The 60,948-nt window shown below is 40.5% G+C and overlaps 1 protein-coding gene across 1 annotated transcript; it reads right to left on the reverse strand.

The window, feature by feature from the left end:
- Positions 1-3,896: 3,896 nt before the first annotated feature.
- On the reverse strand, positions 3,897-60,519 carry LOC137332215 (uncharacterized protein KIAA0232-like). Its single transcript, XM_067995909.1, has 7 exons — positions 60,451-60,519; positions 55,968-55,979; positions 30,744-30,811; positions 18,707-21,515; positions 15,371-15,461; positions 7,758-7,837; positions 3,897-6,895 (listed from the first exon to the last, which is right to left on the reverse strand). Exons 1-7 carry the CDS (start codon positions 60,517-60,519, stop codon positions 6,806-6,808), a joined length of 3,219 nt encoding a protein of 1,072 aa, XP_067852010.1. The 3' UTR covers positions 3,897-6,805.
- Between the last annotated feature and the right edge of the window lie 429 nt (positions 60,520-60,948).

Here is a 60,948-nt window from a genome sequence, read left to right on the forward strand (position 1 = left end):
TGAGTTACTGTTCATCATATCTGACTTGGTTAGAAGAGTTGAGTTCTTATGTTGAAACTTTTAAGTTTAAGTTATGAGAAAAACATATCGAAGTGGACTTGTTTTCAGTGCAGAACAGATTTAGAGGGGGCTTGGTCAAAATCTTTATAATGCTGAAACGCAATGATGTGTTTTTTAAAACTTAAAATTGTTCGTAGAACTAGAAAACAAGTACAAAACTCAAGACTAGAAAGTAAAAGAATCTTTCTCCCTACATTTAGCAAATATGTGGAACAGACCCCCAATAGAAAGTGGTTAAGGCAATAATAAAAACAAGGAATACTGGAAATGCACAGCAGGTCAGTCAGCATTTGGAAGAGGAAGATAGGTTAAGGTTTTTGGTGGGACTCATCATCAGCCAATTCTGATGAAGGGTGACATCTAAAACAATCTATTTTCATTCTTTAGATGTGACTGACCAGCTGTGAGCATCCAGAAATTTGTTTATTTCAATTTTAAGATTTTTGGAGCTAAATTTCCTTATCTGTTCCACCAGGCTTCTGCTGTAACTCCAGAGATACCGGATCCTGGCCTCATGTGGGAAATTCCCTCTGCCTTGTAAGATTGGGGAGGGGGGGTGGTGGGGTAGCCTTAGCTCATCTTTTACAAGACCGGTCACATTCAGAAGGACCAAGGCCACGATCAGAGCAGTAAATCCCTAGCTGGGAGTTTCTGCTTCCCAGCCCATAGGGGACCTGGTATAAAACTGGAGGCCAGTATGTCAAGTCTGATCAGGAAACTGCTTGGACCCCAGAAGATAGGGGAAATTAAAAAAACATTGGGGCAGAAATCGCTCCTGAAATAACGGACAGCTCAACAGCGCTCTCCATTGTTAGTGGCAAAATGCAACTTGGAAATGGAATGCACAGTGAAACGTGGAAATCCAGATCTTGCTCCCAGTGGTTTGCCGGCGATATGACAGCTTCGAATTAAAGGAACATCGCACACTGCAATCAGAGAAATCATTGAAAAAGTGCAAACTTGCTTATCTGCCCAGCTGGAAAGTAACTAATTACACCAGCAAACAGGCACACTTACAGGATTGCAGGACTAAACTAAGTTTTAACAGTCTTAATGACTGCCAAACAACTAAAAATTAACTTTTAGAAACTTGGAGTCTCATTACTTCTTATTTTAAGTTATTGGTCATTAAAAACATTTTTTTTTAATTTAAAGAATTATTTGTTTTTACTTTTCCCTTCTGTCTCTTATTTAATTCCATAATTTCTTACTCTTTTTCCTCATTGCCTGTAACTGTTTTTGCATTGATTTAAAATGTTGTACCTTTCACTTCCTGGTTTAACGGTCCAAGCCTGCAGAGAGGTAACACAGCTGTCAAAAATGCTGCAATCTGATTAGTCAAGGCGAGAGATCGATTGTCTCACTTCTCCCAGGGTCCTAGCTTCACCTGAACTGACGCTGGGCTCTTCTCCGCTTCCTATTAGAGGAAGTGGCCGACGAAAAGACCAGCGTACCTGATTGGTGGCGTAAATAGTTACTTTCTAGCTGTAAGTTAGTGAGTTAGTATCAATCTATGGAGTGGTGAAGTGTTGGTTCACCGCTCCGAACAATTTCTATCCCATTATTTTAGAATCAGTTGAAGAGGGAACAGAATATGGTCTCTGCCGAGGGGTGGTGGAGAAATAGACATTCTATCCTGGATAGGTAGAGGGTGTCAGAATTTCCAATAGCATGGGCAGGTGTGTGCTGAAGATATGCCCTTAGTGGTGTGGATACCTGCAAATGAGATGTTCTTCCACTGATCCTATATAATCTGGGAAGGCACTAGCAGGCGCAACCCCAATGTAACTGCTGAGATCACAGCCTACAGATTTTTGGCCCCTTTATCTTTAGGGGCTGAGAGCTGAATGAACACCTACTTAAGGATGTGAAAGCTATAAAGGTTTATGGGCAGAAACAATCAAACACTATAAACTCTATTGTTTGTCTTGCTGAAACCACAAAAATGTATTTTGTGGTATGCAGCGAGTCAGGGTTACAAAGTATATTAAATTGATATCCTGAATTTTTGTTGTTCAATTACTTTGTGTTTAGACAAAATTTCAGTTTGAATTTTGAAAGTTTTATTTGCAAATCATTCAGGAGATTAAATAGACTGGGAAGAATCCATGGGAGTGCTAATGTGTCAGTCGTTGCTGTGGTAGCACTCCCGCCTGAGCCAGAAGGTTATGGGTTCAAGTCCCATTCCAGAAACTTGACCATGTAATCTGTGTACTGGTAGTTATGTCAGTTGGGGATGTTGCCCTTCATGGCCAGTGGGTGGGTGGATTTTGTGGTGAGCGAGTCTCTCAGAATGGGCCCCGGTCTGCTCGCTATTACCACAATTCCAGGTGAAAGTACTCACAACTGCTGGACGAAAACCTAGAAGCCGCACTAAGGTGTGCTGTGTCTGATAAATTCATGCCAGAATTCAAAACTTTGGTGTAAGAGAAAGACTGCAAAGTTTTGCATTGCATGATGATAGATGTTTGTTAAGTGAATATACACATTAAGTGCATTCATCTGTATTGTGTTCAAGGCATTTTCTACTAAAATTAGTGCAAGTGGCTAAAACAGTGTTGCCGTAGCCATGCCTATGGCTAGTTAACGACTTTTATTGAACAACACTGATCCAGCTGTAAAACTGATTGGCTTTATCCTACTTCCCAGCTCAGGTCATAGGGTGCCTTTCACAGTCTTTATTCGAACTGACCTACTGATGTGGGTCTTTGTTCTCTTGTTCCATTCCCAGACAGTTGGGGGTTAGATTCTTGGTCCCTTCCCTTGTCCAGGGGTTGGTCAGTAGAGCTACTAACCAAGATTGCTACAGACCATCCCCTTTAAAACTAGGTTCATACAAAGCTCAACCAGGAAGGATATTCCAATTCCCTAAGGCATGAATATTTACTGGGAGCATCCAAGATGAAATAACTATTCCCCTTTTGTCCCAGCGACACCTGTATGTGGCTGTAAAGTGGGTTTTAAACTTTTATGAGACTCACTAATTCAAAATGCAACATTTGGATATAAAGCATATCCAAATCTTTTCCATGGAAACACAGATCAAAATGCCAAAACACTGACATGATTAAGCATGACCTTTTCATTTCTCTCGGTCTGAAATAGTGGCATCATGTTGCTTGAAGATTTCTAATCCTTTCACTCTGTGCCCTGTAGTTGGACATTCTAAATAATTAAACATAGGGTTGCAATGGAAGTTAGAAAATCCAAACCGGGTGATTGATTATATACATTGTTATAAAGTAAGTACCAATAAAACTACTTTAAGATAGGCACTGTTGCACCAAACAGTAATTTCAATTATCTTGTGATCCAAGTGCCAATTCCAGTGATGACTTACTTAGCCAGCCCCAACATTCTTTAATGTGTTTTCATTGTGCCAGCAAGGTTACATTTACTGCTTTGGCTTCCTCAGGAATTCAAAGCACATGTGCATAAGCATGTATGTACTGAATGTTGAGAATTGTTTGCATATAAATTTGACAATATGTGTATTAATCAGTGTTGTCATCAGGATTTCAGTGCAAAATTTTCATGCTATGTCCATTTGAACTGTGAATAGCTAGTACAATTATAGATAATGCTCCCCAGACTTTGGAGTGAAATACTGATAACAGCCTGACACTGGTGGTAGTAATGGGAGCAGTGCAAGATGATGGACATAATTAATACGTATTGGCTTAAGTGCGACTTCTGTTTACGCACATTGGTACTGACATGCTATATATGCCTAGTGACCACTATTATGAAATTGCTCACCAATACACAGATTCTATTTTTAAATTATTGGTCTAATTTAATTATTTAAATGTAACAAACAAAAACAAGACCTACTGTACATTATTTAACACTGATTTTATTTGGTTATGCAAAAAGTTTGACAATGAAACAGTATCCAGTAAAAATGCATTTAAAATTAAAATTCCACAGAATACAATCAGCACATCCCTTATAAAGATATAAAATCAAACACAGGTATTGCGTGTGCATAATAACTGTGCTATTTTAATGCATAATGCATGTTTTGACTATACTCTGTGGCACTAAGTTACAAAACTAAATTCAGAAAATAACTTTTTTGGCAAACAAGTTTCTTTAGTCGGAGCATTCAAAAGCAGCTACAAATTAAGGAATTTTCTGTGCGCTCTTTTATAAGTAACTGTTGTTTTACGAAGACTATTACTATATGCTTCCTTATGCTTCTCTCCTCAGCTAAGAAAATGCAGGATCAGCTCTAGGTGGACTAAAACATTCTGCAAATATTGTATTTTGAGCTATATTTACCAGCATCTATATACAACCTCTTTCTCCACAGTCCTATCAACATCGCACGTATGCAGCATTAGTAAATACAGACTTCCTGATTTTCCTTAAAAGATAAAAAGCAAGGTCTGTTAAGATTTCATTCAATATGGGTCTTTAGAGGAAACCTGCATCCAGGTGTCTTTTAGCCAATTTAATCAGAAAATTGGTCAGTGATGAAACCTAATATAAATAGAAATGCAAATCTCTCAACTTTCACCAAGTCATTTCATAAAGTACTCAAGTACCTTGTTTACTACATTTTACTATTGAAAACATCTGAAAATTCTTTGCTACCTCTTAATTTTAGCACAGCCCCAATGTGTAAATAAATAACAGCTGGAAATATTACAGTAAAATACTAGTTCTGGTAAATAGAAATTTACCCAAATCATACAGATCAGGAAGGCCCCACATTCAGTCCTGGGGTTGTGCTGAGTTAGCTGACCTCAGTAAGGTGGCCGTACAGGTGCTACAATTGGACTCAGCACCTCAGGTCTAGGAAGGGAGGGGGACAAAAATCAGATCGCTACCCAGTGACCGATGCTGGAAAGTGCATGTGTGTGCATGTTAGGGCAGCACTGGATTCAGCTGCAATGTTCTCCATGGTCAAATGGCCAGCTGACACTCATTATCAAGACTGGCACATGAAGAACTGCTATGTGTGTGAAGTGCCGGAGGGCTGCCAGTATTCATGGAACTGTACGCAAACGTGAATTACCACCATCAGCCGGGGGGAAGGAAAAAAAACGACTGTCCTCTCCCCACCCCCCCCCAAATATGTTTACCCACACAATAGCAATAAGGAACATGTAGCTTTATTTGCTGACTAAATACAAAGTATTTAAGAAAAATTTAAAAAATAAAAAGGCACTAAGAAATTGTCACTGAATATGGTTCAAGTAAACCAATGAAAAAAGAGAAAAAAGATTTTTTTTTTTACAAACTTGAACCACACAGAATTACTGTTATACGCATGCTTGAAAATGGTCCTCAGGCATGAAGCTATAGCCTACGTTATCTTCCCTGGTGGAAGACAAATAAGCACCATTAGAAGTATGTTAAATAAAACAAGTATGGGCACTTGTAGTTTAGAAACACACACACCATGTCAGGTTAACAAATTACAGTGTCCCAAGTTTTTGACTTAAATAGGAAGATATTAGCATATTTTTGTGGGGTGTGATTACTTACACCAAATAATTTAAGCATTTGTTAAGATTATGCTACAAACTTTATTGGCAACTCACTGTGACTACATTGCCAAATTAGGTGTAATGGGTATGGGTTTTAGGTACCCCAGTCGTACATTTAATGCCAATGTATTAAGATCACAAAGATAGGGTGCTGTGAAACTTCTGAGTCCAATCTACAGTTAGGCTCATGGCTTAATTAAGTTTAAAAATAGCTACAATGAAAACTAAACTGATGCGATACTACATTATCAAGTATTTTTATCTAGTCATACAGAATGTTTGTCAGCTACTGAAACACAAATATAAAAATATATTACTCAAATGTAACCTAGATGAAAATGACAAAATATGTCACAACACACTTAAAAATACTAATACAAAGTAAATATTTTTGGGTTTTACACTTTAAAGCCAGCAAACAACTAAAGGAGGATTAAAATAAGCATTTTATTAATTCACTATCTCTTTATTTAGTACTTTTAGAAATATATAAAAGGATAATATACTTGTGACATTGCAACATGAAAGCTTTTGCAGGAAGTGTGAAAGATCCATAAATCATAATCACAACAAGCCAGAGTAATTACAAATGTCTTTTACACAATTGAGAACACTTGTAATGCACTTAGAATGGTGCGATATTATGTGCGTTTGTTTTTAAATACATTTGAAGCGTCGTGGTGCAACTGTTAAGTAATAATTAACTATCAGATTTATTTTCACTGCAGTTAATGATCAAATTCTTGGACTGTGGAATTATCACGAACACCCATATCATGAAGCTCAACGAATCTACTTCCCATAAATATAGCAAATAGTGCCAGTCAATTTAAACTTTTTAAGTCCTTATACAGGCACTAATAAATAAAATCATATTGTGTCAGAACCTCAGCTCCTAAAGGAGTTTTGTAAGAAGTTGACACAGATTTTATAAATTGTAGCACATATTCTACTTTGAAAGGGGAGAAACCTTTTTGAATAGATAGATTAGTCTGGACCCACCAACTCCAGCATAAATGCCTCAGTATGCGGCAGTGAATTCATTTTTTTCATTCACTGATACATATCACAATGTTCAGAACTGCATCATTTAAAGATTTTCTAAGAAACCAAAGTAACCCTGTACAGTGCAAGGAGTTTTCTTGAACTGAAAAGGCATTCACTTTATTGGAAGTTGTTCTTTCTGGTGGGGAAAAGGGTAAACGAAATTGTAACTTTATACAACCAGGGTTTCTTCTATTGCAGCCCTATGTTTTACAATCCTTCACACTTTTGCACATTTTTTGATTTGTTCTCAGGTCCTCTGGCCCAACATCCGTTTCATTAGGCTTTGTAAGCTGGAAGAAAATAAAAGTTTGTAAATGTTCCATTGAAACAGTGGTAATTCAAACAACAATTAGTTCCTAATGTCTCAACATTTTAATAATGTCAAAATATGGTACTAGAAGTACAAGTTTAGGAAGTCAAGCCCTCAAATCATGGACTCTTACAGCACAGGAGGCCGCCATTCGGTCCATCGTGCCTGGGCCAAATCCTCAAACTGGCCACCGTCATGTCTCTGCCTAAACAGGGTCACGTGACTACACAGTGCTTAACAGCCACGCCCAATCCTGTCCTTACCCAACATCTGCATATACACACTTCCCAGCAGGAGTCACTGGAGAGCGATCAAGTGGGAGACTACTTCTCCATACCCCAGGGACACAGACCCAATAGCAGCGACTCAATTTTCTCCCAGCTGAGACCCGCTAACACCATCAACCAGGAATCGAATGTGAGACTACTGGTTTGTGTGGCTCAGCATTACATCAACTGGTACATTTACCAACAGAGCCATCAGAGTGAGTCAATAGGTTTTTTTTTTAAATTGAGCTTTCTTTTAAATCATTCTAGACAATGATTGATTATTAAGAAGCACAATGGAGAACAGTTTATGAGTGTACATTTCAAGGATTGAGTATACATTTCAGGGATTCATAGGCATAATTATTCAAGTAAGCGTCCATCACTGCACCCAATTCTCCATTTTTTTGTTGCTTGGAGCGTCATTGTTCATTTTAATGCCTTACCCATGCAACTGGTTTTAAAGCTAATGTTGTATTTGTGTTGTTACTTGCATTTATGCATTTTTAGAAGTGTTAAATAAAGAAATCTGACCTACATAATCCAAGCTACATTTTCAAAAGCCTTCAAACTTACCATTTGTTTTTCTTCATGTAGAGAGGGGTTGGCATCTGTTGAGGGTACCGTAATACTGAAATTTCTGCAGCATAAGCAATCTACATTGAAGAAATACAAAATCAGTTTAAAAGTACTGCATTTTCTCCCCCTCCACACCCCCAACTTTCTCCTTCTAAAGATGCTGACTTTTGCTGCAATACAGCCTCATTGGTATGAGAACTGTCCAGTTGAAACCAGTGGTATCTCACTTAAGTAGCTATTTTTCTGGCGTGAACCTAGACAGTAAGTACCAGCAGACTGAATGTGGACAGCATTGCAGTCGAGCCTGAACCACATCTGTACTCACTCATTCACTTTCTAGCAGCTGGTCAGAGGATAGCAATCTTGCTGATTTTTCTCCAATCAGGAGTAGCATCCCAACTTCTTCCCTGCTGAGCTCAGCTAATTCAACACAAACTGGGGATTAAATCAGAGACCTGGTCTGTATAACATAGCACCACACCACTCAGTGCAATTACTCATTATGCCATTGGAGGAAACTATGGACTACAAGTTAATGAACAAAAAATTATGCCACTCTCTGCTTCGAGTTAGAAGATGTGGATTCAAGCCTCACTTTAGTACCTGACCTCATAATCCAGACCGACACTTTGCTGCAGTACTGAGGGAGTGCCACCTTGGCAGAGGTGCCATTTTTTGGGACAGACATTAAACCGAGGCCCTGTCTTGTATACAAAAGATCCCATGCCACTATTCGAAGAGCAGTAGGGAGTTCGCCTGGCCAATATTTCTCTTGCAACCAACATAATCAAAAACAGATTAATCTAGTTATTCATCTCATTTGCTGTTTTTGGACTTTGATGTATACAAATTGGCCACCATAGTGACTACACTTCAAAATTAATTCACTGGGTTCGAAGTGCTTCAAAATGTAACGAGGTGCTACATAAATGCACCTCTTGAATTTCTTTCAACTGAGGCTTTGGGCACCTCTTGCATTAAACACCTCTATATTTTAAGGTTAAGTCTAACAGTGCAATCTTGGGCAGTTCATTACTATGTTCCTCCTCCTTTCAAGAGAATTCTGTTCCAAATGACCTGTAGATAGATACCTGTTGGTGGTGTTAGCTAATCTCTGCCACAATGAATGAGTCTCGTTCAGGGAGTGAACAAGACCATCCGTGATTTGTTGGATTCAATCAGTATTGATGCAATGTTTCATGGTTCCCCTGCATATTGTCTGGAGTAAGAACGCCAAATGTTTGTGTTTGCTCTCCCCAAAAATCATCCGAGATCATCTCAGAGGAAAGATCCCCAATGAAAAGGATGCGCACACAGACTAAACCCGTGCAAATTAATTGTTCAAAGTGGAGCTGCTGGGAATACAAAGCTCATTTGGTTAGAGATACAATCCTGGGTTATGAATTGGGAGACCTACCAGTGTCCCTCAGGAGGATATTTAAGCTTTGTTACGATTATTTGTGAAGGAGCATAATTTGTCCATCAGTGTTACTGCTCTGGACAAAGCTGGAACCTCTGAACTGAGTGATCCTTGTAAGGGTAGTCTTGTGTTACAAGTCGATTGATGTAGTTAAGTCCAAAATTAGAGTCTTAAATTTAAACAAGGCCAATTATGTAGGTATGAGGAGCGAGTTGGCTAAGGCAGATTGGGAAATTCGATTAAAAGATATGACGGTAGATAAGCAATGGCGAACATTTAAAGAAATAATTCATAATTCCCAGCGAATATACATTCCCTTGAGGAATAAAGCCTCAACAGGAAAGATGATCCAACCGTGGCTAACTAGCGAAGTTAAGGATTGTATTAGATTAAAAGAGGCTTACAATGTTGCCAAAAAGAGTAGTAGGCCTGTGGATTGAGAGGGTTTCTGGAAATCAGCAAAGGATAACCAAGGAATGGATAAAAAGGGAGAAAATTGAATATGAGTGTAAAATAGCAAGAAATATAAAAACAGATTAAAAAGAGCTTCTACGAGTATATAAAAAGAGATCAGCAAAATTAAATGTGGGTCCTTTAAATGCAAAGATAGGAGAAATTATAATGGGGAATAAGGAAATGGCAAAGACGTTAAACAAATACTGTGTGTCTGATTTCACAGTAGAAGACCAAAAAAACCGAAATAGTGGGGAACCAAGGGTCTAATGAGAGGGAGGAACTTAAAGTAATTAAGATTAGTAAAGAAAAAGTATTAGAAAAATTAATGGGACTAAAAGCCAACAAATCCCTTGGACCTGATGGCCTACATCCTAAGGTTTTAAAAAGAGGTGGCTGCAGAGATAGTGGATGCATTGGTTTTGATCTTCCAGAATTCCCTAGATTCTAGAAAGGTCCCCATGGATTAGAAGGTAGCAAATGTAACACCGCTATTCAAGAAAGGAGGGAGAGAAAACAGGGAGCTACAGGCCAGTTAGCTTGAAATCAGTAGTAGGGCACTAAGGGCACTTAGAAAATCATAATATGATTCGGCAGAGTCAACACGGTTAAATGAAAAGGAAATTGTATTTGACAAATTAGAATTTTTTTTTGAAATTGTAACTAGCAGGGTACATAAGGGGGAACCAGTGGATGTAGTATATTTGGATTTTCAAAAGACATTCGATAAGGTGCCACATAAGAGGTTGTTACACAAGATTAGGGCTCATGAGATTGGGGGGGGGGTCATATATTGGCATGGATTGAGGAGTGGTTAACAGACATGAAACAGAGAGTAGGAATAAACGGGTCATTTTTGTGTTGGCAGGTTGTAATTAGTGGGGTGCCGCAGGGATCGGTGCTTGGGCCTCAGCTATTTACAATCTATATTAATGACTTAGATGAAGGGATCGAGGGTAACTTATCCACGTTTGCTGACGTTACAAAGCTAGGTGGGAAAGTAAGCTGTGGGGAGCATGCAAAGAGGCTGCAAAGGGGTATAGGCAGGTTAAGTAAGTGGGCAAGAAGGTGGCAGATGGAGTATAATGTGAGGAAATGTTAGGTTATTCACTTTGGTAGGAAGAATAGAAAAACAGAATATTTTTTAAATGGTGAGAAACTATTAAATGTTGGTATTCTGAGGGATCTGGATGTCCTTGTATATGAATAACAAAGTTAACATGCAGGTACAGCAAGCAATTAGGAAGGCAAATAGTATGTTGGCCTTTATTGCAAGGGGGTTGGAGTACAAGAGTAAGAAAGTCTTGCTGCAATTGTGCAGGGCTTTGGTGAGACCACACCTGGAGTACTGTGTACAGTTGTAGTCTCCTTACCCAAGGAAGGATATATTTGCCTTAGAGGCAGTGCAACGAAGGCTCACTAGATTCATTCCTGGGATGAGAGGGTTGTCATATGGGGAAAGATCGAGTAGAATGGGCTTATACTCTCTGGAGTTTAGAAGAATGAGAGGCTGTTTCGCCTGGCTGGAGAGTCTAGAACTGGAGATCATAGTCTCAAAATAAGGGGTCAGACATTTAGGACTGAGATGAGGAGGAATTTCTTCACTCAGAGGGTTGTGAATATTTGTAATTCTCTACCCCACAGGGCTGTGGATGCTCAATCATTGGCTGAGATCGATAGATTTTTGGACTCTAGGGGAATCAAGGGATAAGGGGATCAGGCAGGAAAGTGGAGTTGAGGTTGAAGATCAGCCATAATCTTATTGAATGGCGGAGCAGGTTCGAGGGGCCGTATGGACTACTCCTGCTCCTATTCCTTATGTTCTTAAGTCCAATAGTTGTTTCCTTGGAGAGATTAGGTAAAATCTATACTTTATTTGCATAGAATTTGACATCAGTCAATATAGACTGATGTCTTGGTGCTGACATTCTTTCAGCATTAGCAAAGGCTAAGTACTGAGAAGTGTAAAAAAGCTCCTCGGAAATCTTAAAAAGAAAAGAAAAACCTGGACAGGTTGGTTTAAATAACAGAATATTCTCCTGTAGGAAGGGTAAAGATTTTATCCCAAACTTTGGCAATAAGGGACCCGACTCGAGAAGCGAAGAACCTGGGGCTTCATACAACACAAGTGGACCACAATATCTGCTGTCAATCTGCGACTTCATTACAACAGTTTCATGTGTATGCTGAGTATGCGGTTTCATAAGAACATAAGAAATAGGAGCAGGAGTAGGCCAATCAGCCCCTCGAGCCTGCTCTGCCATTCAATACAATAAGATCATGGCTGATCTGATTCTAACCTCAAATCTAAATTCATGTCCAATTTCCTGCCCGCTCCCCGTTACCCCTAATTCCCTTTACTTCTAGGAAACTGTCTATTTCTGTTTTAAATTTATTCAATGATGTAGCTTCCACAGCTTCCTGGGGCAGCAAATTCCACAGACCTACTACCCTCTGAGTGAAGAAGTTGCTCCTCATCTCAGTTTCCCCAGAACCTATCAAGCTAGTGTGTGAAGGGTTGGAATAAAGCAAAAAAAAAATGTATTTTTCAAGTTTACTTTAAAAGTTATCGTGAAGATTTGGCATGGCATTCTACTGTAAAGATTTGAAAGAAAGCCTAAAATATGGCAGACAGTTTCTTGTATATAGAGTCAATCATGACATATTCGTTCAAAATACAACTCTGAAACGTTTACTTTTGTATCAACCTCTGGTACATAAAACTCTGCTATAAGCATTAACACAATCTGAAGCATAGAGGTCTCCAAATAAATTGCACTTTTGATACTTAACAATAGTCATGTGCTTGAAATGTACAACAACAGCTATTCCACAGAGAAAGGTTATGACCAGATAACAATGTTCAGTAATATGCGCCAGACCTTGCTTCACATCTAAAAACTGGAGTTCTAACTGGATACTTACTTTTAAGTTCAAGGATACTAATATAAATTCTATCCAAATTTGGTTAATTCATGTAGTTTCATGTCATCACAGCTATTTTACTATATTTAACAGTATATGTTAACTAGATAACTTTACCAGCAAAATGCATGTGTAGTAGTGATCATAATTCAGTTAGATTTAGCATAGTTATGAAAAAGGACAAAGATAGAACAGGAGTAAAAGTTCTCAACTGGGAAAGGCGAATTTTACTAAGCTGAGAAGTGATTTAGCAAAAGTGGATTGGAAACAGCTACTTGAAGATAAATTAGTGTCAGAACAGTGGGAGGCATTCAAGAGAGAGATAGTGAGGGTTCAGAACAAACATGTTCACACAAAAAGGATGGGACTGCCAAATCTAGAGCCCCCTGGATGACAAGGAGCATACAGGGTAAGATAAGGCAAAAAAGGAAAGCTTATGTCAGAGACAGAGCTCAATGCTACAGAAAGCCTAGAGGAGTATAGAAAGTGCAGGGGTGAAATTAAAAAGGAAATTAGGAAAGCAAAGAGAGGGCATGAGAAAATACTGGCAAGTAAAATCAAGGAAAACCCAAAGATGTTTTATAAATACATAAAGAGCAAGAGTAGGGCATATTAGAAACCAAAAAGGTAACCTATGTGTGGAGGCGGAAGATGTGGGTATGGCTCTTAATGAATACTTTGCGTCTGTCTTCACAAAAGAGGGGGACGATGCAGAGATAATAGTTAAGGAAGGAGTGTGAAATATTGGATGGGATAAACGTAGTGAGAGGGGAAGTATTAAGGGATTTAGCATCTTTGAAAGTAGATAAATCGCCAGGCCTGGATGAAATGTATCCCAGGCTGTTGAGAAGCAAGGGAGGAAATAGCGGAGGTTCTGACCATCATTTCCAATCCTCCCTGGCTACATGGGTGGTGCCGGAGGATTGGAGGACTCCTAACATTGTACTGCTGTTTAAAAAGGGAGAAAGGGATAGACCGAGTAATTACAGGCCGGTCAGTCTAACCTTGGTGATGGGCAAATTATTGACTCAATTCTGAGGGACAGCATTAATCGTCATTTAGAAAGGCACAGGTTAATCAAGGACAGTCAGTATGGATTTGTTAAGGGAAGGTCCTATCTGACTAACTTGATTGAATTTTTTGAGCAGGTAACAAGGAGGGTCGATGAGGGTCGTGCATTTGATTAGTCTACATGGATGTTAGCAAGGCCTTTGTCAAGGTCCCACATGGCAGACTGGTCAAAAATGTAAAAGCCCATGGGATCCAAGGGAAAATGGCAAGTTGGATCCAAAATTGGCTCAGTGGCAGAAAGCAAAGGGTAATGGTCGACGGGTGCTTTTGAGACTGGAAGGTTGTTTCCCGTGGGCTTCCGCAGGGCTCAGTACTAGATCCCTTGCTTTTTGTGGTATATATTAATGATTTGGACTTGACTGTAGGGGGCATGATCAAGAAGTTTGCACATGATCCAAAAATTGGTCGTGTGGTTGTTAGTGAGGAGGAAAGCTATAGACTGCAGGAAGACATCCATGGACTGGTCAGGTGGGCAGAAAACTGGCAAATGGAATTCAATCCGGAGAAGTGTGAGGTAATGCATTTGGGGAGGGCAAACAAGGCAAGGGAATACACAATAAATGGGAGGTGCAGAGGACCTTGGAGTGCATGTCCACAAATCCCTGAAGGTAACAGGACAGGTAGATAAGGTGGTTAAGAAGGCATGCGGGATACTTTCCTTTATTAGCCAAGGCATAGAATATAAGAGCAGGGAGGTTATGCTGGAACCGTACAAAATACAAGTTAGGCAACAGCTTGAGTATTGCATACAGTTCTGGTCACCATATTACAGGAAAGATGTGTTTGCACTAGAGAGGGTCCAGAGGAGATTTACGAGGATGTTGTCAGGGCTGGAGAATTTTAGCTATGAGAAAAGACTGGATAGGCTGGGGTTGTTTTCTTTGGAACAGAGGAGGCTGAGGGGTAATTTAATTGAGCTGTATAAAATTATTAGGAGTTTAGATAGAGTGGATAGGGAGGACCTATTTCCCTTAGCAGAGGGGTCAGTGATCAGGGGGCATAGATTTAAAGCAATTAAAGGATTAGAGGGGAGCTGAGGAGAAATGTTTTCATCCAGAAGGTGGTGGGGGTCTGGAACTCTGCCCGAGAGGGTGGTAGAGGCAAAAAACCTTAACTCATTTAAAAAGTACTTGGATGTGCACTTGAAGTGCCGTAACCTATAGTGCTACGGACCAAGTGCTGGAAAGTGGGATTAAGCTGAATAACTCTTCTTTGGCAGATACAGACACGATGGGCTGAATGGCCTCCTTCTGTGCTGTAACTTTCTATGATTCTATGCTCAAGTAACATCCCTAAAATGTTATGGCAAGTGGGTGAAGTTTGACAAGTCTGTGTATAGATAAATACCTTGTGACATTAAAAACTTTTCTATTATTCTGCCAGATCATATGTAAATCCTTTTGTAAATGAAAAATCATATGCATATTTGAGTAGGTTAAAATATATAAAATCTTTGATTGACCAGACATATTATGTATACATTTGCACAAAATAAACAATCTTACACTGCAACTATAAACCATCTTACACAGCAACTATAACAGAAATGCTATACATAAGGCTGATATATGATTTGGTCCTACAATTGTTCACGTTCATTATAATTAGTAACATTTCAAATCATTACAGACATGAATCTTTAATGGAGATTATTGATGTACTAGAATTTTCACATCTATACGCCTCAAATCATCCATATTTAAATATGAAAAAAACCCAACATCCTGCAAAATTTACCGACCTGTACTGTGTGAAGAAATACGGCTGTCAAGGAGCAGGCAACACGTCTCTTTGGGACAATCCTTGGGGCTTCCTGCTTTGGGCAGGAGAACCTGAATAGAACATATTCATACTTCTTAGAATCAAAACCCTCTATAATTAATATGTAATGCATTTAGAACCATACAAGTTTATAATACAGGAGGCCATTCAGCCCATTGCATCTGTGCTAACTCTTCCACTGCCCCGGTTTCTCCCATAGTCTTGCATCATCTTATACTGGTTATCTAGCCTCAACTTAAAAGCTGCAATGATCTCTACGTCAACTGTTTTCCCAGTGGCAAATTCCATGCTCTAACAACTCTGCAAAAATAAATTTCTCCCAACCTCTCTCCATAACGCTCAGTGACATTTTAAATGGATGAGTCATCATTGACTTCCCAAACTGAGGAAATAAGACTTTTCCAATTAACCTGATCAAAACTCTTCATAATTTTAAAAACCTTAACTAAATTTCCTTTTAGTCCTCTTTGCTCCAGTGGAGATAGTTACAGTACCTCATTACTATACCTTTTCATCTCTGGTCTCATCTTGGTGAACCTACATGCTCTGTGGCTTTAACTCAGTTTTTAAAAAAAATGGAGCAGCCAAACTACACACATTAACAGTGGTCTAACCACTGACATGCACAAATTTATTATAACCTCTTCACTTTTGTACTCTAGGCCCTTGTTTGTAAAACCCAAAATGTGACTGGCCATTATTATGGCTTTAGCTCCCTGCACTTCCAAGGAATTATGTAGTTGCAGCCCTACATCTGTTCTTCCACACCCTTCAGTATCTTGCCATTTCTTGTTTTCCCTCTCAAAATGCACCACTCACACTTCTCCACATTAAACTACATCTACCACATGCCCTCCTGAAGTCTTTTGCAACAGCCCCAACTTTGTTTGCCAAAGCCCCTACATTCATGTGGTAAACAAATTTCAACATTGTGCTCCCTATGCCCAAGTCTAAATTATCTATATATGTGGAAAACAAAAGTAGACACAGGACTGACCCCAGTGTACCCAAATTCCAACCCTTGTTCAAGCAGAGTTCTGCTACTTTAGTGAACAGTTGCCCTTGTTGATTAAATATTCAGCTACAAACATCTTCACAAATAATATGACCCAATATAATAGGCTGGTTAGAAAGGATATTCTGAGGCTATCAAGGTGTTCAGATGGCAAAATACTATTCTACACAGTTTTTAAAAAATCCTTAACGCCTCTCAACTGAAGAATTCTGATCGCTTTCAATTCTGAAGCCCAGGTTAAATGTTAAATCCTAAATCCAGCCTATACTGATAAGATGAAAGGCTTTGTCCACTGCCAAGGTCTTATGTGAAATGAGTTCCGAGTACGCATAGGCATACAACATAAAAGTGTCTCTAATTTGGCAATATCATTCAGAGGCTACAAGGCAATTAGCTAATGAGTGGGAAATGGTACTGGATGCTCCCAAGTGCAGTTCTCTGGCCCTGCTCAGCTCAAGAAGGGATCCTGAAGGTATTGGTTGAAAGATAAAATAGACATCTGTCCCAATTGTTGATTCTAATCGGTACCAGGGAGACCCAATGGATGCCAAACTCAAGGTTGGACAGTCTTTGGGATAACTCGACAAGCGGAAAGAATATTATGGTCTCACTCATTCCCGTGCAGATTAAGCCAGTGGGAAATAAAACATGTCAAATGGTGAACAGTTCAGAACTTCTGGCATACAACTGAAGGGTTTCCTCTAGCTAATGTAAAAACCAGGATCAAGTTGCGAGATGGATTTGTGGCAAGAAGGAGAAACAGTTGAGGGAGGGAAGACTCTGGCCTATAATGCCCTGTCACTGAGTACACTGGAGGGGGTGTCAGCATTACAATGGCCATGCCAAAGCCACTTGTATGAGGAACTGGATTAAGCAGTTTGTGACAAGTAAGCCTGACAATATACTTGAAGGTCCAGAATGTCAAGGTTGTTGGCACACAGCAAGCTGCCCTGTACATGTTCTTCCACAACACTGAAGGCAGATGCCCCTCATATAGCCAACAAGAAATGACAACAGCTGTTAGATACCCCTCTGCACACCTGAGCTGCTGCCAAACCATGGCTCTTGCCAACCTGTGTTTAAGTTCTAAATGGACTATGTCCTGATGGGCAGATTGTGCACTCCATGTTGGGCAAACTTCCTGTATGGATTTATCAGAAGCTTGGTTTGGAGACTCAAATATGGTGGTTGGTTTCAAAGGGTGTCAGACACCCAGCTGACTGGAAAAAAGGACAACTGACTTGAGAAGTGGAAAAATGTCACACTAACAGAGTGATGGATGCCCTTCTGAAATTGGGACTGAGGCACATGATTGGGGTAGAGTGGAGAGCGCTTTACACTTCATTCAACTTGGTTATATCTGACCTGGGAGTGATTGGTGCCAACAACGGATGTCCGAAATGGAAACCGTTGCATTTCCTAGTACAGGCATTCCTCACTTTCACAGACTAAATTATTTATAATTAAAACTGTATATTTCATTTTTTGTGCATTCCTTTTATTCTGTTGTATAAGCAACAACAACTTGCATTTATATAGTGTAGTATAACATCCCAAGCCCCTTCACAGGCGCATTATCAAACAAAATATGACACTGAGCCACAAGGAGATATTAGGATAAGCGACCAAAAACTTGGTCAAAGAGGTAGGTTTTAAGGAGCATCTTAAAGTAGGAGAGAGAGGCGGAGAGGTTTAGGGATGGAATTACAGAGCTTAGGGTCACCAAGGGTGAAACGATTAAAATTGGGGACGTGCAAGAGGCCAGAATTGGAGGAACACAGATCGCGGAGGGTTGTAGGCCTGGAGGAAGTTAGAGATAGGGAGAGGCGAGGCCACGTAGGGATCTGAAAACAAGGATGGGAATTTTAAAATTGAGGCGTTGCCGGACCATGAGGCAATGCAGGTCATCGAGCACAGGGGTGATGGATGAATGGCACTTGGTGCGAGTTACGATACAGGCAGTAGAGTTTTGGATGAGCTCAAGTTTATGGAAGATGGAAGGCTAGCCAGGACAGCATTGGAAGAGTCAAGTGTAGAGGTAACAAAGGCATGGATGACTACCAATACATTCTTGGATACAGTATACAGATAATTCAAAGTTTCAGAATTGTCCAATAACTCGAATTAACAATATAAATAACACTGCAAAGCGAGAAATGTGCTAAAAATAAATTTAAATTATCAGATAATTTTAATGACATAACTAATTAGGAATATACCATATAAAACTCCAATTAGATAACATGTAAGTTTTGAGAAATAATCTAATATTTTACATACCTCAGAATGTCTGAGAGAAAAAGGGCAACTTTCCTTACACAGTTCAAGTTCATCCTCATTGTTGCTTGCTTTGCTCTTTTCTAATTGCTGTTGGTCATCGTCTTTGTTTTTTGTGTTGGAAGGACAAACCTTACAATCTGCAGTTTGCTGAGGCATCTTTGAGTGATCATGCTCGGGACACGGACCTTGGAACTCTGACTGAAGAAAGCTCAATTTATCTTCATCAGCATTTCGAGATATTAAACTGCTTTTATCTAGACCAGTCTCTTTACTGGTTTTTGATTCAACTTCCACTTGTTGAAGAATCTGCACATCTTGCTTGAGGTTGGTTTTGGGAACTCTGTGGCATTCAGATTTCTCTTTACCTGGTGTAGAATTGGAACTACCACATGTCATTTCAGATGATCCCTGTTGATCCTTGTAGAAATTACATTCTGTTTTTTGGACAGGAACATTCTGCAATCTTGTAAGAACCACTTCTTTTGTAAATAATTGTTCAGAGGTGGGATAAATGTTGGTCTGTGCTGACATTGCCATACAGTCTTGATGTAAAGAACTCTGTAATTTGTCATCGCAGGGAATTATTAAATCTGAACTGAGTTTGGGTATAGTCCTGGGCTGTTGGTTCATTTTGTCAGTGTTAGAATCCAACGAACTGGTTAAAGTAAGCATTTGTGGAACAGGACAACTGAGTTCAAAGGGGAGGAAGGAGCACTCCGTAGGCTCTGTGGAGTCATTTAGATAATCAGTTAAATTTCCCCACAAATCTTCGGGTAGGACTATAGAAATGTCATTAATTATACTTTGCTCCTCTATACCTTCCACATGGACATTTTGTTGCAAGCTGGCCTTTATCATCGACTTTGGATCAGCAGTAAAGCTACTGGACTCAACTGTACTATGAATGGATGTCGTTTTCAGAAGGGTATTCTCTGAAGGTGAAAATTCACTCTTTTTCTTGTTACTCAGAGTCATTAAGTGTTCAATGCCTCCTGTAATGGAAACATCTGTCTGTTCAGAAACAGTTTTCCACTCACTACCATGCTTTGTCATATCAATGTCCGTAGAATCCAAAATATGAGATTTTCCCAGTTTGTCCTCCCAGAAATTACCTTCTGATTTTTGGAGAGGACAATTCTGTAGTTTTGCAAGAGCTGCTTGTTTCAGAGGTATCTCTGTTCCTAAGGAACAGCTATGACAGTTGGTGATCTTTATCCCATCTTCAGAAAATGCAGTTTCATCCTCTTCTGGTGTAGCTTTCCATATCTCTTCAATTACTCTGGAGTTTAAGTCATCCTTTTTTTCAGAAAGGCTCTCTCGACAAATTCCAAAAATTGGATTCCATTTTTCTGCTTCGATCTCTTCTGCTTGAACACCATGTTTTGTTATCTCCAATTTTTCTTTTGAAGCCATGACTGGAAGTTCAATTAAAAAGCTATCATCCAACTGTAGATACTCACTGCCAGGTAGCAAACTAAGTAGGTCATCTTCTGAGCAAGCAGTTGGGATGCCAGTAGCCATGTTCACATTCAGCTCAATAGGGAAGGTTACTGAGTCAATATTCCTTAAAGTAAAAGGGGGCATTAAATTACCAGATTTACATAAGAAAGACCAGGAATTACAGTCTTCTCTAAAAATGCTTGAAAAACTGGATTTATTTTCAATAGTGTCATCATCTTTGGTAGCAATTAACACAGAAGATTTAGATGGCTCTAATGATACACTCTCATCTTGTGGATCACTTTCCCAATTTGTTGCTTCACCAGAAGAAAATACAGTATCATTCTGATCTTTTAACACCGAAAAATATGTATCTTTTTCACTGGATTCTGAATGATCTTGCCAACCATCATCTGTATCAGACAAAAGTGTAGGATCTTTGTAAAGTGATTCTGTTCCTGTCTTACCAATTAATGAACCAGAAGTGGATGACAACCAAAGTTTAACTTGATCAGAGCTGAGTTGATTTGTGCAAGATATACCTAATGGAGAACTTAAGGCTTCCACCCCACCGGCTGTTGGGCCATCCTCCCATATATTCAAAGGTAATCCATCTAATATTACACTGCACTCCCCTTCGAATTGAGTTAGATCTTCATTTTTGCTTCCAATGAGGTTTAGGATTCCACTCTCTTGTTTCAAATCAAAGGCACAAGAATCCACCGAAGGTTGATTAATATCTCTTTCACAGAAGAGGTCGACTGATTTCTGAAGATTATCCACTGAATCAGAATTTGTTTTAGAACAATCTAAAATCTCACTGAACTCTCTTTTATCAAGTAATGCTGGGATATCAACAAAGTGACCATCAACAAAAGCACCTGTCCAGAGGTAATCTGTAGGACAGTTGTCATCAATACACAGATCCCTAATGGATGCTGGCAATTTTTCTAATAGATCTGTATCAAATGAAGGTAAACTACTCTTGTAAGCAGTTTCTAACTTACTTTTTAAATTATTAGAGATTACATTGTCTGAGAGTGGCTCAGTGTACCACTGTGGTTCTTCTTTGAATTCCTGTCCATTGTCTTTAAACTTCAGCTCTGTTGCAGTATTCAAATCTGCATTTTTTCTACTTCCAACTTTTGTAGACCTCTTCCATCTTTTATTATGTCGTTGCTTGTTCAACCCACTAACTTTGCCAGTACTCTTTCTTAACGAGGGTTTATCACTAGAGCACAGAGATGATCTAACTTGACTCTCCTTCTGTGTTCGGTTTCTATCTGCCACCCATCTCTTGCATTGGGTGTGTGGAACTTTAGAAGTTTTTATTTCTTCAGGATTTTCATACAAGTCATTTTCAGCTTCGCTGGAGTCAGAGGAAACAGAACTTGAATGAGTTGGTGCTTGAACAGAATTATCCTGCATTGATTTTGTTTTCTCTAAACCCAAGGTACCGTGCATCATTTTCTTTTCCTTTCCTTGAAAAATGACCAAGACTTAATTGCACTGGAAAAATAGACTTGGTTTCTTGTGCACAACTTGGAGATTTGCTGTTCGATTCTTGTGCACGATCTACACAGGCACTTATTTTAGAGAAACACTTCAGATTTCCCCAAACTGCTTTTCCTTGCGACAGTGAAGGAATGTTCTCAGTCAGTCGTGGAAAGGCTTTACTGTACCTAAAAATAAGCATTTAATAAATATTAAATTGCATAGCAAAAGCGAAGTATAGTTCTCCAGATGGTTTAGTGGGGAAACAGACCACCGAGAATGGTAGCAAGCAATAAAAAACAGAATGGTCATGTGTTTGATCTCCATTTAACGCTAGTTTAATCAACCTCCACCTGAGTGGTATTGGTGGGGCACAGGCAGGTGCTGTAATTAGTTCAATGTTCTTGTGCCAGGAATGGGGATAAGATCAAATAAATCAGCTAGTGTTCTCTGCTCCTGATTGCTGTCTACTTATTATAACTAGGTGTCAGATAAGAACAGGATCAGGCTTGGTTGTGTTACATCCCATGATCAAACAGCTTACTAATGATCACTGTTGAGTCTGAGACAAATAGAATAGCTATTTGCTACCCTGTTTAATAGGTAAATGCACCCGTTGAGTCACAGAGACCATAAAGGTTCCAGATTCAATCACAGCTGAATCAGCTAATCTAAATATAAAGCTATACTAAATACTGAAGTTGAAATTTACTTATCAATTTGTACACATTACGTTAGTCAAGTGCATTTAAAAAATGTAACCTATTCAACAATAGGCATGTTTGTGTTTTAAAAAAAAACTAACAAATGAGCTTATTAGGAACAGTGCAGCCTTGAACAACTGAAGTCGAAGGGTACCAACAAATCTTAATGTATCAAAATTTTTAATGTATCAAGGTTTTTTTTCCTCTTCGACTCTTCAGCCAGTATCCCATTCTCCCAGGCTGCTACACTTACCTGGTCTGTGTTTCTAAACCTGGCCCAACTCATCTGGTATAAAAGCTCTGCGGACATCAGATTTACTCTCCAAACACATGATGCATTTATCTCTCCAACTCTGGGTCAGCACACAGGGAGAGACCAGGAGTTGGAAAAGTCAATGCTATTCCTATATATGCTGCTAAAATTGCCAAATTACAAGTCCACTATGGCTCTAGTTAGAAGCAGTGCTGATTGGGACTGGGAGAGGGGAAAGCAAAAAAACAGCAATCTGATGCTATTCAGTCATGTGGACATTTATGCCACGTGAGCCAGGCTAGGTTCAGAAATACAGTGCAAATTCATGTAGCATCACAAGAGCTGAGCGGAACCTGGCCAGGAGCAGGTCAGTGCAGCAGCAAAATTACTTGAGTGTATCAAAGTAAAGATCAATATAATTAGGGCATCATGTTAATAATTCAATTCATTGCGATATTTCACACATTGAAGTTCAAGATGTGATCAAATAAAAGGATTATTGCTTGGGAATTACAGGGTTCTCAAGGATTTGATGTTCTGAATATGAAATTAATTTAATGTAAAATAAGTGCCAGTTTGCAACTGTAACACAATGGAGTGAATTTTATTTTTATGCCAGGAGTTAGTGGGAATGACAATACAAAGTACATTCCATGGAAATAAACAATACATTGGAAGGGGAGTTTCCAATCAGACTTTGCTTATATTTCTGTTTGTCAGCTAGCCAAGTACAACTAGTAAAAAAAAGTCTGGGGGCAGATGAAGAGGGTAACAGACCTTCAAAACGATTAGATACTGTACAAATATTACACTGCTCATTGTGATTTGATACAAATGTCATGGGCCAGTAATTTTATAGGAGGGGGCGGGGGGAGGGAAGGAGGGGGCGGGGGGATAAATAAATACGGTGCACGTTTTACGCATTAGAGAATTGTGCTCATTCCACAGATCATACGACATGGTAAAACACAACTCAATTGAAATTCAGATAAAGTTCACAATCTGTCATTTACAGTATCTGAAACAATTTGCTGTGATATACCTTTATAATATTTACAACTATTATTTCTCTAAAAACTTTTTCTCTCAGCTGTCCATTGTATTCTGGTCTAGTATCAAAGTTGCTAAACATTCCAAACGGCTCCTCCTCTTGTTAAATGATACATTTAAGGCACAACAAAGAGCGACATACATCAAACAGAATGTCCTCATACAGCTGCTACGAGGCAAAGTGCTCCAGACTCGTACATGTAAAATTTAGTAACATTTCAGAATAAACACTTGGGAAATGTTTCAATACAGCAACACAATCAGTTAGTTAGGTCTTACTCTTACAGTTTAGGACGCTATCCTAACTACTCTGTTATTACCTTGTAACAATGTAAACATTGTTCAATCTTTATGTAAGGCCCGCCAATCCATAGCTATTCTCTCTAAACTTAATGAATGTACATAATGACTTTAATTATGATCAAATACCAAACCAAATTATGAACAGCATTAAATTTATCATTCTAACATGCCAAAATAAAATGATTTATGAAATATGAACATGCATTGTAATATTTTGTTGCAAACTAATGTGGAATGAAAAACAATTATAAAAAGCCAAACTTTAGGAAAATTTCCAATAGAAGTAATATTTTTGACTTTTTTTTACATTGGTCTACAAATTAATTGCTTTAACTAGGGGTGATAAATAAAATGCTACAGGACTCTGAAAATGTTGTCTGTGCAGTTTTAACACTTTTTGCTGAAAAAGCAGCATGAGAATTTTGGTTGACACAGCTGGAAAAATTTAGGTTACAAAAAGAAAATTAAGTGCATAACTGAATCAAAAAACAATTAGGACTCACACTGGACAATGTTTGATGGGACTTGTGCCCCTTCTAACAGATAAAAGTCAAAGTTCATAACTTAACACTTTTGCTAAAATAATTAACCCAGTCCTGCTTGAAATTTTCTGGCTAAGTTCAACCTATTATCACATAGCATGAAGTGCAGAGAATCTCTTAAAATGTCCAATTCAAACTTGCAGCCTGCACTGCTAAGTTAAAACAGTTAAATAACATTTTCTGAAAGTTATAACATAAAAGTTACAATAAAATGTTTGCAATCACAAGATGATCGCCCATCAGCACTTGAACAAAAAAAAAATCCAAATTTTCACTTGGTAAGTTAGAAATATATTGCCCCAAGCCTCATAAAACCCAATTTCTACCAGTAAAAGAGGCCTCTGGCATGCTGTCAACATGATCATTTAAAGGAACTCTATTGTTTTGAGAGTAAAAATGTCTTCCACTCCCAACCTTCAAGACTTAATTCCTTTTTTCAGCAGAAACTTGTTGCTATTTACTACTTAGTGTGGCAGGTTCCTCAGAACTTGCAACTCCTCTACTGACAATATAACCAATTTTTGGGGGAAGAAATGGAAGAAAATCTGAATTACATTATAGATGCTTTTATTCTAAATAAAGTTAGAATAATCGATAATAGATCCAGTCGTTGTGTTCCATGTTGGGACCGACAACATAGGAAAGAGGTCCTGTTCAGAGAGTACGAGGAGCTCGGAGCTAAATTAAAAAAATAGGACCTCAAGAGTTATAATCTCTGGACTATTACCCGAGCCACGTGCTAATTGGCGTAGGGATAAGCAGATTAGGGAGGTGAATACATGGCTGAAGGAGTGGTGTGGGAAAGAGGGATTCTATTTCATGGGACACTGGCACCAGTACTGGGACAGAAAGGAACAGTATCGTTGGTACGGGCTCCACTTGAACTGGGCTGGGACCAGGGTCCTAGCGGAAAGGATAAATAGGGCAGTCACGAGGACTTTAAACTAATAAATATGGGGGGGGGGGGGGGGGGGGGGGAAGGGGGGACTCAGGTGAAAAAGGTACAATAAATAATAATTCTAAAACAAATGAAATGCAAGAGAGTAGAGCGAGAGTCAGAAATTATGCTTTAGGCACTGCAGGTAAAGGGAAAACTAAAAGATGTAAAGTAATTAAATTAGGAGAGAGAAATAGGAAATGTGCGAGAAAAACAACATTAGAGCAGAAGATCAAGTTAGGGTGTGTGGCCCAAGTAAGTGTTATTTATATAAATGCAGAGAGTATAAGGGACAAACTGAACGAATTGCAGGCGCAAATTCAACTCAGAGGGTACGACATGGTAGCCATTACTGAGACAAGGCTGCAAGATGGTCAGGACTGGGAACTGAATATACCAGGTTATAAGGTCTACAAGAAGGATAGAAAAACTGGTAGAAGGGGAGGAGTAGCCTTAGTGATTAAGTTTGAAATTACTTCAGTGATAAGAGGGGACACAATAAGAGGTAAGCAGGCAGTGGAGACTTTATGGGTAGAATTAAGAAATAGAAAAGGATTTAAGACTGTAGTGGGAGTTGTGTATAGGCCCCCTGGTAGCAGCTGTGAAGTGGCAGAATGTATAAATGCAGAGATTAGACAAGCATGTAGCAAAGGCAGAGTGATTTTAATGGGGGATCTTAACTTTCACATTGATTGGGATAAGCAGACAAGCTTATGTCAGAAAGGTAGCGAATGTCTTGAGTCCAGGACAGCTTTCTGCAACAATATGTCCTAGAACCAACAAGGGGGCAGGTCATATTATTAAATCTAATATCCATATTAAATCTAAGTAATGAGTCAGATTTAGTTACCAGCCTAACAGTGCGTGAACATTTATCTAATGGTGATCATAATATGATCAAGTTCAACGTTGCATTTGAAAGAGAGAAACCCATATCAGCTACTATGATTCTAAATTTAGGTATGGCCGACTTAAACGGGATGAGACAGAGATTGTCCACAGTTAACTGGGCAAATCTGTTAATGGGTAAAACGACAGAGGATCAGTGAGAGGTGTTCAAAAAATAATTTAACATGATACAGAACCAGTTCATACCACTAAGGTGCAAGAGAGCTCCACTTGCCAAAAAAAAAGGCCATGGATGACAAAAGAGGTAAAGGACAATATCAAACTAAAAGAAAAGAAAAGGCATACAAAATTGCAAAAAATAGCACGGATCCTGGCGACTGGGAGAGATACAAAGAACAGCAAAGGGTGACAAAACAGATAGTAAGAGCTACAAAAAGGAGTATGAAAAGAAACTTGCAAGGAATATCAATATCAACAAAATTTTTTACAATTATATTAGGAAAAAGAGGGTGGTCAAGAACAATGTGGACCCCTTAAAAACTGATGACGGTGATACTGTAAATGAAAATAATTACTTTGTGTCAGTATTTACAGTAGAGGAAGGGGATAGCATGCCGGATACCCCAAGGAAACTCATTTGAATCAGGGATGGGGACACACCATAATTAACAGTAATGGAGAAAATAATGGCACTGAAGAGTGACAAATCCCCAGGACCAGATGGTTCCCATCCCAGGGTTTTAAAGGAAGTAGGTGAGAACATCGCAGAAACCCTAAATATAATCTTCTAAAATTCTCTCGATTTATGAACTGTTCCTTTAGATTGGAAAATTGCACATGTCACTCCGCTATTTAAGAAAGATGAGAGGGGGAAACCAGGGAATTATAGACGAGTTAGCCTAACGTCTGTTGTCGGGAAATTACTAGAGTCTATAATTAAGGATAGAGTGATTGAACACCGTGAAAATTTTCAGCTCATCAGAGAGAGCCAGCATGGTCATGCCTAACGAACCTGATTGAATTTTTTGAAGAAGTGACTAAAGTAGTGGACAGGGGAATGTCTATGGATGTTGTTTATATGAACTTCCAGAAGGCATTCAATAAAGTCCCTCATAAGAGACCGTTAGCTGAAGTTGAAGCTCATGGAATTGAGGGCAAATTATTGACCTGGTTAGGAAACTGGCTGAGCAGCAGGAGACAGAGTAGGAATAATGGGTAGGTATTCAAATTTGCAGGGTGTGACTAGTGGTGTCCCACAGGGATGTGTGTCGGGGCCTCAACTATTCACTGTATTTATTAACGACTTTCTACCATCAACAAGGCACAAGTCAGGAGTGTGATGGAATACTCTCCACTTGCCTGGATGAGTGCAGCTCCAACAACACTCAAGAAGCTCAACACCGTCCAGGACAAAGCAGCCCGCTTGATTGGCACCCCATCCACCACCCTAAACATTCACTCCCTTCACCACCAGCGCACAGTGGCTGCAGTGTGTACCATCCACAGGATGCACTGCAGCAACTCGCCAAGGCTTCTTCGACAGCACCTCCCAAACCCATGACCTCTATCACCTAGAAGGACAAGAGCAGCAGGTACATGGGAACACCACCACCTGCACATTCCCCTCCAAGTCACACATCATCCCGACTTGGAAATATATTGCTGTTCCTTCATCGTCGCTGGGTCAAAATCCTGGAACTCCCTTCCTAACAGCACTGTGGGAGAACCTTCACCACACGGACTGACGCGGTTCAAAAAGGCGGCTCACCACCACCTTCTCAAGGGCAATTGGGGATGGGCAATAAATGCCGGCCTCGTCAGCGACGCCCACATCCCATGAACGAATAAAAAAAATGACAGGATAGAGCGCTGCATATCTAAGTTTGCCAATGACACAAAGATAGGCACCATTGACCAGGGTGGTGGGTGTATGGTATTCGCTGCCTGAATTGGTGGTAGAGGCAGGGACCCTCAACTCTTTTAAAAAGTACCTGGACCCGCACCTAAAATGCTGTAAGCTGCAGGGCTACGGACCGGGTGCTGGAAGGTGGTATTGGAATGGGCACCTGGTTGTTCTTCAATCTGGTGCGGACACGATGGGCCGAATGGCCTCCTTCCGTGCTGTATCTTTTCTATGGTTCTATTGTAAGCCGTGCAGAAGGAAGCATAAAATTAGAGCGATATTAATAGATTGAGTAAATGGGCAAAACTGTGGCAAATGGATTTCAATGTAGGCAAATGTGAGGTCATTCACTTTGGATCTAAAAAGGATAGATCAGAGTACTTTCTAAATGGTGAAAAGCTCAAAACAGTGGAGGTCCAAGAGACTTAGGGGTCCATGTACATAGATCATTAAAATGTCATGGACAGGTACAGAAAATAATCAAAAAGGCTAATGGAATGCTGGCCTTTATATCTAAAGGACTAGAATACAAAAAGGGGTAGAAGTTATGCTACAGCTACACAAAGCCCTGGTTAGACCACACTTGGAGTACTGTGTTCAGTTCTGAGCACTGCACCTTAGGAAGAATATATTGGCATTGGAGGGAGTGCAGCGTAGATTTACTAGAATGATACCTGGACTCCAAGTGTTAAACTGTGAGGAGAGATTACACAAACTAGGTATGTATTCCCTGGAATTTAGAAGATTAAGGTTGATTTGATTAAAGTTTTCAAGGAACTAATAGGGTAGATCGAGTGAAACTACTTCTGCTGGTTGGGGAGTCTAGGACTAGGGGACATAGCCTAAAAATTAGAGCCAGGACTTTCAGGAGTGAAGTTAGGAAACACATCTACACACAAAGGGTGGTAGAAGTTTATAATTCTCTTCTGCAAACGGCATTTGATGCTAGCTCAATTGTTAATTTTAAATCTGAGATTGATAGATTTTTGTTAACCAAAGGTATTAAGGGATATGCAGTTAGGTCACAGATCATCCATGATCTCAATGAATGGCAGAACAGGCTTGAGAGGCGAAATGGCCTGTTCCTGTTCCTATAATATACACATTACTTCCACTTCCAAATAATAGTTGTACAAAAAATGACATGTTTTCTCAGGTGATGGTAAAACACAGAAAAGAATACACACTCTTTTTTGATGAAGTACCACATAATGGGGCTTGTTAGCAAAATTAAAGCCCAAGGGATTAAAGGGGCATTAGCAGCGTGGATACAAAATTGGCTACAGGGACAGAAAGCAGAGAGTAGTGGTGAATGGTTTTTTTTCCAGACTGGAGGGGTGTATACAGTAGTGTCTCCCAGGGGTCAGTCTTGGGACCACTGCTCTTTTTGATATATGTATTTTGATATAAGTATTTTGATATATTTTTAAATGATATATATTATTGACCCGGACTTGCCTATACAGGGCATAGTTTCAAAGTTTGCAGGTGAGACGGAACTCGGAAAAGTAGTAAACATTGAGGAGGATAGTAGCAGACTTCAGGAGGACACAGATTGGTGAAATGGGCAGACACATGGCAATTGAAATTTAATGCAGAGAAGTGTGAAGTGATGCATTTTGGTAGGAAGAATGAGGAGAGGCAATATAAACTAAATGGTACAATTTTAAAGGGCGTGCAGGGACAGAAAGACCTGGGGGTGTATGTACACAAATCTTTGAAGGTAGTAGGTCAAGCTGATGAAGCTGTTAAAGCATAAAGGATCCATGGCTTTATAAATAGAGGCATAGAATACAAAAGAAAAAGTTATGCTAAACCTTTATAAATCACTGTTTAGGTCTCAGCTGGAGCAGTGTGTCCAATTCTGGGTACCACACTTTAGGAAGGATATCAAGGCCCTGGATATGGTGCAGAGGAGATTTACCAGAATATACTAGGGATGAGGGACTTCAGTTACGTAGAGAGACTAGAGAAGCTTGAATTGCTCTCCTTAGAGCAGAGAGGATTAAGGGGAGGTTTGGAATAGGTGTTCAAAATTATGAAGGGCCTTGATAGAGTAGGTAGGGAGAGGCTGTTTCCACTGGCGGAAGGGTCGGTAACCACAGGACAGAAATTTAGGGTAATTGGCAGGGGAGATGAGAAGAAATTTTTCTGCACAGCAAGTTGTGATTCTGGGATGCAGTGCCTGTGGTAGGGCCGGGGGGGGGGGGGAAAGAGAAAAAGAGGGAGGAGGGGTGGAGGCAGATTCGGCAGTGGCTTTCAAAGGGGAGTTCGATAAGTACTTGAAGGAGGGAAAATTGCAGGGCTATGGGGATGGAGCGGGGGTGTAGGACTGTTTGGATAGCTCTTTCAAGGAGCTGGCACAGGTAAGATGGGTTGAATGGCCTCCTTCCGTGCTAAGATTCTATGATTCTTCACAGGTTACACAGCACTTACAAATTAGAATTCTCTCTTTATGAGGCTTGAACTATTACAACTTCAGTAAGAGAGAACACAAAGACTGGAAGGACCAATGGGATAAGTATAGAGGATTTTAAATCACTTTCTGATAAAGCCACTTACTGTTTTTTGTTACGTAGGTCTTTCAATCTGGCACACGATTCATCAATCAAGGTTTCAAGGACTGTATTCTGCAAAGATGGAGGAAATGCTTCACAAAACTAACTGTCTGAGAGAAGAAATAACAAAAGCACACCCTGAGTTTAAAGAAGTGTCACTTTTAAAACAACGTAAATATTTGCAGACTTTTTATTAGGAAAATGACTACATACAATGCAGAAAGGTATTTACTGCAGCACTTTTACTTGAGGTGGTAAGAATGAATAAATATAGTTACTGTTTCAAATCCAAGATATTTTGCTTTCACCTAGACTCAAAATCAAAAGTGTAAAACAACCAACTGCTGGGATGGCAGTGTACAATTAAGGATAAATTCACCAACATCATGCTTGAAGTTCAAAGAATCAACGTTAATCGTGTTGTAGCCCGATCTCTGACTTGCCCTCTTTCAAGTGTGGCTCCTCACTGGGAGTGTGCCACCAGTGAATTTACCCTTAAAATTTTTTAAATGAGTATACAGTAAGTAGAAAGCCTGTAATCACCAAGAACTTTCATTGCTTGTTCAAAAAGCTACACGTGTACATTTAAACTCAAGATTTGACAAAGCCAATATACTCACTAACACATCTGTATTCTATTACAGATTAAATGTTTGGAGAATGTTTACAGTGACTACATACAATGCATTATCTTGTGGAGAAATTAAAACGAATGCCATGAAGAACATAACCTTCCTGGTTGATGGATTTATATTTACAAAAATATAAACACTCGGATCAAATGCAGACAAGACTGATAAATGAGAGTCTGCTTTCCTCCCCAGCTGCAGGTTCTGATATATTCGTTACATTTTTGGGTCTTTTTAACCCTTATTTATTGGCTCCTGTATCTCAGATTACTCTCAGAGGTGAGGTATCAATTACCTATTCCTTCGTAAGCATTTCTATCTAGATAAGCTTTGATAATGTCTCCAGGACAGCAAACAGAACCTTTCCAACAATTATTATAGCTATGAATTATCTCATGCCTCATGGAATCCCATGTAGGAACCTAGGAACAGAGTAGGCCATTCAGCCCCTCGTGCCTGCTCCGCCATTTGATAAGATCATGGCTGAACTGTGATCTAACTCCATAGCCTTTGGCCCATATCCCTTAATACCTTTGGCTGCCAAAAAGCCATCTATCTCACATTTAAATTTAGCAATTGAGCTAGTATTAATTGCCGTTTGCGGAAGAGAGTTCCAAACTTCTACCACCCTTTGTGTGTAGAAATGCTTTTTAATCCCGCACCTGAAAGGTCTGGCTCTAATTTTAAGACTGTGCCCCCTACTCCGACAATCCCCAACCAGCGGAAATAGTTTCTCTCTATCCACCCTATCTGTTCCCCTTAATATCTTATAAACTTCGATCAGATCACCCCATAACCTTCGAAATTCTAGAGCATACAACCCCAATTTGTGTAATCTCTCCTCGTAACTTAACCCTTGAAGTCCAGGTATCATTCTAGTAAACCTACGCTGCACTCCCTCCAAGGCCAATATGTCCTTCCGGAGGTGCGGTGCCCAGAACTGCTCACAGTACTCCAGGTGCGGTCTAACCAGGGTTTTGTATAGCTGCAGCATAACTTCTGCCCCCTTGTGCTCTAGTCCTCTAGATATAAAGGCCAGCATTCCATTAGCCTTCTTGATTATTTTCTGCAGCTGTTCATGACACTTCAATGATCTATGTACCGGAACCCCTAAGTCCCTTTGGACATCCACTGTTTTTAACTTTTTACCATTTAGGAAGTACCCTGTTCTATCCTTTTTTGATCCAAAGTGGATGACCTCACATTTGTCTACATTGAATTCCATTTGCCACAGTTTTGCCCATTCACCTAATCTATCAATATCGCTTTGTAATTTTATGTTTTCATCTACACTGCGTACAATGCCACCAATCTTTGTGTCATCAGCAAACTTAGATATGAGATTTTCTATGCCTTCATCTAAGTCGTTAATAAATATTGTGAATAATTGAGGCCCCAAGACAGATCCCTGCGGGACTCCACTAGTCACATTCTGCCAATGTGAGTACCTACCCATTATCCCTACTTTCTGTCGCCTTTCGCTCAGCCAACTTCCTAACCAAGCCAGTACTTTTCCCTCGATTCCATGGGCTTCTATCTTAGCTAACAGTCTCTTATGTGGGACCTTATCAAACGCCTTCTGGAAGTCCATATAAATAACATCCATTGACATTCCCCTGTCCACTACTTTAGTCACCTCTTCAAAAAGTTCAATCAGGTTTATCAGGCACGACCTACCTTTCACAAATCCATGCTGGCTCTCTGATTAACTGAAAATTCGAGGTGTTCAGTCACCCTATCCTTAATTATAGACTCCAGCATTTTCCCCACAACAGATGTTAGGCTAACTGGTCTATAATTCCCTGGTTTCCCTCTCTCTCCTTTCTTAACAAGCGGAGTGACATGTGCAATTTTCCAATCTAGAGGGACAGTTCCTGAATCTAGAGAACTTTGAAAGATTATAGTTAGGGCATCTGCAATGTGCTCAGCTACTTCCTTTAAAACCCTGGGATGGAAATCATCTGGTCCTGGGGATTTGTCACTCTTTAGTGCTATTATTTGCTTCATTACTGTTGCTTTACTTATGTTAATTTTATTGCGTCCCTATCCCCGATTCAATATTAGTTTTCTTGGGATTTCCGGCATGCTATTCTCTTTTTCCACTGTAAATACTGACACAAAGTAATTGTTCAACATGTCCGCCATTTTCCCATTGTCAATGACAATATCCCCACTTTCAATTTTTAAGGGGCCAACACTGCTCCTGACTACCCTCTTTTTCCTAATGTAACTATAAAAGTTCTTCGTATTGGTTTTGATATCCCTTGCAAGTTTCTATTCATACTCTCTTTTTGTAGCTCTTACTATCTGTTTTGTGACCCTTTGTTGATCTTTGTATCTTTTCCATTCACCAGGATCTGTGCCATTTTTTGCCTTTTTGTATGCCCTTTCCTTATGTCTTACACTGACCCTTACCTCTTTAGTTGTCATTGGCTGTTTTTTTTGGCAAGTAGAGTTCTTGCCCCTCAGGGGTATAAACCGATTCTGTATCACGTTAAATGTTTCTTTAAATATTTCCCACTGATCATCAGTCGTTTTACCCATTAACAGATTTGCCTAGTTTACTGTAGACAGTCTCTGTCTCATCCCATTGAAGTTGGCCTTACCCAAGTCTAGAATCTTAGCAGCTGATTCAGTTTTTTCCCTTTCAAACACTACACTAAACTCGATCATGTTATGATCGCTATTGGATAGATGTTCGCGCACAGTTAAGCTGTTAACTAAATCTGGTTCATTACTCATTACTAAATCTAGTATGGCTTGCCCCCTTGTCTAGGACATACTGCTGTAGAAAACTATCCCGGACACACTCAAGAAATTCACTACCTTTCTGACAGTTGCTAGTCTGCTTTTCCCAATCTATGTGAAGGTTAAAGTCCCCCATTAAGACCACTATGCTTTTGTTACATGCTTGTCTAATCTCTGCATTTATACAATCTAGCACTTCAGAGCTGCTGCCAGGGGTCCTATACACAACTCCCACTATAGTCTTAGATCCTTTCCTATTTCTCAATTCAACCCATAAGGTCTCTGTTGGCTGCTTAACCCTCGTTATATCCTCCTTTATCATTGAAGTGATTTCATCTCTAATCACTAAGGCTACTCCTCCCCCTCTTCCATTTTCCCTATCTCTCCTGTAGACCTTATAACCCGGTATATTTAGTTCCCAATCCTGACCATCCTGCAGCCATGTCTCAGTAATAGCTATCATGTCAGACCTTCCAATATGAATTTGAACCTGTAGATCACTTAATTTATTCCTTATACTCCGTGCATTTGTATATAGAACTCTTAGTTGGGCCACACACCCTAGCCTGACCTTCAGCTTTGATGCTGGGTTAATCGCCTTACACCTTCTAGTTTTCACTTTATCTGTAGTACACTTCCTTTCTGCTGCTCTACGCTTTTCCCTTGTTCTTGAACAACTGTTTGTATTGTAAATTTCCCCTGGGTCTTCCCCTCTCTTGCTGCTCTCAACTTTACTCCATTCTGACTCCCCACTCAGGTTCCCATCCCCCTGCCACTAGTTTAAACCTTCCCCAAATGCACTAGCAAACACCCCCACGAGGACATTGGTCCCAGTCCTGCTCGGGTGTAACCTGTCCCGCTTATACAGGTCCCACCTTCCCCAGAACCGGTCCCAATGTCCCAGGAATCTAAATCCCTCCCTCCTATACCATCCCTGCAGCTACGCATTCATCTGGTCTATTCTCCTGTTCCTATATTCACGAGCACGTGGCACTGGTAGTAGTCCTGAGATCACTACCTTTGAGGTCCTGCTTTCTAATTTATCTCCGAACTCCTTAAATTCACCTTGCAGGACCTCATCCCTTTTTTTAAACCTATGTCGTTGGTACCGATATGGACCACGACTACTGGCTGTTCACCTGTAAACCTGTCACCTTGCAATTAACTCCCCTCCATACCATTGGAGGCACTGTTGCAGCATCACTGGCAGGAGGGTGTAATTACAGCATGGCAAGTTTACATAAACAGTTACCATTATAAACGTGGACATAGATATTTATATTAGAAATATAAAAACAAAGACAAAACTCATGAATGAATTACATCTGCACACCTTGTACCAAATATCCCCCGCCCCAACCCTGCTTCACCTGAAAACTACACTCGGCCTTGATTTGCCTTGTGCAACATCACAGAAGATTGACCAAGAAAGAAATTGCATTTATATAACATCTTTCACGATCTCAGGACATCCGAAAGCACGTTACAGCCAATTAAGTACTTTTGAAATGTAGTCACTGTTTTAATGTGGGAAAGATTGGTAGAACATACTATGTAGGCTAGTGTTTATGTTATCTTTCTATCTAGCTCCTTGAAAGGAAAACAATCTAAATGCTAAGCTATTCTTTTATAGATAACATGTATAGAGTGGTTCTTTTCTCATGTTTCTTACTACTGCAGGAGTGGTACTATCCTGTCCTGTATTTCTTCGAAGTTCTGAACTGACAAAGATTTGAACCGCTACAGCTCCTTTAATATCCCTGAAGTGAGTTACTGGGACTTCTTGGATTTGAGTAACTGCTGACCATGTTCGAAAATAACTAGCTGTCATAAAAGCCTTATGGCTATTGAGTGGATTAAAAGGAACATCTACAAATCTGAAACAAGACAGAACGGCTTCATTTTTGTCACAATCTGTGGTTATTCTGTCCTTGGTCCTAATGGTTAAAAATCCACACCACAATAACATTTGTAATTTGACAATCTCACCAGAGATTAATATGGTAAATTGAAATGTTACACTAGAGCATTTGGGGGTACTTTTGAGTAATTGAAGCTAAGCTACTGTAACACTGAGACTTTTATCTAGTAAGGATTTTGGTTTAATTTATATTATATTGCTGATAATAGGTGAGGATCATTTTACAAAGGATTATTTTCCAGAGATACTCAAATCATCTATAACGTGGGGGGGGGGGGGGGGGGGGGGGGGGCCTGATGAGGACGGGTTGGCCAAGAACGAAAGCTACTGATACAGCCTTGCATTGCCTGAGGAGGTGCATTGTTTGGTGATCTCAGCATAGCACAGGATGTTTGAACCCCGCTGATTTCTAAAAGTGGACATTGGACTTGTCAGAGCTGCTTCTGGTGCAACAGTAATCAGTTACTATGCACCAGAAACAGCTGATAGGTCCAATGTCCACTTCTCGAAATCGGTAGGGATTCAAACATCCCATACTGTGCTGAGATCACCCCATAATGCACTTTCCCTGGTGATTAAAACAAAAGACATTTCTGTAGCATCTCCCGATTGCTGCATAAAAGTAGAGATCCTTGAAGCAGTTGGCTATTTGAGGTATGCAATCCCTACGTGATTGAAGGCAGAGTGAACATTTTGAACTTCTCAATTTTTCCTCCCAGTTTTTGAAACCAATAGGGAAAAAACTCTGCCATTTTCTTGGGGACGACAAAATACTGTTTTAGAAAAAGGGGGGGCATGAATGGGACATGAATCTTTGAAAAGGGGTTCAGCAAAAACAGTTTGGGAACCTCTGATCTAGTATGATGATTAGTGGAATACCTGATGGAACTACCATCAAATTGAGTACTTTCATATGAAAGATTAGTTTTGAGATAATCGAAAGCTACTAAGCACATTCTGTAGCAGTTTGCATCTTGTGGTTAGAATGGGTTTTCATTCAATATCCCTAGTAGGGGGCTTAACAGATAATGCACGTGCCAGAAGCTCCCACCCCAGGGACAGAGGGGTGGAGGAGTCATTCAAAAAGGTGGCAACTTTGGTATCTCGGTAAATCAATCCTCACCATACAGAGTTGAGGGAAGGTTTAAGAGGTCAGCCTTTGTTTCTCTCGGGAAAGCAACGTATCACACACTCAGATAGAGCTCCAGTCAACTGCTGTGGGGGCGGGGGGGGGGGAAGAGAGGAAAAGAGAGAGAGAGTGAGAAAAGAGAGTTCATATGAGATGGAAGGTCCACTTATTGGAGCAACCAATGATCCCAAACACATGAATATCTAGCGTAGACCTGTGAATTTATAACTGACTCAGGTGCATTTCCTATGAAAGTGCAGTAGGATTTTTAATCTGCCTCCAGCCCTCTCTAAAATCATTTATTTGGCAGGAAACATAATGTTAATCAATGAATGGTTAGCACAGCAGGAAAAAGAAGTCAATTGGAATACAGAGGAAAATGTGGGGAGAGAGAGAGAGAGAGAGAGAGAGAGAGAGAGAGAGAGAGAGAAAGGAATAGAGGAAGTAAAATTAAATTCTTGGGACAATCGTGTCTGATTTTTGTGGGAACCGTGAGGTTGGCGACTTGGAAGACAACGAGGGCACCACACACTGCAGAATATTCCCAAAATATGGGCGAGTATTCATAACTTTTCACAGTATTAGTGCAACATTTCATGAGACATTTCTGAAACTAGTATCCAACAGAATCAGATGGTTTGGAGCCTTCTCAAAAATATCAGAAATTTAGATATTAAATAATGATAGCAAAAAAAGTTTTTTAAAAACACCATGTTTGAGGAAAAACATGGTACATCATTAGGTCGTATGTGCTTAATAAAAGCCACATGGCATTTAATAAGTGAAACAAAAAAAATTCTTTCCATTAACTTGGCCATTAGTCATTATATAAAATACTGTTTTATTCTGAGGTTTGCAAACATCTGTATTAGGTACAGTTGTTTTTTTTCCAAGTCTTTTTACATATGGCCACTAAACCACAGAAGATTCAACAAAAACTGAAAATACCAAGGATAACGGTGTACAATTTTTAAGCGAACAGTACCAGGTGATTTTAAAAGTTTATCTTAGTTAACTTAATTTAGATGACCATTTAACAGATTACCACATGCATCATTGATAAGTGATAGCTTTGGTGTCCAAAAAATTAGAAGCAACAGCTAACTGAGAGCTAAATATAAATCATGCTATTCATTTCAGCAAGTGAAGAAAAAGATCTTCATTTCAGATAAGTCAACGTACCACTCATTTTTGTCATCAGGATGTCAAACACCATTATATATAAAAACAACTCATCAATCTCGGAGAACTGTTACAATGCAGCTTATTTTCAGGTAGATAAAGATTACATGGAACAACTTGACCTAGAATTGAAAATGAAGTCAAACCTAACAATACAGTTCCCAAAAAGAAAAAGGTGAATCATTTTTGAGTTTATTGCCAAGAATAGCTATTATCAACATAAAAAGGAAAAATCTACTTACCATGTTTAAACTGACAGTTTGGCTGTCACAAACTTGATACCTTTTTTTGGTTGTTTTTAAGAAAAATCAAAACACAACAGTCAGCTGATACAGTGCACTGATTAAAGGTCGAATGAGCACACTCAGCCTAGGTAAAAATAACTCCAAGTGTTTGTGCCAAATATGAGGCTACACATTTCAGCATTTGTCACAAGACATTCAAATGGTGTTCTTATAGCTAAGGTAACACACAAGTGAATCACAGTTTCACCATAGCTTACAACTGGTTCAAACTGGTGAGAATGTGATAGTGACATAGTATTACGTGGGACAAATATACTGAGGAAAAATGTAGTCAACAATTCAATTACACAACATTTACTGCTTGCCCCTTTCACATTAACTGCTGCTCCTCTGGTTTCCGAATCCAAAATGTTGCTCTGCTTGTTCTTCTGCCCTTCAGCCCATTTCCTGGATCTGCTCATGCCTCGACAAGCTGGCCCATTTGTTGTCCAGACTGGTCCAACTTGTTAGCTGCTGCCTCCACTGCCTTTAACCTCTGAAGCTCTTCTCTCTCTCATAATCCCATCCAAGTTAATCTGCTTTTTCCCCTTCAAAATGACACTTCAGTCCAACCCCTCTCCTACCACTGCCTTGTGCTTGACTATATTAAGCTCAACCATGCCTCCTCCTCTCAGCCAAACCTTGACATTGCTTTACGATCATCCTGGAGGGTAAGGATAACCCAAGGCTCGTTTTCTCCACAACTAACCCCCTCAAAACCATCTCCCACCTACTCCACATTAACTCCAAGTGTGAGCAGCTCATAGATTTCTTTGTCTCTGAGACTATGCATGCAGCTACTTCTGCTACCCCATTTCCTATCTTCTTCTGCTCCAGACCACTCTCCAGTCACCCACTCTAGCGCTAATCCCCCATCACTCTGCAGTTTCTCTCCCATCGCCCCCCACCCTCTAAAAGCTCATCTTGTCCATGAGACCCACCTCCTGCTCCCTCAATCCCCTCCCCACCCAACTCGACCACTCAACTAGCCCTCCAGGCGCCTATGCTAGCTGACACACTTAATGGCTCAGTTACCATCACTAACTGCAAGTTGTGAATGATATCATATGCATCACCAAGACTGCAATATTACCTGCCTCTGCCCCAAACTCATCCCTACCACTTCTGAAATCATTTTGTCACCTACATTCCATTTTTCCAATGCCATCCTAACCAGTATCCCAAACTCTTTCCTCCAAAAACATGTCCAAAACTCAACTGCCATTTCCTGTCCTGTTTGAAATCCTACTCGCCCATTAGCTTCACTGATTTTTATTGGTTCTACATCCCCAATGCAATGAACTTAAAACCTTCATTCTCATCTTCAAATGTCTTCACACCTACCTCTGCAACCTCCTCCAGTCTTACATCCCCTCCTGTATCCTTTAGTCTTCCGATTTGTGTATCTCCTCCTCCCTTTGCTCCACCACTGGCAGCAGAGCCTTTAGCCATCTTGGCCCCATCTCTGGAATTGCCTCGCTAAAACCTTCCACTTCTCAGCTTTAAAACCTATCTGGTCAATCACCTGTCTCCTAACTCTCCTACACTGACTTAATTTCCAATCCTTTTATTTATTTATCTATTTACTTACTTTCCTCCCTTTGTGAAGTGCCTCGGGACATTTTCTAATTAAAGACACTACATAAATGCAAGCTATTATTGCCTTGATACTGATACTACTTTGAGTCGAGCAAGGACCTATTGCAGAGTTATAGTGGCTGCTCACAATATTATCTATTTGGGGAATCAGTACTCAACACATGTACCTAAATACACTTGTAGAATTCTGATCACTGGCCAATTTTTGTGTTAGAAATGGTGCAGATGGCCACCTTAAGTTTGAAATTCAGCTTTGCAATGGTTGCCATTACACCAGTGGTACTTCTCTAGATGTTGCACTCTACTCCAAAATAAATCATACGATCCAAGTTCACACTTTAACTGGACAAAATGCAGAGATTTTGGTTTTGAAACAAAAAAAAACAAACAATATGGAAAAAATGTCCATTATCAAATGTTGTTGTAGCATGGTGGGGGGGCAGGGAAGTGAGACAATGTTAACAAACACAGTTTAATGCTACCGTATGAAGAAATGGATGAATAAAAGTTCAACTCTAACTTGCTCACAGACACAAAAACAATCTTGGGGGGGGGGGGGAAAGAGGGGGAAGGGGATACAAGAGCAGCAGTTTTTTAACGATATCATGCTCTCACCTGGAATTAGAGGGAGGTTCTTAATTTCCAAGCTAAACTGTAAAGATTTGATCACCAGTAGACAAAAATCATTCTATGGAAGCACTCTATCTGACATAAGGTTCTACAAAGCATGGGAACCATTGCTAGATCTATCCATTCAACCTTAGGCACGGTCCCTACTTCATCAAGTCTAATCCTACAGCAACATCAATGTAAACTGAATTAAGTCTCTACCACCTAACCATATGCAGACAGTGGTTTCCTTTGGCATGACTCATTTATAACTATCTACGACAAGTTAGGCAGGTTTTACAGAAAATCTTGTGTACAAGTCTCATGCAAATATTATGAAATGCTAAATATTTATCTACTTCGTACTGTAATTCTAGTAAGAGAGCATTATTTATTTTGTCCAGTCTGAATTTTTTGACAGTGACAACCTTCAAATGCAGGAGTCTTTAGGCAAAAAATGCAGTGCGGCAATTTTCTTTTTTCAGTAAATTTCTCAAACTCAGGAATCTTGATTGAGGCATTCCATCTGACCAAAATTATTCCAAGCACCTCCTCTTGTCTGTAGATACTAAAATTATCTTAGCCAAATTATTTAAACTGAATGTCCAAAGAGGATTTCAGAACCCTCTTTGTGCAACTGCTAGCATGATTCATGCTCATCCTCTTCTAAACAGATCACAAGAGTTATTTTTAGAGGCTGTTTAATAACTGATTTGAAAAATCAAATGGCAATGAAAGCAGTCCATGATGTGGCAAGGCTTCAGGTGCTCTGCATTTGTCCTGTTTACACTGCAGGGCAGATTCAGAACAACAATGCAAACTGCATTATGTGCAAAGATCACGTGTGCTGTTCAAAAGTCAGGTTTGTGACTTGCAAAATATCTGGCCAGATTTTCCTTGATGTCACAGTAAGATCCATTACAGGCCAGAAACTTAAAATCCTCCCAATCAAAAATAGCACATTAAATCCAGACGCATATTCCTTAATGGTCTTTGATCTTCGATCAAACTGCCTATTTAAATTCCCAAGAGAAATTAAAAGCATTGAATTAGTATTAAAGCCTTCAACCTCCCTCCTCTTTTAATCCCTGTTACTAAGACTATTTTTAAAAACATGAAAATGGTATAATTTTTTTTTTTTTTAAAGTCCTAATTGTACACCAGCCATGAAGAAGAGAAAACAGAATTTGTAGTTGTACAACTCTTCCGCCTCTTCGGAAGTTGAAGATTCTTGCCTTTTCTTGAAGTTTGACCAGGAATGTAGTTGGTTGGAAGCAGCCACACACCATTCCTCTGCCCTACAATAGTTTCTTCAAGTAATTAAATCTGGACTACTGTTTCTAAAACTTGGCAATAAATTCAAAAAAAAGCACAAGTCTTTTTGAATCTAGTGGATATCCTCCAATATTCTGGCTGCAATATCCTCATTTTATTAAGCCTGAACAGTTTAAAGATGGAATTGGATGGATGCATCTGATCAATTGCAAAACAGGTTTAATTCTAGTGAGCAAATCTTGTAGATGAGAAATACCATTTTTTCCTTTCTGCCTCTTCAGTCAAGCCTACAAGACACCAGTTGGCCTTGAAATTATGCTGTAGGATACCAGCAGGGGTGTTAACCCATTTATTTCAAACAGATTAATATTGGCACAAAAGTAGTGGAGCGGAATTTCAAATGAATGCAACAAGCACTCACCTACTAGTACTGCACAGCATAAGTTAAAGACCATTATTTCTTAATAGACTGCTTTCCAGATTTTTCCCCTTCCAAGCAGCTTGCTCTGGCCTCCAGTGTGACAAATGCATTAATTACCCTCACAAATTATCTTCTGTGGTGGGTCTTGGCTCCAATTCAGAATTTTTTTTCAGACATAACTTTAAGCTCAACTATTTTTTTAAAATAAAAGTTCACTCCTGCATCATACGGCAGGTGGACTATAACCCATTGCCTCACACATCTGAACAAATTGAAGGATCATCTGTGTTTTGTTTTTCCTGCTTCAAATCATTTTAATACAAACGCTCCAAAAAGCAGGTTTTTAACATGGAGAGAAAACAAGGACTTGCTAAAATATTGAAAGAACCTTCAAATCAACTGAATCAAAAAGATGATCACTGTGGATCAAGTTAATATTTAGAATCTCAGCCAGTTATGGCCATTCCTTCAAACTACAAACAAAAAATGAAGGGGCTGATATTTTATAATTGTAAAGCATTTATATATGATGGATAATTATGTACAAATGAGAAGAAAAGGTAACGAAGAAAAGGTAACAAAGAAAGCATCAGAATATCCTAAACATTCTTGCTCTACAAACAGCTGCCTAGCTAACAGTGGCCAGTAAAGAATTCAAAATACTCTTGAATCTAAGAAGCACGTTTATCATAGCTCTGTGCACAATATTATACTGGAATTTGAAAACAGTGCTGTCTTGCCTTTTCCTTCCACCAGACTCCTGAGCCACCAGGTCTTCATGCCCCCCTCCAACCCAGCTATCTTCTTTAACCATTCACACATTCTCTGGGTCTCATATATGTCTTTTATTTTTCCAATTTCTGTTATCCTGCCTCTTTCTGTCTTATATTATCAACTTTGTCAATTAACCTAATCACTTCTTTTTTTGTATATATGTCCCTTTCTCCCCCCTTGCTCTGTTCCTTCTTATAAGCTGTTCATCTGTAATATCTTTGAGTTCTGTTGGGGTTATGCCTGAAACATTAACTGATCACGTCTCTCCAAAGCTGCAGTGCCTGACTTGCTGAGTGTTTCTAACATTTACTGTTTTTGTTTCAGATTTCCAGCATCTATAGTATTTTGTTTTACAAGAGCTCGAAATCTCAGCCAAGGGTCGAATAGGATGTCAAGATTGCAAACAGTCTGGTTCAGCCTGAGACAATGGCCAGGCTGGAATCGGTGGCACGGGCCGAAGATGATTATTTCAAAGTTTAACTGCAGGAAATTGCGGCTCATCAAGGACTGGATATCGGACAAGCAATCTGAAAACACAGATGCAGAGGAACAAGGTGTCGTTAGCATACACGTGGAAGTAGACGCCAAATCTGTGGATGTGGTCCGCAAAGCACAACAGATGAGGAAGAGGAGGATGGGCCAGATATAGACCCTTGGGGGGACTCCGAGGTAACGGCACAGGAATGGGAGAGAAGCCAACTGCTGGCGATGCTCTGGCTACAGTGAGATGGTTTAAGAGTGGAACCAAGTGAGGGCAATTCCCCCTAGCTGGGCAATGGATGAAAAGTGTTGGAAAATGATGGTGCGGCCGACCCTGTCAAAGGCTGCAGAGTAGTTGAGGAGGATTAATGCACCAAGTTCACAATCACAAAGGATGTCATTTGTGACTTTGGTTAGGGTCATTTCAGGGCTGTGGAAGGGAAGGAAACTTTCAAACATGGAGTTGTGGGAAAAACGGGCATAGATTTTGGAGGTGACAACATATTCAAGAACTTTGGAAAGGAAAGGGAGGTTGGAGGTGAGGCAGTAGTTTTTCAAGGACAGAGTATTCAAGGGCTTTTTTTTGGGGGCGGGGGTGGATGACGGTGGTGGTTTTGAAAGTGATAGTACCCGAGGCGAGTGAACCATTTACAAGCATGGGGACCCTGGGGGGGGGGGGGGGGGGGGAGGAGTTTGGTGGTCAGGTTTAGAGGGAATGTGATCAAGGGACAAGATTAGCCTAGAGAGGGCATGAGGGCAAATAGAAGGGAAACTAGAGAATGGTATGCATTCAGGGCTAGGGCAGGGGGAGCCTTAGTGGGCAAAGGGAAGGGGGTGAATAACAGAGGCAATTGAATGGATGGTAACAATCTCAGGGACAAAGGAGTCCATGAAGTCCTTGCATTTGCTCTTAATGAGGGTGAAGGGGGCAGAGGAGTCATTCAGTGCAGAGGCTGAGGGAGGAAAAGAGGGAGGATATCTTGGTGAGAAACTCGGGGTGGACTTGGTAGGGGCAGTACAATGAAGATTTTAAAAAGTGAGGAATAAGTACATGACTGATTGCAATTGTCTGCAATTGGCAACTTGTAAACAATTCTGATTTTAATAAAGCATACAAATAGCAATATTCTTCTACAGTGAAGCTGCAGATCTGAAATTTTGCTCATTTTTACCTGATAATTAAACACCAGCCCCCACACATTCCTGTGGATTAATGCCACAACAATAAGAATGAAAAGTTGCTTACACCTTCACTAAACCATCTGGTATTGCTTTCAGGCTGTGGTAATCCAGGGTGGATTACATATTTTAGACAGCATGTCACTACAATGCACATCGCTATACAGATGGAACTTTTCAATCCTGTTGCTTACATTAAAGCAATATGTTCAACACAAACACTCCAGAAGTTGATCTCTCTGTACTTGGTTCACAAACTTTAAATGGAATCTGAGAAGTTCCTGGAAGGCAACTAATGTTATTACTGGAAAGAATTGGTGTTGCATGGAGAAGAACCCATATAAAGAAGAAATGCAGCTAGGAATGCATAAACCAATTCAAATTTGCTAAAACCTTCTCACTTACTCACACAAATTTAACCTAAAGCTTCATATTTAAATAAGGGGTTGAAAAGTTGTTTAAAACTGGATGACTTCATAACAATTGCTTTTGGAGTATTGTGGCTCTGAAAATCCATTTAGGCTGGGGCATTAGAAGTTTGCTGAATTAAAAACAACTAAATGAACAAAAAAGGAGTTTTACTATGCAGAGGTATGAAATTAATATTGGTGCTAAAACAATTGCTGGCATAGTAAAAATTCAAATTTATGCACACCTCATTTAACATTTTGACATAACATCACAAGTTTGACATTTATATATGAAAACATATTTTTAATGAAAAAAAGTGATTCTAATGTAAATACGACAGTGGACATCAGGTGAGGACAGGGTCAGAATCGGCTATGATGATCGAACAGCCCACCTTCATTCACTTTCCAGACTGATCATGAAGAATAGCCACATAGGCAATATACCAGAGAGCAACTACAACCAACATAATCATGCTGCAGCATGCGGTGCTGTCTTCAGGAGAGGAGGTAAATTCAAGAAAAATTGAACAAAAAGGAAAAAAAAACTTAAGTTAGCCAACTGCCTGAAATTTACATTCAGTAAACTGCATGTATTTTTTTAAAAATGTAATTTGGTGGATTTCCTATAGCGTTGATCATCCTAAGTTCGATGATGAATTATTTTATGGCAGGAACATTATACCATATATTATTCCACTGCCAAAGTTGGTCTCATCCTTCAGGCCACAAAGTCTAATTGCTGAAAGTAATTCAATGTAAGTAACATCAATTCAAATTTAGTTGCTGTTTGGTGAGGGAAGTTTTCAGAATTGAAGGTACTTGTAAATTTCCAGTTCAATTTTATATTAAAAAACAGCACAAAATAATTGCTTCCTTTTTCTTTTTTATACTTTAGACAGTCTGACAGATAAGACTGAAATGTTTGCAACCATCTTCAGCCAGAAGTGCCGAGTGGATGATCCATCTCGGCCTCCTCCAGATATCCCCACCATCACAGAAGCCAGTCTTCAGCCAATTCGATTCACTCCACGTGATATCGAGAAACGGCTCAGTGCAGTGGATACAGCAAAGGTTATGGGCTCCGACAACATCCCGGCTGTAGTGCTGAAGACTTGTGCTCCAGAACTAGCTGCGCCTCTAGCCAAGCTGTTCCAGTACAGCTACAACACTGGCATCTACCCGACAATGTGGAAAATTGCCCAGGTATATCCTGTCCACAAAAAGCAGGACAAATCCAATCCGGCTGATAACTGGCAAGTAACATTCGTGCCAGACAAGTGCCAGGCAATGACCATCTCCAACAAGAGAGAGTCTAACCTCCCCTTTACATTCAATGGCATTACCATCGCCGAATCCCCCACCATCAACATCCTGGGGGTCACCATTGCCCAGAAATTTAACTGGACCAGCCACATAAATACTGTGGCTATAAGAGCAGGTCAGAGGCTGGGTATTCTGCGGCGAATGACTCACCTCCTGACTCCCCAAAGCCTTTCCACCATCTACAAGGCACAAGTCAGGAGTGTGATGGAATACTCTCCACTTGCCTGGATGAGTGCAGCTCCAACAATACTCAACAAGCTCGAAACCATCCAGGACAAAGCAGCCCACTTGACTGGCACCCCATCCACCACCCTAAACATTCACTCCCTTCACCACCGTGCAAGGTGGCTGCAGTGTGTATCATTCACAGGATGCACTGCAGCAACGCGCCAAGACCTCTTCGATAGTACTTCCCAAACCCGCGACCTCTACCACTTAGAAGGACAAGGGCAGCAGGCACATGGGAACAACGCCACCTGCACATTCCCCTCCAGGTCACACACCATCCCGACTTGGAAATAGATCGCCGTTCCTTCATCGTCGCTGGGTCAAAATCCTGGAACTCCCTACCTAACAGCACTGTGGGAGAACCCTCACCATACGGACTGCAGCGGTTCAAGAAGGTGACTCACCACCACCATCTCAAGGGCAAATAGGAATGGGCAATAAATGTTGGCCTTGCCAGCGACGCCCACATCTCATGAATGAATTTTTAAAAAATTAGTTCAATTCTGAAGCTAATTATCTTATCTGTATTTGGTTGACAGTTAGAAAAGGTCAATGCTAATCACTTACATCTGTGAGATGGAGGTTGTAGCTTCTACAAAGAGAGGGATAGAGAAAGCAAGTGAGGGGTGCAGTCAGTGACTTTCCTCATTTTAATTTGATTTTCTTTTTAAAGTTGAATTTTGAAAGCAGTCAAAGCCTTTTGAAAGAAACAGATAGAAAGGGAGGGTAGGGGGAAATATGCCCTTGGGGGGGAATGCGATAGGAAATGTAGAATTAAGGATCAGGAGACACTGGAGATAGGGTGATGGGTCGATAAAAGGGTTGAGCAGGTAAGTTAAAGGGGGAAGAGAGGTAGTGCTTATGACATTTCACAGCACTGCCCATGATAATTTGTTTTCTCCCATTTTCATTGGACTAGCTCCCAATGTGTCCTCTTCACCTTCCCACTACCCATACCCCTTCCTACCACACCCCCACTCATATCACTACAAAGGGCAGTAGAAATTTGGAACACCGTCCCCCAAAATGCTATGGATGCAAGGGCAATTGGAGCTTTCAAGAACTGAGATAAGATAGATTTTTGTTAGGTAAAAGTATCAAGGGATATGGAGCAAAGGAGGGAAAATGGAGCTGAGGTGCAGATCAGCCATGATTAATTGAATGATCTAATTCAGCACTGAATGGCCTACTGCTGTTCCTATGTTCATATCAAATTCAGTTCATATCATTACTGCCCTAAAATATCACTTTGGGGAAAGGCTGATGCCTTGAAGTAAAATCTTTTATATAGGTACTAAAAACACTAAATTTAACCATTGAATTGTCTTTTATCACATTGTTGTGAAATATTTAATTTTTTGAAATTTTTTTTGGTTAAACCCCTTATTTTGGACATCAGAAATCTAAGTTACTAAAGAAAAATGTCAGATGAAACAAACTTTTAGAAAATATTGAGAAAATTGTGCAATCAGAGTAGCAAACCAATATAGGCATTTCCATTATAAATGTGGACATAGGGACTCATCGTAGAAAAAGTGACATGAAAATGTTAGACACACAAAGTGAGAAGAATGTGACAACAGGAAGTTAAGCAGTGCAGACAGGAAATGCACAAAAATTTTAATAGATATCACATCCTGTTCCAAATTTTTGCCCAACCTTATTTGAAGTCTCTTAATTCTTTTAATTTTTTCTGTCTGCTCTCAGCATTTTTCTCTATCGTTCCATGATTTTCTTTAGCTATAGCTTCCTTGTATTGGGAACTTAATTGTGTACAAATATGAAATACACTGTGCTCCAGTCACTACTGGTAGTCAAAACATGAAAGCTCTGAACTTGGACCTCCACTTTAACAGCACCATTTCCTACTCTACCCATTCAAAAAAATATTTAAACTAACTGCCCTGCCTATTTATAACATGGATGCTAAGATGAAGTCCTTATGTGACATGGACATGTTATTTTCTTTTTATTAGATGGTATCCCCATGCAGGCTTGTCATATCTGACAAATTCAAAGCAGCCATGCAGTCAAAGATCAAAAATTCTTCCTAAAGTCCTATACTCACCAGTTTTGAGTAGGTAAAAATAATGGAAATGAGTCGGATACCAAATATTTTGTACTGCAGGGCTTAAAAAACTAGACATTCCAATGAGATTCACTGCCAGGACAGAATAGACATAAATGGAACTTAAATGATACAGCAGTAGCGGAATTATGCATCAAAATTGTAGTCATGTGACTGCAAACAAGAACAGGTACAGATTAACCGTCAAGGGCGCGCACAGTTCTGCAAATAGCGTTCAACTTTTTATGGTGTCAGTCTTGGCTCAGTGGTAGTACTCGCGTCTCTGAGTCAGAAGGTCATGAGTTCATGCACCACTCAGCACTTAAGCACATAATCTAGGGTGACACTTCAGTGCGGTGTTGAGGGAGTACTGCACTGTTGATTGTGCTGTCTTTTTGATGAGATGTTGAACCAAGGCCCCGTCTCAGGTGGATGAAAAAGATCCCACAGCACAATTCAAAGAAAAGCAAGGGAATTCTCCTGGCATTGTGGACAACATTTATCCCTCAATCAACATTTAAAACCAATGATCTGTTCATTTATTTAATTGCTGTTTGTGGGGTCTCGCTGTGTGTAAATTTTCTACTGCGTTTTCTACATTATAATAGTGACTACACCTCAAAAAAATAATTAATTGGCTGTAAAGCGCTTTGGGGCATCCTGAGGTCATGAAAGGCACTATATAAATGCAAATTCCTTCTTGCTTTACGTGGGTCTTGGGGCATAGTGTTAAGCAACTGATGCCAGTCAGCCTTGTTCTCCTTTGTGCTCCATCCTCCTCCCCCCCAACACAAAACAAATTTTTTCCAGTTTTTTTGGTGCAATTTGCTGCCAAATACCACCAAAAAAACCTGTATTATACTTTAACTTGGTCATGCCAATAACATGCTCAGGTCAAACTAAAATGTTCATTTGGGGGCGGGGAGAAAGAGACCGTGTGCTTGGACCAAGGGTTGCGCAAAGGACAGTGAGAGGGTGAAAGGGAGCATGTATGTGTGAGGGAAGAGTGTATTTCAGGGTGAACGAGGGCATGTATGAAGAGGAGGAATTATTGGAGTTTGCGTGTGTGTGTTGAGAGGGAAGATGTGCATAAGGGAAATACATTCAGAAACCGTTCGATAGAGACAGAGTACCAAATGACGAGAGACATACAAAATGTAAAGGAGAGAAAGATACAAACTGTGCAGGCATACAAGAGAAGGAATTAAGAGACTTTCACAAAGGCAGAGTCAGAAACAAACCCAATTTTAATCAGCAACATGATTTAAAATGTCCGCTCTGCCTCTCTCAGCCAGCCTAACACCAAAATATGTTTCCAGCTGGTTGGTATAACAGCAGGCCATACAGACATCAAGCAATCAGCCCAATCACCATTTAAAATTAGAGTTTAGTTTAAACTGCCAGTAACTGGAGCATGTGCCGATTGGACCAGCAGATGCTAGAGTAAACTTTTAGTAATTTCATTCACTCTTAGGCAAGTTCAGAGATAAGAAAACAGCATCTTAAAAACACACTGCCAATTAAGTAGCGTTTGAAAGGAAAACATTTACAGGGCTATGAGGATAGGGTGGGGAAGTGGGACTAGCTGGATTGCTCTTGCTTAGAGCCAGCGCGGACTCGATGGGCCGAATGGCCTTCTTCCGTGCTGTAACCTATGATTCTATGATTAAAATTGAAATTTCATGGTATGACTCATGTCATTATAAAACAGCATATCCTCTGATTAATTCAGTAATTCTAGGAGATCTATTAACATTAGAAAAAGTTTACATATGCATATCCTTTCTGACTATCGCACTTCTAACACCTCAGGTGTCACACTTATGGTAGATGAAATCTCGGTCACATTTACATCCATTGGCTCAAATTTTGTATTCATAATTTAGCAACAAATCACAAGTCAACAGGTAAGCACCATACGAATCGAACTTAAGAAAAACAGATGACTAGACCGCCAATGAAAAACTACTGAACATTTATAAAAACAACCGATCCTCAATGACTGGTCAAGAGGTTGAACCAATCAAATCACTTAAACAACTGAACTTTTTTGTGCTCCATTTAATTCCCTTAGCCAGACAGTTACACCAAGGTAAAAAAATTACAATTTACAATATAACTAATGTGGTGGAATATGAAAAATTGCAAAAAAAACCTTCAAATTGCTCATAACATTGCCCAACTCCTGGCGGAAATGTGCTATTAAGTTCTGCCCCATGGTCTAACTGCTGTCAGGTGCCTGGGGCTCATCACTGAACCAATGTTTGTGCAGCTGATGTGGCCGAGTTGCTCCTAGTCCATGTCACTCGATGGGCCGAATGGCTGAAATTACTGAATTAATCAGAAGATATGCTGTTTTACAATAGGAACATGAGTATGCCATTCAGCCCCTCGTGCCTGCTCTGCCATTTGATAAGATAATGGCTGATCTGTGATCTAGTCTTTGGCCCATATCCCTTAATACCTTTGGTTGCCAAAAAGCTATCTATCTCACATTTAAATTTAGCAATTGAGCTAGTATCAATTGCCGCTTGCGGAAGAGGGTTCCAAACTTCTACCACCCTTTGTGTGTAGAAATATTTTCTAATCTCGCTCCTGAAAGGTCTGGCTCTAATTTTTTAACTGTGCCCCCTACTCCTAGAATCCCCAACCAGCGGAAATAGGGTGGATAGAGAGAAACTATCTGTTCCCCTTAATATCTTATAAACTTTGATCAGATCACCCCTTAACCTTCGAAACTCTAGAGAATACAACCCCAATTTGCGTAATCTCTCCAAGTAACTTAACCCTTGAAGTCCAGGTATCATTCTAGTAAACCTACGCTGCACTCCCTCCAAGGCCAATATGTCCTTCCAAGGGTGCGGTGCCCAGAACTGCTCACAGTACTCCAGGTGCGGTCTAACCAGGGTTTTGTATAGCTGCAGCATAACTTCTGCCCCCTTGTACTCTAGTCCTCTAGATATAAGGGCCAGCATTCCATTAGCCTTTTTGATTATTTTCTGCACCTGTTCATGACACTTCAATGATCTATGTACCTGAACCCCTAAGTCCCTTTGGACATCCACTGCTTTTAACTTTTTACCATTTAGGAAGTACCCTGTTCTATCCTTTTTTGATCCAAAGTGGATGACCTCACATTTGTCTACATTGAATTCCATTTGCCACAGTTTTGCCCATTCACCTAATCTATCAATATCGCTTTGTAATTTTATGTTTTCATCTACACTGCTTACAATGCCACCAATCTTTGTGTCATCGGCAAACTTAGATATGAGACCTTCTATGCCTTCATCGAAGTTGTTAATAAATATTGTGAATATTTGAGGCCCCAAGACAGATCCCTGCGGGACTCCACTGCCAATGTGAGTACTTACCCATTATCCCTACTCTCTGTCGCCTTTCGCTCAGCCAACTTCCTAACCAAGTCCATACTTTTCCCTCGATTCCATGGGCTTCTATCTTAGCTAACAGTCTCTTATGTGGGACCTTATCAAATGCATGATTCAGACCATGAAGCTTCAATTTTAATCACAGAATCATGGGTTACAGCATGGAAGGAGGCCATTCGGCCCATCGAGTACGTGCCAGCTCTAAGCAAGAGCAATCCAGCTAGTCCCATCCTCCCAACCCAATTCACAAGTACTGCACTCTTTCCCGATCATTTCCGACCCACACATTCATCCCTTATACGCTCCAACCCATCTCAAACCTTCTCCCAGCCTTAAAAGGTTTCTATTGCTAAATGCACCTTTTCTTACATTTGCCGACTACGTACAGATCTAAAAACTGGCTTCAAGCCCACAATGGGTTTGAGGGGTCATGAAAGGATCAGGAGCAGGTTGGGGCACAATCTCTTTCACCCGCCTCCCTCTTCAATACTGCCGTACAGCAGGATTCCTCTTCCAGTGCTCCCAGACTCTGGGATAGCTCCCCTGGCGCATCCAGAGCCCTGGACCTCCAGCACCCCCCCCCCCCCCCCAATCAGCACTTTCAGGCCAAAGTTCCCACCTTCATTATGATGCCACCACTTAAGTGCAGCCAAACCACAGGACTCCACTCTCCCCTATTTTGCTAAACCCCAAGTGCTGTCAAACCCAGGAAACCACCCCCAGCTCTGCAAAACTACAAGACATCCACAACAGTACTGCCAATCTCCAGGAGCCCAATGTAATACACCAAGATCCCCATCTCAGTTCAGCCAAATTCCAGGACTACCCAGAGTGTTACTAAACCCAAGAAACAGCACTCCCCTCCCCACCTTGCTGCAAAACCTCAGGACCATCACCCCAGCCCCGCCAAACCCCAGCCCCCAAAGACCAGGAACTTCCTGCTTCCCAGTGTTGCGAAATTCCAGACCAATCTCCAAACTGGTACATCTCACCTACCATCTTGCTGGTTTTTTTTTATTCGTTCATGGGATGTGGGTGTCGCTGGCGATGCCGGCATTTATTGCCCATCCCTAATTGCCCTTGAGAAGGTGGTGGTGAGCTGTGTGTATCCTGAACTTTTAAAAAAAGTTCAAGAAGAACATTAAATACAAAGGCAAAAGAACATAATAATCAAGGATACTCATTTGCGACTTTTGTGGAAAAATGGACAGTTGTGGAACTTGATTCCCAAAACTTTACTACAAATTTCAGAATATTGTGTAATAAAAATGAAATCACTGTGATGACATGAAGTAACACTTATTATTGTAAGAGTAACCACTGATTCTCCCCAAGCAACATGATAGACGATCTTATACATTTATATTGTATAAATAGAAAACACACAATGGCTGATCTCCCTTTGTATTGCCCAAGGGTAGTCTATCTGGGGCATGGAGCACAGTTGTGATGCTTAAACTGTAAGATGGAGCTGTATTATTCGTATTCCTTTAGGGACATTGTTCACAATCAGGAATGGTATAAATACGCACATCCCGAGGTAATTTATAGATTAATTGTTGAAGGAAGTTCCTGTCGATTGAAGTTGCTCATAAATTATTCGCTTTTTTCCCTCTTTTGTTAACTCTTTTTTCAAAGATCAGTGTGTTTTGTTGCTGTTTCCCCTCTGTAAAGAGGGTGACACTTTGAAGTTGCTCATGGTGAATTGGGAATATATGGTGTTTTATAACACGAAATACAAAAATCATAGAATGATGCAGCACAGCAAGCCATTCGACCCTTCATGCCTGTGATGGCTCTTTGAAAGCTATCCAGTTAGTCCCACTCCCTGCCCTTTCCCCATAGCCCTGCAAATGTATCATTCAGTGTCATTGATTTACAGTGGCTGAATGTGTCAAGTTCTGTTTTTATTCCATGATATTCTAGGATTACCAGTGTTTTAGGGAATTTAATTCCATGCTTTTGTCTATTTTTCCCCATGAAAACCGTAAAAGAGTAGCCTCAATTACTATAGATTCCTTTACCCATGTATTTTTATTTCAACTTTTCTTTTAAAAAAAGCTCATGATGGACAGAAAAATGGATAGACAACATGTAGCCGATTGAGAGTAGTTTTGAGGAGTTTGGCGATACTGGGGAAGGTGCAGTTACGGTGGATGTTGAGCTTCAGAAAGTGATTCCATCTTTTGGCAGCACAATCGAGGGGGACGTACATTTGGTAGCACTGGGGATGGAATGTAGGGTTTGTTTTACTGGGAAACTCCTTGGGTTTGGCAGCAGTGGGAGGCATCCTGAGGAATGGTAGCACTGTGGCAGATGGGAGTTCCAGGGTTTGTCAGTACTGAGCGCGGAGGGCCCCAGGAGATGGCAGCAGTCGGGAGGATACCAAAGCCTAGGGCGCTGAAGGAGATCATTTAGTGCTGTAGAACAATTGGGGGGGGGGGGGGGGGGCTGCAGTATGGGGTCTGGAAGCACTAAGAGGTTGGACTCAGAGACAGGGATCCAGGAGACCTGAGAGAAAGTTCCCAGACTGTGAAAGCAATTGGGATGGGATGGCAGGATCCAATGGGATTGAGAGGGGTCATGAATGGTAGGGTTGGATGGGGGGGGGGGGGGTCAGTGGAATCTTGCAGCATTAAGGGGAGTTGGGCTGAGAAGAATCTGGCCCAACCCATCCCCATATCAGCAGTCTGGGGTACCTGACTGCATTCCTGGGAGCCAGTCTGGTTCCCAGCCTTCAATGCACATACAGTTGGCAAATACAACATTTTGCACTGAATGCCAACCAAGAAGTAGGGTGGGGGGGGGGGGCGGGGAAGAGCGTGCCTTACAACTTATGGGCAAGTTAAAATAATGTTTGCATATTTTTACATGCCAGTTATGTTGTAAGTTGTATATTTTATCCTGGTGTAGCGAGAGGTTGATGGAAAAAATAGTGAATAAAGTTTTCGAATGGTATTTTGAGAAATTAGACTGGTTCATTATCTCCTTTCTGAGAAGCTTGCAAATGACCAAATTACAACCAATAAATCTGTATTAAAATTCTTAAATTTGTAGAGGTGGAAGAAAAGTCCTGGGATTTGGGAACACTGGGAAGGGGTGCTGGACAACAGTGCCATCTTGGAGACAAAAGCTTGGAAGACTCAATCAGTGGTAAGAAAAATGAATAGGTAAATTTAATCATGACAGATAGTTTGATGGAAATAGGCAGGACAAGAAAATGTATCAGGAAGACTTCTAGCAAAATACAGACAAAAGAAGAAATGACATTCAATGAACTGAAATATGTAAAATTAGTGAAAATGTATATATTTTAGCATTGTTCTAATATTTGTGTCATAATGTTGAAATTTTTTTTTAAAAAAGGCTGGCACACAGAACATAAAATTCGCTGAACCTGCTGGCAGTTCAAGAATTAGTACAGGACATTATGTTCAATCCAAGTGTGGCATAACTGGAAAAGTGAAAATAATTAGAAAAACATACACAGGCCATTATTATTCAAGATCTGCTCAATGTCTGTACATTAGGTCACTGGCATCACACTAAGCACATGGTCTTATTGAGCTTAACTTACCGTAACTCCACTCTAAAAAGCACACCTCAATATTATGCTTGTTTTGGTAGAAGCTTGAAGCTACACGGGTAAATAGTCTTTCCCCTAGATTGAAAGAACACAAAAACATGCATAAAAATAAAACTTGCACAAAAGGTACAAGACCTTTAATAAGTAACTGCTTCAACATTCTGACAAAATTCCTAAATAATATCAAATTTTAAAAGATGCTTTTTTTTGAAACTGCAGAACTAAAATAATTACTGAAATAATTTTGTTGGCCTAAAATATTTTGAGATCAAGGTGATCTATTAAGTTAATATGCAAAACAGACCAAGTAGAGCCCATCAAGTGGAAAAAAAACTTAAGATGATCTGCCGACACGACAGAATATCTTTCGAGTTCCCAGTTTTAAACAACAAATTTTGAAGTCTGTGTTTAAGTTATAAAGAGGTGAAACACCATGCACATCAGATGCTCAGTCACTGCTGCCTCCTTACAGCTGCGCACTCAAAGCTTGGTGGCAGTGCTACAGTTATAGCTGTGCACCTGTTCCTTGCATGTAGTCTTGCCTGCCTTTTTGGATCAGATTTATTTCTCTGCACCAGCAGGAATACCCACTGTCACCACTTTGGTAATAGATAAAACACTGGAAAATGTCAATTTTGCCTTTCTTGTTAACAAAAAATTAATTTGGTGAAACCAAAAATTGGCTAAAAATAAACACTGAATCCAGGATTAAAAAAACTGAAAATTGTATAACTTAAATAATCACTTTACGTCTTAACTCAAGTGTAAGTTCTGAATCGTGCCACTCACACTGCCTTAAGGCTTCTTCAACTCCATAAATAATTATAAATAGCTCAATCATGAAGCTGAGATAAAATCAAGACCACCAATGCAAAGTTCCTGTCAGTTCAAGATCAGGAAGTATCTTCCAAATCCAGAACATGAATTTATTCCATACCATGCCATGCTGGGGTCAATACAACTGCATGTTATCCTCCAAATATATCAGTTTTGTTTAATACACTTTTAAAATTTCACAATGATTATGGCGATAAACCAATTTGTTGTTTCTTTTAAAAATGATTCAGCTCCTAAGTTACTATAAACAAAGCATAATTTTCTGCATTTGGCAAAGCAGCATGGGTTAAAGTCAGATATTTTGACATACATAGCAAAAGAAAAAGTATTCCGAACAAGATTTTGGGCAAAAGGTTAGAAAGGTCAAAGGACAGAGCATAGCAAAAAAAAACAGCATCAAGTATTTAGCGCCTATTCTTTCCTCACCGCCCCCAAAATATACATTTTTTAAGGTTTGGGCAATTTCCCAGTTGTCGTAGTCCTAAGTGTCAACAAACTTAGCATAAACTTGGAATAAAATCTATGGTTTTCATGGCTCAGCTATTCATCAGATTGCTTGCTGAATCTTCTGGGGAGCCTCTTGGTAAAATATTTCTAGACAAGCATGAGTTAGAGAGACACCAACATACAAAAAGTAGGGGAGAAATGGGTGATGGGATCAAGCACTCCACTCTCATTGCTAAGCTAAAACTTGTTAAGACAAAAATCGTAGGATGGGATTTATAATACTAAACTCCACAAATTTGGAATCAGCAGCACATGATATAAACAGAACATACAGCGAAGGTTCATTGTATAGACATTATATCACACTTATGGTACTGACCAGAACTCTGGTCTCCGGGTTGCCTGTTCACATCACTCATGGCAACTTGTATTTATAAATTACCCAGCATGTGGAAAAACATCCGAGTGATTTACCACTACCCAGGAGAGGGGAAAGGAGGCCAAAAGCACGGTCAAAGAGGATTTTAAAAGGCCTCGATTTTAAAATTCTCATCCTTGTTTTCAAATCCCTCCATAGCCTCGCCTCGCGTAACCTCTTACAGCCCTATAACCCTCCTAGATCTCTGCGCTCCTCCAATTCTGGCCTTTTGAACGATTTTAATCACTCCACCATTAGCGGCCGTGCCTTCAGCCACCTAGGCCCTAAGCTCTGGAATTCCCTTCCTAAACCTCTCCGCGCCTCTCTCCTTCTTTAGGACACTCCTTAAAACCTACTTCTTTGGCCAAGCTTTTGGTCACTTGTCCTGCTATCTCACGTGGCTCGGTGTCAAAATTTGTTTCATAACACTTCTATGACGTGCCTTGGGACGTTCTACTACGTTAAATGCACTATATAAATGCAAGTAGTTAATGCTGTTAAAGAAAAAGAGTCACAAAGCAAAGTAGTTGGGGTGGGGGCAGTTCAAAAGAGCAAGAGTGTAGTGACTGAAAGAACCTCCGCCAATGGTACAGCAGGGGATGAACAGAGTTGAAGGAGCAGAGGGTGTGGGCGATGACGTAAGGCTGGAGAAGATTGCGTAGCGAGGCCACGTGATTAAGATGAAGTTGATGCAATTGATATGCTGCAGGACAAGATGTCTGGAGCTGTCCACAAGAGAGGATTCGGGCCAGTGGTGGAATTATGATAAACTGTCACTTAGAAAGGCATGGACTAATCAAGGACAGTCAGCACGGATTTTTTAAGGGGAGGTTGTGTCTGACTAACTTGATTGAATTTTTCGAGGAGGTGACAAGGAGAATCGATGAGGGTAGCGCAATTGATGTAGTCTACATGGCTTTTAGCAAGGCTTTTGACAAGGTCCCACATGGAATATTGGTCAAAAAAGTAAAGGCCCATGGGATCCAAGGGAATGTGGCAAATTGGATCCAAAATTGGCTCAGTGGCAGGAAGCAAAGGGTAATGATCAACGGGTGTTTTTGCGACTGGAAGGCTGTTTCCAGTGGGGTGCTGCAGGGCTCAGTACTAGGTCCTTTGCTTTTTGTGATACACATTAACAATTTGGACTTAAATGTAGGGGGCATGATTAAGAGATTCGTGGATGACAGAAAGTTAAGCCGTGTGGTTGATAGTGAGGAGGAAAGCTGTAGACTGCAGGAAGATATCAATGGACTGGTCAGATGGGCAGAAAAGTGGCAAATGGAGTTCAATCCGGAGAAGTGTGAGGTAATGCATTTGGGGAAAGCAAACAAGGCAAGAGAATACACAATAAATGGGAGGATACTGAGAGGTGTAGAGGAAGTGAGGGTCCTAAGAGTGCATGTCCACAGATACCTGAAGGTAGCAGGACAGGTAAATAAGGTGGTTAAGAAGGCATATGGAATGCTTTCCTTTATTAGCCGAGGCATAAAATATAAAAGCAGGGATGTTATGCTGGAACTGTATAAAACACTAGTTAGGCCACAGCTCGAGTACTGCGCACAGTTCTGGTCACCACATTACAGGAAGGATGTAATTGCACCAAAGAGGGTGCAGAGGAGATTTACGAGGATGTTGCCAGGACTGGAGAATTTTAGTTATGATGACAGATTGGATAGGCTGGGGTTGTTTTCCTTGGAACAGAGGAGGCTGAGGGGTGATTTGATTGAGGTGTAAAAAATTATGAGGGGCCTAGATACAGTGGATAGGAAGGACCTATTTCCCTTAGCGGAGGGATCAATAACCAGGGCATAGATTTAAAGTGATTGGTAGAAGGATTAGAAGGGAAATGAGGAACATTTTTTCACCCAGTGGGTGGTGGGGGTCTTTAACTCACTGCCTGAGAGGGTGGTGGAGGCAGAAACCCTCAACTCATTTTAAAAATACCTGGATGTGCACCTGAAGAGCCGTGACCTGCAGGGCTACGGACCAAATGCGGGAAAGTGGGATTAGGCTTGGTGGCTCGTTTCTCAGCCGGCGTGGACACGATGGGCTGAATGGCCTCCTTCTGTGCCGTAAATTTTCTATGAAGTCTATTGGGGAAGAGGAGAATCACAGATCAGCTCTTTACACTAAGTTGCTGATTTTTTTTCCTCCCATAAATTGAGAAACCAAGGTGAAAGGCCAAAGTATATAGTGTAAGACACCACCAAAATTGAAGGACCTGAGAGATGATGATAAATCACTTGGTAATAATTAGATGACAACAAGGCTGCAACAGAAAGGATTACCTGAGAGATAAGGAATTTTAGTTTTTGTTGGGGGGGGGGGGGAAGAGAAAGTGAAAGAGTGTAAAAAGAAAAAAAGTATGAAAACTGGAAATGAACAAAAAAATGCTGGAAATTCATAGTATCTAAAGCTACCATGGGTAGACTGCACCTCCCACCCACCACCCCAGTTAATAAAACCCATCAAACAGTGAACAACAGTTCTTGGAACAGCGTTCGTGTGGCGGTTTCTCAAAGATTGGATTATAGAGAAAAACAGGTTAATGTTCCAGGGATACCCCTTATCTGCTGATGTGTGATGGCCTGGATAAGGGGGGGGGGGGGGGGAAAGAGAGGGCGCGGCTGGACAAACTCCTGGTCATTAACTCTCCCAATCCCCAGTATTAGGTGGCTCCGAGTCCGATTGAAACTTTCTGTCGGGGGCGGGGGGAGCTGCATTTGAGGCCGTGTTTTCCACCTCCACCCACTACAGTGAGGATTGACTGACTGACTGACTGACAGACTGAGCGGGCTCCGGCGCCAGACACTGACCCCTAGCGCCCGGCTCAAACTCCATCCCGACAGCATGCAAATGTGGGACAAAAATCCCAGCCAGGCGGCGGCTTCAATCCCCGAACCGGCCCCGCCCCGCCCCTGCTCTAACCGAGCGGAGCCCTCCCCCCCTCTCCTCTCCTCTCCTCGGGAGGCTCACATTTTCCTCCCGCCCCCGTCAAACCGTTAGTCGGCCCGGGCCCCCCCTCCTCTCCCCACAATCACTGCCACCGGCAACGGGGGCGCGTCAGGCTGACTCTGCCTGGATGGCGCACGCCAGCCGAACCCATAACTGGGGCCGCTCCCCTGCTCGAGGGCCTGTCGGGCCGACTGGCTGACCCTCCCACCCACCGGGCGGGCGGTCGATCGATCGGTCGGTCCCTGCCCTGGGCCCCGCTCCCTCCCTCACTCACTCGGTCGGTCGGTCGGTCGGTCGGCGGCGGCGGCTCCCTCT

Source organism: Heptranchias perlo, chromosome 14, assembly GCF_035084215.1.
Source record: "Heptranchias perlo isolate sHepPer1 chromosome 14, sHepPer1.hap1, whole genome shotgun sequence".
Classification (NCBI taxonomy): domain Eukaryota; kingdom Metazoa; phylum Chordata; class Chondrichthyes; order Hexanchiformes; family Hexanchidae; genus Heptranchias; species Heptranchias perlo.

Coding starts and splice junctions, on each gene's coding strand:
- LOC137332215 (XM_067995909.1), bottom strand. CDS start 60,519: ATGGAGTTTGAGCCGGGCGCTAGGGGTCAGTGTCTGGCGCCGGAGCCC. Junction 15,462..18,706: donor TTTCTCTCAGACATTCTGAG/GTATGTAAAATA, acceptor TGTTCTATTCAG/GTTCTCCTGCCCAAAGCAGG. Junction 7,838..15,370: donor TATTTCTTCACACAGTACAG/GTCGGTAAATTT, acceptor TCTTCAATGTAG/ATTGCTTATGCTGCAGAAAT.